The following is a 59678-nucleotide window of genomic DNA, read 5'->3' as shown; positions in this document are numbered from 1 at the left end:
GCAATTCGGGCACGAATGAAGCCGTCTCGATATTTCGGTCCACAAACTGCTTTAGATGCATCGGTAACCAGCTTGCACGAGCCTTTCAACAGCCTGCGTGTGACATGGAAATTCGGGAAAAAGTACAGTGGGAGTCACATCTATCATGATGAATTGCAGGAGCTCAGCATCCGTCATTGTTTTAATTACAGGAGGCTCCGTGATAGGAAGATCTGTCCAGTTAATCAATTCGAAGTATTTCACTGCATCAAAATTAAGCTTTGAGGGAACTTTAAATTTTTGTATTCTTCCGCTGGGTTTTGCAGCTCTAGCTTTCATCACTCCACGCAGACCTAGTTCTCGAATGTGTGGTCGATAGTAAGTTATCATAGCCAAAATTATATTTTCCGGATGAGCAAAGTATGAGTTGCGGTGCACTGCATAACTGGGTCGATAATTTTTATGTGCTTCTGACTAAGATATCGTTATGTGGTTATCATTTGGTGAATGAGTCTAGCTCCATCTTTGCAAGATGAGTGTGATTTTATTGCGAACCACATTGGAGCATAAACACGGATAATGAACGTAACCAATGCTTGCAGTTTCTCATACAGATTGTTATTGCTGACATATAATCTAAGGGTTCTATTAATTAGCTGTAGTCAGCCATCGTGAGTGTCTGCGTGATTCAAGTATCCTGGGTTTCGCATCGCCAGATCAATGCTACATTCACCAGTGCAGTCAAATGGGTACGCTGAATGGTGAAGATTGATGAAGGGAGTACCAAGCAATAATAAAACTAGGCCATCGCCCAGAAGGGTTACCTGTACTAGTCTAAGTGAACTGCCTTTTAATCTGTAAGAAGCGCATATAACCTTTATTAAACTTTGTGGAACCTGCAGTGCAAGCAAATTCCAATAATTGTACTATAAAGCTTCTTTTATATCTAGAATTCTTTTGAAGAATCAAATGCTACATCGGCTAATTGTTGAGATACCCAACCAAGTATTTTAGCAATGGTGATAAAACGGTCAATTGTAGCCTATCTGTTTAAACACAAGTCGCTTATTATGACATCATAAAGCGCATAAGTGAGTCACACAGTATTTATGCTTTTGACCAATTTTGTGGGAGACTTTCTCCAACCCGATATTAGGAAAATAAAACCTTGCGGGGGGCGATCAAAAAATTGTCAAAACCCAAAAAAAATTTGCATGTATGTTATTATGGGTATTTCGCACCTTTTTGACATACTAGCTTAGAAAAATAAAATTTTTGGATTTTTCGATCCACCCTACTACTCAAGTGCCTGGCAGGCTCCAGCTGGGGGGCGAGGGCTGACACTTTGCATATAGCAGCCTTAGCCCTTGTCTACTCTTCAGCAGAGTACTGTGTACCTGTTTGGTGCCGCAGTGCTAACTGCCATACAGGGGCGTTGACAGGGGGGTCTAGGTGGTACTTTTGGACCCAGGCCCGGAATATTTAAGGGGCCCGGATTTAAAAAATTCCTGGCCACTTCAAACATTATCAAAATCTTAATATAATCAGATCTAAAGGAATTGCCATCAGAGGTTAAAACAGCCCTTTCAGCTGTCAGATAGAAAAGTACCGGGCCCACTTCAGCTTTCTGGTGGTAAAATAGCCACTTCAGCCACCAAACAGTAAAAGAAGAATTTAATCTAGTATAGTGATTTCCCTAACCACGAATATTACCCGACACACGAATTTCAAAATAAACAGGCTAGTATTTGTTCAAACTCAAAAACTCAAATGGCACAGGTAAGAAGATTACTATCCCTATTTCTGCACTAAAAATTAGACCAAAACCGCTTTTCAGATTGCAGCAATCAGCAAATGTTTGACCGAGGCCCAAACACCTTTCCCAAATCAAATTAAAAACTTTCTGACTTTCTGCAATGCTGTAAATTATCTTCTGGTGAGCCTAGAACAGGGGACACCAAACTTTTTTTCTTTGAGGGCCGGATTGCTGAGAGATTAACAACTGCGGGCCGGATGCAAATTGCAAAAAGATATACAACTATTTAGAATCTCCATTGACTTGAAATAAGCACAATAAATAACAAAGTCAGCGGTGGAATAGCAAAGTTGTGATGAAAATCGAAAGGTTGCTGGAAAAGTTATCTCCTGCTGTGATACACTACAGGGCACCGTGCTCTTGAAAAAACATTACATCTTTCCAAATTTGGCCTACGCTGTCCCCATTTGTGGTGGCCTAATGATAAACAGCAACGTCAGTCCTTTACACAAAGTTTGGTAACTTTTTCCTTAACAGTTGTAGTGCCGCTGTTATTTCCGCAGCACCTGGCCGGCCGGATGAAATCAGTTTGCGGGTCGGTTCCGGCCCGAGGGCCGTAGTTTGGTGACCTCTGGCCCTGGCCTAGAATGACCAGTGAAACATAAATATAATCGGGAAGTAATACTCTAGCGCCACGTGACAAACAAAAGTTCAAAAAAGCAACCGCTAGATAGAGATAGTAAGTTTGCGATTCAGGAAATTTTAAGAGTGCGCAAGATTTGTTAAATGACCATGCTTGAACGACATCAATAAAAGTTTGTACACAACTTTTATATTCATAACTTTGTCGATGAAGGGGCCCGAAAATAAATTGGTACCGGGCCCGAGAAATCCTGTCAACGGCCCTGCTGCCATAACATCGATAGCCTGCTGCTACAAACATCGCCCTGCGCACAGTGACCGGATGCCTGCGTCTCACACCATCGGACAATCTCCCATTCTTGCTAGCATTCAACAACACTTCGTAATTGCATCCAGCAGCCAACAACACTTCGTACCCTGAAATCGGGGTACGAAGTGTTCTGGCGACGAAATAGGTTGAATCCTTGGCTTAATTCATTTTTTATTACAAAAATACATGGAAAATCAGCAGAGCCCTATTGGCATATGCATTTCGCTTTAATTGTAGAGCATCAACTTTACCCAGATATCATGAGGTATAGCCAGTGATGGGCATTATCGGCGATAATTTATCGGCGATAATTATCGGCGATAAATTTTTATCGCTTATCGTTATCGCTTAATTATTTTTTCAATTATCGTTTATCGTTATCGCCAAAGGCAATATTTGATTATCGCCGATAATTAATCGCCGATAAATTTTATTTCGGATCAACACACAAGTGGAAAGAACATGAAAAATAATATTTTTACTAGCCACTTAGTTCATGAAACTAAAATTAAAACCAGTTCTTCTTCAGTGCCTGAAATGTGTGTGCACAGGTCGTTGTCATGGGAGGGCCACGCCCCCTGCAGCGACGGCCCTGACAACACAATAATTTTTAGAGTTGCAAATTGCAATGCAATGAAATGCATGCAACAAGTCTCTTATTGTTTTGCTGCAATCGGCAATCGCGAGTGAATTTTACAATTAAAATGTAAGCGCACAGGCGGTACAGATTCCTTTGAAGCAAAGCGAAAGAAATTGGCAAGTGGTTTATGAAAGTGTCGCAATACGAGGCCGCTTTTACATCGGAAACATGGTCTTTCGCACCACCATCACTGAAACAAGTCATTGCAGAATATGATATTGCTTGAAGCATTTGACATGCAGACCGACATCACACTTTTTGCATCTTGTAGTAGTTTTTGCATGACAATAGGCGCATCGAGTTGCGTGGTAAAATTATGCTAAATACAGTAAGTTTATAACCTTTCTCATTTACCTATGCTCAGGGGCGCCGGAAGCGGGGGGGAAGGGGGGGCGAAAGCCCCCCTGTCCTCAATTTTTCTGCAGATGGAGGGGCAGGGGGGGCAATGGTGCCCTTTAAAAGTCATGTATGCTACTGCACATTTTGCAATATAACAATTTCTGCTATTCGCTTTTAGCCTAATTACAATTTTTCATTTTTGCTTCAAAATAATATTTACGGCACAAAATTTTTCCACACAGTACAGGCCGTAAAACTCGTTTTTTTTTTTCGGCAGCCATCGTGGTCTACCGGGAGCTCCTTCTCGGGGGGAAAATCTGCGTGCTTTGAGGCCAAAATACAAAATAAAAATAACGATAGCACAGTAAGTAAATAGAATTAAACTTGCAACAATTGCTAAAATGATCACTTAGCGTTGTTGAAGTCTGGGCAACGTCCTACAATAGAATCGTTGCACCACGCAATAACTGCTTTATCGGGATTGTAATCCAGTACTATTCAAACGACACTCGCACGAGCGTCTCTAATGTGGCTGATTTTAAAGAAGTTTGCTACTCCCCTAAAATTCTTTTTAGCAATGAGAAACAACGTTCGACATGACTGTGTTGATGATGACAGCAAGGTAATAAAATGGGTATTTCAATGATGTGAAGGACATTACTAAAAGAAGCATAATTTTTGCAAAATATGATCAAAAAATGTTTTCCCTCGGATGTCAACTAACTTAGTTCTCCTTTTTAACAACGGTTCAATGTCCGACAACATCGAATCGACATAAAAACGACAATATTGCCAGCCGATGTAAATTAGCACTTCGGATTAAGACTTTGTTAAAATAAACGTCGGGAATTACAAACAAGACTTACAGCGCTGGCGATTGCAGATGGATATATTCCAGCAATAACAAATATTCCCGCACAATGCAACAGTGACGATTAGACTATGAGGCGCTGACCTAATTTTGCGTCACTCTTTGATAGCCTACTACATGTTTTCGACCGTTAATCCACGATCATTCTATTGCAAAATTACATAATTGGCTAGAAGAGACCAGCGGCCAAACTTGCCCGATTGAAGAGGTAGCACCGGCGGTCATCCAAGCACTACTTAGCGGCCATGGCCGCAGGTTGTTTTAAGGCTTGACAGTAGGTTACATCATTATAACATCATGGTGCCCTTCTTTGTATACCGGATTATCATTATCGCTATATTTTATCTTAAAAATTGAAAAGAAATTGGCCTTTTAGTAAACAAAAGTGCCCTTTTTTGTAATCTTGCCCCCCCCCACAGTCACAAATCGTTCCGGCGCCCCTGCCTATGCTGCATAGCTGAGTGGTGAGAGCGCTGGAACGGCAATCGAAAGGGCAAGACACTGTCTTTCGCAGGACACTTAAAGGCATGCCTGAAGGTGGACATGAAGATTGGCTTCCTTGCCTTCCCGTCCACTTAATCTAAATCTTCAACCACCGAGCATAAGCCTGGATACGACGACGATTTACCTATGCGACATAGCCAACGCTCAATCAAATATTTTTATTCCCACTAATAATACAGTACCTATATTGTAATTCTTATCTCAACAACTCAGCGTTCTGCCATTGCTTTAATGATGGTGTTCATAAAGAAAACAGAAATATTTATCTGAAATTATCAGTAAATTACGATAATTATGTTATTGTTCTTGAACAAACACGACTAATTTGACAAGTTTGATGAATTTCACATGAAGTTTACATGGGCTCCAACAAATATCTTCTAAACTGCTGTGACGGTTAATCGGTTACGCCTCCAAACATGACATTGTTTGTAATTGTAAAAAAATCTTTTGGTTTGTTATTTTCTCAACATTTTAAACTTTTTTGAATCCCACTCGCTTGAGCCTGAGAAATTTCTCTTTGTTGGGTCGGTTAAGTGTTTAGGTGTATATATATATACATGAAACAGTTAACTGTTTGTCTAATGAACTGGATATTTTGCGGCAAATGCGCTCACTTTGCTGCATTGCCAACAAACGAAAATCTCTATTTTATAAATGTTCAACGACTGTTGTTCAACGACTGTTAGTTGTTCAACGACAAAGAATACTCCGTTTCGCTCATACTGTACGTCTTTTTATGCTTTGTAACTGTTGCATAAATATCGTCTTTTTTGTTTTAATCGTTTACGAGTAGCTTACAATGACTAGTTTAGAACGCTACATAATCTGCCGCGATATGTGAGCGCACGTGAATATCAAATTAATTGTGTTTTTCTTCTTGATCACTCTGCTTGCCATCACTTTGTTGCAAATTGCAATGTGACTGGTTTGAAAAGTGATAAAAGATTGGAGGGGAGTTTGGCACTAAAATTGTATGTATTGTAGTAATTTGAAGTTAGCCTTAGACGATGTGGTTTGCACTGGCGTTATTCTATTCATTTGAGATTATTTGAACACCGTAAAGAAGCTATTAGGCTATATGCAACTCAGACATCCACTTTTTCTGGTCAAAATCGTACCCGATCTGGTAAAAATTTGGACCAGATAAAGTGGCTGTCTGGGAGGGCTGTGGTCTGTGGAGTCGGGCGAAAAATATGCGACTCCTCGTTTTATAACTAGCCGACTCCGGCTTCAGGCTTTCCAATTTTTTTTTATAATTTTTATCCCTTTCCATTTTTGTAAAATTTAATTTCATCAAAGTTACGATCGAAATTGGTACAGCGACTTTTACAAAATTAACAAAAACAAGCACTTCTATTTTCGGGTGAAGTTTCAGACTCAAATACGGCGAACAAGAAATAATATTCTTTTAAAATGAGTCTAAACAAAAATTTTGTTTTTCAATATTTTGTATCAAGTCGGAGTGAGCCTTTTAAATGACTCCATTCCGGTAATCGTTTAGTTGACTCCATTTCATCCTTAAAATTCCTCCGACTCCACAGCCCTGGTTACAGTACATATATTGTTCTGTATATTGTTTGCAATTATTTGAATTTGTATACTGCATCTAGTTTACTTTGATATGTGTGGCTGATAAAAGTGCTTATTGTCTGCAAATATGTGGGCTGTGCATTCACAATGATCTGTGGACTTATATGCACTGTACAGTCAATTTCATGCTTATACCAGATTAGCTTATTTCTTGCTATAGTAATCGTTCGTTGTTTTACTTGGTTCAATCAGTGTTTAGAGCGTTTACTGCCAGTGGTATGATTGATATCACTTAATCATATGAATCTTTGTAGTCGTTAGAGTAGACTAAGTTTAAGTGATGATTGGTGTAGGTTCGTTTTCGAAGGATTCAATATTTCAGTGTATGTTCAGGTCTTGGTTTCATCATGTGCCTAAGCCTTAAATGCTATGCCTATTTGCCCAGTGTAGATACGAACGTAGCTACACTATCTGCGGCTTGACTCATACTACATATTTTTTCGTTTGTTACGTTGCAGTTATCGTCAATTTTCATTTTCAACTTCGAAGCCTTACAGTATACTGGTACCCCGTAGTTGCTTGCTTCGGTACATCCGTGCTTGGTTTGGTAGTTTTTAGAGCAAAGAAGAGCCCGACGCGTGTAGCTGTAGCCTATATTGCCAGTCGTATATGACTGTTGATGTTTGCAGAGCATCTGATGTCAGCCACAGCCTGTACTTTTTGGACAGTTGTGATGCGGAGATATGTTAAGGCAAGACCGTCTTGGTTAAGGGCAAACCATAAAACTTGTAAGAGAAGCGGGGAAGTTAACACAAGTTTCCAAATGAAATTTCACAAATGGGCATTTTTTCACTTATTTGCTTTTATTTTCACGCATTTTTATGCTAGGAAGCTCAGATTCAGCCAAAATTGGGGCTGTATGTAAACGCTCAAGGAGGTGTAAGCAATTTTTAAACAACTAAAAATTTGGGGCTTTTCCCGCCAAATTTGTGGGTGTTCAAAGTTAGGGTTGGGGTATTTTATCTTTGAACACCCACTTATTATGCATATTTTAGGCCCTAATTGAGCAGTTTGTTCAATCTTATATGTCACGTAGCATTACTTTGAACAAGTTTTGCCATTTGAAAAAGTTTCATGATGAAATAACTTCTAAAAAAGTCTATAACAAGCCCCCTACGCCCCCCCCCCCCCCCCAGCAAAATTTCTTCAGGACGAGTCTCGTAATATTGATGAATATTATACTGCCCTGGATCATGCAAATCAAGCAAAACTGCACGTAATGTAGGCCTAATCATAAAGCAATAATTGCTACTTTTCTTGCAAGGTTAAATAAACCACGGAGTAAATAGTATTAAATTTAATCACGTGAAAAAGCAGTTGTATACAGCGATCACAACACTGAAATGACAACAAACACAACAGTTCATGCCATGTGCATGAGAAACATGGCGCAAACGAACAACCTCATTACAGCCACATGTTAGGGCTACTTTGAACATCGCTAAATCACAGTTGTGTAGTCCAAAGAAAATGTTCGGGCTACTTTGAACACTGTTCAAAGTTAAGCAACCTAAACTAAAACAGTGATGCGATCCAGAACTTTCGTAATTACAAGCGATATGCTCAACACAAATCCAGTTTTCAATTATTCTCAACATGCTAATGAAATTGAAACCTTTTTCTAAAAAAACTGGATCAAAAGCTCTTTTACTTTCCAAGATCGGCATAAAAGTTTCCAGCCTACTTAAAACTGTTATCTGGGGGCAAAAAATTAAAATTTCCAGAAAATACTCTCAAAGCAGTTTTTATTATCAACAATATCATTATTTTGCCATTTTCGGAAAAGACAATTAATAACGATCATTTGATGAAGTTTTCCGCGAAATGCAATTTAAAGTGTTCCTTTTACAGGCCTTAATACAAGGGGTAGTCGGATTTTTAAATTAGTGTTCAAAGTTAGCTCACTGTTCAAAGTAGCCCTGGTTGACGGCACTTGAATTACGACCAATTGTATATCCCAACATCGCTGAAATAAAAGTAACCTGCGCTTGCAGTTTGTTTTTATTCTGACCATCACAACAAAAAATAATATATGGCAAACATAGCAGTATTCCAAAAAAGGGTAGAAGCGACGCTGACACGTTTTGTCAAAGCGGAGCTGACACGTTTTGTCAAGAAAGCAGATCATCTAAGGTAAGCCTACTACTACTCATTCTAAACTAACGATGGAAGCATTCCTCAATTATGTTACAAGATTTTGTTCTCCCATGACCCAGGTCATCCCTTCTTTGAAATATGGTCCGCACCAACCATCTAAATGTTGATGAAAAATTTATTAAAAATACCGTACTTCAGTTTGTGTTGTTGGTTAATCAGCCACGAAATAGGCCTACTTGTAAAGAACTATAAACAAACTTTTTTTAAAAAGCCTAAGTCTATTCCAGAAAAAAAACTTCATTGTTATTTGCAAGTAGTCTTCTTGCATAGGCTACTTTTCAAAAAAATACTAAGTTTTCTTGTTGACGAAGCATCAGAGCGGATATAAATGCAATGTCGGGTTTTGCTATAGTCTAACTTTGAAAGTTTGTCAACGGATATTTGAGCAAGCCTACTTACTCACACTCAATGGCTTCCACACGCTTAACGTCTTGTTTCTATGGAAACCAATGTGAACATGTTTGCGCAAATCATAAAGCCGAAACACGCCAGACATGAAAACACGCCCGCCCGCTATATGCTAAATGCTAGACAAGCTCAGTGTGAACCCCGCATTAGAAGTAAATAAAAAAATTGGCCTTTTTTTGGCCTTATTTTAAAATGGATTTGTCCTTACTATAGCTTGAGTATCTGGCAACTCTGGTAAGAAAACCGAAAATTCTATGAGTGACAGAGTGAGATTGACTTGAGGACACTGAATCTTTTGCTCTTCATCACTTTCGTTCACATGACACGCAAAAACAAACCTAAGGAAAAAAGCCTAGTGAAGCGTTTGACTCTTCAAGCTCAGATCGTTGGTCTGATGAAAGCCTTTCAGAGTGACTTTGCTGAAATTTTAAGAAATCTTTTAAACCGTACATGTAGTTCAAGTTAAGTAATTAAGCATGACGATTGACGTTAAAACTGGTGTGTCCGCCGAGATAACTGCTCTGACCGGACACATTCGTCCGCTGTCAACAAAATCAAATTTCAAGGTCTGCAACCTATTTCATCCCCTGTAAAGATCAAGAGAAATTTTGAAATGTTTGCGGCAACTCTAATCAGCGACTTCGCTCTGTTATATTTTTTTCTCGGTCTTTTCAGGGTAGCCTACCCAATGGGGTACCGTACGAAGTGTTCAGGGGACAAACTAGGTTGCACCTCTTTGCCAGAGCTTTTGCAAACAAACAATATAAATGCAAAACGTTTAGAACTAAGTTTAATTAACTCGTTGCTTTCAAACTATCAGTAACTTTTCCACAGGGATATCTAGAGAAGGGGATATGAAGGCTCGCAGCGATTGCCTTATTCTCATGACACTACCAGGGCGGTAGTTTGTAATGCTTTAAATATGTGTTTTTTTTTAAATCGTAGAAAGTTTTGTTGTGCAGCTGGTACAGTGATCTACAGAAGACAGTTAGCAAATGTTACGCACAGCATATTTAAAGAATGCTTGTTTACAAAGACAGTTGAAAAGTTACCAGTAAGCTGTTTTTTTAACAAAGCCTTTGCAGTAGGCTAGATGTAAAGCAAGTATATGGGTAGTTGAATTAACAAGCAACCATGAGAATGCTATGAATACCCAGGCCTGATTCTAATAGCGCAATGCAAGTTATCATAACAAGATTTATTAAACTACTATCGGTGCCAATTGTCATTTTACGATAAACACAGATTATTTACGATAAACAAAAGCCCTTCTATTGTCAGACGTAGTAAAAGCCTTCGTATCCCCTTCTTTAGATATCCCTGCTTTTCCAGTAAAGATTATTCAATACTTACAATTGTCAATGTGACCTTTTAATGGCATAAAAATTTGATTATTTTTTCCCCCAAAAAAAGTAAATGTTTGGGCTACTCTGGTAACTTCTCGTCCACTACATTAAACTGCATGTTTTTGTCAAAATTCTCAATGGATGAGTAAATCATTGTGCAGTTTGTTGTGATAAAAAAGTGTGTTCAGAATTCAGATCGTTTCCCACTGTAATACACGTGTTAGACAACCTAAGTTACGGTACATTCAGAAAAATACAGCTTCGGCAGAGAGTTTGTCTTGTTGAACCATAGGCATACGAAGCCGAGCAACGTTATCAAACGCAAGAAGAAGACATATTAAAGATTATTATATTTACAAAAAATTCAGAAAAATGCTTTCAACAATAGATGTTTGATTTATGACAGCCGCTATTGTTTCACAGTATAGCCTCACCATCTTAGGCACATGTACAACAAATAAAAGTCACAACTTAACATTGGGGATAAAAGGAATATGAATTAATAATTTTGCAAACAGATAGCATACCGTAGGTAACTTGAATCATCTTCAAAATGTCATGTTCAACAAGTGAAGAAAGCATTGATCAATCCAATGTGTCAATTCCAATTCAAAGCTCCTCCACCAGTGGCTGGAATACAAAAGACTTTGATGTTATAGATGATGTAAGTTTTGTTTTTAACATGTTACCTGCCATCCTAGATGTAACTGAAACTTGCATCATTATATATTACATAATCTAGGGTTTTTTTTTGGTCATTTATCGGTCATTGACCGATTTTTTAGTGAAATGTCCGAAAAAAATATAGCCAATTTCGTCAAAATGTCCGAAAAAATATAATCATCTCGGTCAAAATGTCCGAAAAAATATACTATATATGACTAAAAATGACCAAAATAAATAAAAAATGACCGCATTTTTTCAAGTCATTTTGGACAAATGACCAAAAAGTCTCAGCAAAAAAAACAACCCAGTATATATGTATGGTAATAATAATATTATTCAGTGTTAGATTAGCCTATTCGCATTTGGTGGCGAAACAATGTTGTGTTTGCTGACGATGGGCTATAATGTTGTTTTGCATCAAGTTTGAAGGGATTCTAAGTAGTTTTTTCAGTTTGCACTGAATATGCGAAATCTCAAGATATAATGTTGAATGCATCAAAGACACACTGCACTTGCTTTAGCAATAAACGCATAAACTTGCAGTACAATTCTGTAGCGGCCTTTTAAGAGCAACACATTGAGTTTGTGCAGTCAACTAAATATCTTGGTGTACCGGTACTTATTGATAACATGTGCAGTCTTCGAAATTAGCATATTTTTACTTCGGCAATAACGTTGCCGAGGCCAAACGGCAAAAGTTGAAATTGCCTCAGCAATTGCTGTGAACGTTTATTACGAAAAAATTGTAGGCTACCACAACATGTAAAACGAGAAGCGAAAAATATAACAGAGTAGTCTATCAAGACCGCATTGTTTGATTTGTTGTGATGTAATAATACCAAAAGTAGCGATAAAACGAGCAACGCAATGCCCACGCTGTTACGATAATTCATGTTAAATAACTCACGGGGGGGAAGTATGTTAATTTTGGGTTGATTTAACGTTCGAGTCAGCGCAAATCGATTTAGTTTTCCCGACCGGTTGTATTGCGTAACAACAACGCCCAATAAGAAATGACGACGACGGCGTCATTTCTTAAGACGCTTGAAGCTTAAGCTTGAAGACGCAAAACTGCCCGTTCATGAACGCGCGATGTCATATGATCGGAAGCATTACTTTTCTTTACTGCCGAAGTACCATTTATCCAATTTTGTACTACTTTTTTAACTGGGCCCCGTAGCTTTTCTAATTCCGATTTGTTTCCGTCATAAAATTCTTTACAAATTTTGCAAAATACTACACTAACTTTTCCTTCTGTCCCCTCTGTTTCATAACCTATAGCAGGTAAATTCCATATTTTAACTGTATCTACTCTTCCTTTATCATGATTTATATTGGCAATGACGCTGGTGAAGAACAAGCATTCGATGAAAGAATAACATATTGCGTAACAATTAAGCCAGTATTTATAAGGTTGCAAACTTTTTTTATAGTTCACTTGAGCATTGTCAGCGCAAAGAATTGCACCTATTGTTGTTAATGTTACGCAACAAGACATCTATCACAAACCGCAATTAGTAACCAAGCTCACTCTAAAGGTTAACGCGTTAACCTATTACTTACATGTATTCTACGTCTGTTGATGTTGTGTGGTTCGTTGTGAAAGCGGCGCGATCGTTTCTGATACAGCTGGACGAGATAACGGAAGGCGAAGCGCGATAAGGAGTAAATGCTTACAATAATTTGACGTCTACTGGCGTTGAATCAATGCAAATAGGGTGATATTTCTGTAAGCGCCGGCGAAGTAGAAAATAACCCAAATAAAAACATTAAGCAATAGTAAGATTGAATCAACCTCCTAGTCTGGTTTGGTCTGAGAAAATTAGGGTTATTTTTGTAATCTTGTGGTCTTTACACGCGCTCGTGTGGCCTCGGCATTTTTATTGCCGTGGCTAATGTGCCATTCATGCATCTGCCTCGGCAGTCACCTCGGCAATTGCCGATTGCCGAGGCTAATTTCGAAGACTGCATGTGTGATGATAGTAATCTAAAACGACAAATCAGAATTTTGTATTATGCCACTAATAACGTTCCTTTGTTTGTCAAACATTGTACTGCAGATAAAAACAAGCGGTATTTTGAACTTATTGCATGCTTCTTTAAATCTTTATAGCTCACAGCTGAGGACCAGTGTCACTTCTAAATAGAAATATAAGTTTGAAGTTAATTACAACAAGGCATAAAAATGCGTGTTTGATTTCCACAGATATGAAAGAGTGAGCACTCACCCAGTTTGTCATCATGTACTAACTATTAACCCACTAGTGCCCGGTAGGGTGTACCAAAAAAAATAAAGTTCTTTGGATTTTTTAGCCTATTTGCTAAAACTTGCATTTAGGGTCACAATTAACTTTACAACAAAAATTTTTCAATTTTAAAGATGTCTGACGCCGGTATTCTGCGTTTCCGTGATGACGCGGCCAAAAATTCATATTTTGGTCATATACTCAGATCTGTAAGTGCTAGAGACTTCATTCTTGGTGCTATGGATGCAGAATGTCCACTTTCCTATCACCATTCAATACATTTATATAGCCTGAAGCCTTTACTTTTTGAGATTTTTGCTAAAAACTAATTTTTGCCCTGTCGTCATAGGAATTAATCCATAAAAAATCTTAAAAAACATGAAATTCAACAAAAAATTCATGGAAATATGAATATTTATGCTGATATGTAATTTTACGCCTGTTTCTGGTATTCAGCTGACAGACAGTGATTACTATAAATCAAAGAAAAGAATTGGCCAATGTACATACATCACCCAATCAGTTATTTACTGAGTAAGTGAATGTAGCCTACCATTACATTTACGAATCAATGTCGCATATATATACCAAACTACATTATTTCATACATACTCATTACTCTAGCATGTGATGTATAATTATGTTGTTTAAGCACTGATATGCTGCAGTAAGCTAGTTACATGCTAGCAGTTCAAGCTTGTGGCAGAACATCATCACAATACTGTACACAAAATATGGACTATTCAGCGTATAGGATAATACCATGAGACATTAGTTTTACATACCTACTGAAATTAAAATAGTTAAAACTAACAGCAACAATGCAGAATAATCTACAACTTAACCTTGGAGTCCAATCTCAATAACACAGTCTATAAAACTACTACGGTATAGTCGGTATATAGCATTATAGCAGTCTTCAAAAGGCTCTTTGTGTTACAAGCTAAGCAAAGTATTTGATCATATTGCGTTTGGTGAATTTTTCAGATGATGTTGCTGTAATAGCTTGTTCTTTCGAAAACTGTTGGACTTTTTTATATAAAAACTGTTTCTGTTGCTTGTCTGTGGTGATGAGGTTGCTGTGGAATTTTGTCAACAAACTTAATGCTCTTTCACATGAATCATTAACAACACAAATGTTGTGAACCATCTCTTCATCTTTCAAGAAATTGCTGTCTTCTGCTCATTTCCTTGGATGGCTGTTTAGAAAAGAAGAGTCTATTCCCATTGTGTCCAGAAGAATCCATGATTCTGAGCCAAATAAATCTCGCAGCTGCGTGTCCTTGCTGATGTTTTTAGGCATTTGCTGTTCAGTTATCTGGTTTGTGGTGACGTGTAGTTGTTTTTTTTTTTTGCATTTAAAAAGGATTTTCTTAAAGTAGAGTTTTCCATTGCAGTTAATTTTTCACCAAACAAGCTTATCACCACCAAGCGTTCAGTTAGATACCAGAGATGGCAGTCTAGCTTCTTCAAATTTTCCTCAGCAATGTGCCTCAATTGAGCAGGGAGATAAGATGCACCATTCTTCATTAATGGAATATCTTTACTCAGCTGCTTGTGCAGCAGTAAGTCATTCAGTGAGGCATCGCATGCACTAGTGCACTCTAACCCGCTTTCTACATAATATAAAGAAAAGTTGCCAAAGAATACACCTTATTCAGAACTTCTTCATTGAAAACACTTTTTGCTTTCAACTGCGATCGAAATAAAGCAATTTTAAAAGTGTAAAGAAGCTTTGCCATCCATCTAGCATAACTGGTGGCACCTGGAGCTTTAAATGCAAAGTTCTCCTTTTTTGGTAATGCTCCTCCGAGAAATACAACAGAAAGCACAAGAAGTTCTGTATAATCCTTACAGAATTTGTTTGAATACTCAGAGCCAGGTAACAAAACATCAGCACAGCTGGTGTTAGTCCATCGTGGCCAAGCACTGTTGTCACAAATATCGTAATCATTAAGGTTCAATGATGACCAGAGTTCCTTCAAAGCATTAAATGTGCTGTTTTCTGGAGAGGATGTCTCTCCAGTCCATAAACACTTAAACAGTTTTGCATGCAGCACCACTTGCTAACTCAAAGATGTGGTGCCGGCAAGCAAATAGAAGGAGGTTTTGTTTAAAATATTCTTCAAGACGTTTCACAATACCTTTCTTACAACCAGTGCTCACAGAAGTGGTATCAAACACTAAACCAACCATATCAAATATTTTTGTAATTGTTGAATTATCGCATCAGATTCAGAGTCACTATTTTTAACATCACTTAGAGACAAGAGGATCTCTTTATTTTCAATGAGGCATTACAAAAGTATAGCCATGTGTTGCGTTTTTGAGTGTACTGTATAGGATGCAAAAGTTGGCGATCCCATTGTACAGTAGATTGTACCGCAAATGTTGAGCATTTTTGAGAGTTTTTCACTGTTTCTCATAATTTGACTACCCATTTCAGTTCTAACTTTATCCCACGTTTTTTTGGTGGTCATTACAGATATACCGGTACCACATGTACGATTTTCTGGTTCTTTATTGTTGAAGTCTGAACCTATTGCAATTACAAGTTGTGTTAATGGCCTATTGCTATTGGCTAATTTGATATTTGTCTGCAGCAAGACAAACATTCTTGTTTTAACAGTTTGTGTTTCTTGCTTTATAATGTTGCTTTGTAATATAACTGGCTTATGCGGTTTGTACTGTGCTAATTATACCACTTAAATTGCATTGTCTCAAAAAACAAATGACAGTTAGTAAAGCAGCTGGATTTAAACTATCATACATACTGGGGGTCTGCTACTATTCGGCGAGTCCGATTCGGCGAGTCCGATTCGGCGAGTCCGATTCGACTAGTCCGATTCGGCGAGTTCCCTATTCGGCGAGAGCCCTTTTCGGCGAGTGCCCTATTCGGCGAGTTTTTGAAATTTTTGAAAGGAAATTATCGTGTACGTAGCCTAATTATAATTGCCGTTTTTACATCGTTTTAACGTCGCTAAACGTTGAAATCGTGCAGAAAGGAATAAAAATAAAATGTTTGAACTATTAAATTAAAATTCGTCATGTCAGTTCAGTTGTTTTTCTTTCTGATCATGATATCAAAAACAATACACGTCAACATAGCAAAGGTGTAGAAAAAGGTAGAAGCGACGATTTGTTCCAAGAACCCATTTAGCATAACATTTCATTTGTACTTTGATTCAACGTCTTAATACATTATCTTATAAATGCAACGTATCGTAGGGCTTCTGTGAATGTTTCTCAGTTTCAACGTATCCTAGTCAGCAAAAGCACCCTTTTCTACACGATTTCAACGTTTAGCGACGTTAAAACGATAGGCCACACATTTGGTTAGCCTTTTCATTCTGTTACTACAATGTAAAAATAAACTGTTAGGCTAACTGGGTTCTTGGAACAAACTTTTGCTGGTCGGGATAACTAGGCTACGGTAGCCTACCCGATAATTTCCTTTCAATCTAAGCTGTAGGAGTGTAGGTCACACATCTGTTGATCAACTAATCATTTTAACCATAGGCTCCACGCATATTTCCGCGTGGGAGCAACTTTTTATGCTGCATTGATACATAAAACAATAGATGAACTAGCGATCGGCAGCAGGAAAACATTTTTAAATGCAAACCGCAACAGCTTCGCAGTAAATAATCACTAGAACGAGTAGCGATGCTACAATCCCACCCCAGACAAAAAAATCTGTCATTTTTACGTTGATTTAACGTCTGCAGACGTTGAATCAATGTAAAAATGACTGATTTTGCTGCCTGTGACATAGCAAAAATCTACCATTTTGCGTCGATTCAATGTCATCAGATGTTGAATGCACCCAAAAACAACATAATTTGCTACGTTGACGCAGCGTGCGTTTAACTTAATGCGCTTGCAAATAGCCTCGCTGTCGCTTTCAAAAGTTGAAACCTCTGCAGAGAATTGTCGCGGCAGTGAATCGGTTGCTGTGAAAATGAACTTGAAGTCTCGGCCCGAGGTTACCACTAACCAACGTAACAAGGGCTGGTGCAAACCGCACTGCCCACAGTCGCACAAGCGGCATAATCAACACAACAATGGCCTCGCGCAAACTGCATGGCGCACACACGTCCGTTGCCATAGAAACCCGATCAAAGGCGGGGAATATGCGCATGTTTTGTTTCATCTGCAACACGAAAATGGGCATATTACAGCGAATTGAAACTTGAAAGCTGGTCAGCCATATGTTGCGATATTGTAGCGAAAAGGGAGCAATGTCAAGTCGAAAACTTAATCAAACGTCTCTCTGTAACTATTTTTCAAGGGTTGTTTACGGATGTCAGCAACTTTTAAATTTATTAAAGGTGACGTGCTGTTGAATTGCTGTAAACATGAATGATTTTACTTTCAACAGGTATATTTTCAAGCATGTGATCAAGTTAGTATTTTCATTCCATTTACAGTATACCTTTTAGTAAACCTTTTCGTCTCTTGTTTCATGCTAATAAATCTAGTTCGTTGCTAAACTTTATGTTGCGCTTAGCTTAAAGAGTCGCAGTCCATCAACCGCTAGCCAACGCAGACGCATAGCATGTGTTTTGGTCGAGCTTTGTTTATAATAATTAACGGTAGGTCGAACGTAGCGATAACTCCGAGTGTGGCAATAAAAGCAATCCTAGTGTGGCGACATAATTACGTCATCCATCTGCGTGACATTTCGCTGAATTTACGTTGCTGCTGATGAAACACGCTTTCACCCCCACGGCCAAAAAAATAGTTAGGCGCCTATGATTTTAACTATTCAAAAGTACTAACTTATAGACATAAACATGAGTTTTTTTGTAACATTTTCTTTGTTTTATTTTTCCTTCATATCTTAAATTTTTCTGAAGGTGATGCAACCTTGCCAAATTTCTTTCAACTCAATAACTTACTTCGGTCACAAGCACGTTTTAACGTTCACGTTTTGTCGCTTCTACCTTTGCTATGTTGACGTGTATTGTTTTTGATATGATGGTCAAAAATAAAAATAATTGAACTGACATGACGAATTTTAATTTAATAGTTCAAACATTTTATTTTTATTCCTTTCTGCACGATTTCAACGTTTAGCGACGTTAAAACGATGTAAAAACGGCAATTGCAATTAGGCTACGGTACCCGATAATTTCCTTTTAAAAATTTCAAAAACTCGCCGAATAGGGCACTCGCCGAAAAAGGCTCTCGCCGAATAGGGAACTCGCCGAATCGGACTAGTCGAATCGGACTCGCCGAATCGGACTCGCCGAAACGGGCCATTCCGACATACTGGTACCAGTATAAATATGCACATTCAGCATGAATTATCTGTTGAATTTCATGTTTTTTAAGATTAATATTGGATAAATTCCTATGACAACAGGGCAAAAATCAGTTTTTGGCAAAAAACTCAAAAAGTAAAGACTTTAGGCTATATAAATGTATTGAATGATGATAGGAAAGTGGACATTCTGCATCCATAGCACCAAGAATGAAGTCTCTAGCACTTACAGATCTGAATATATGACCAAAACATGAATTTTTGGCCTCGTCGTCACGGAAACGCAGAGTACCGGCTTAAGACGTCTTTGAAATTAAAAAATTTTTGTTGCAAAGTTGATTGTGACCCCAAATGCAAGTTTTAGCAAATAGGCTAAAAATTCCAAACAACTTTATTTTTTTTGGTACACCCTAGTGCCCGGTCATCATTCTAATTGGAATGTTTTTACAAAAAGTTTTATGTAGGGTCCTTAATCTCCTTATAGGTTGAATATGAATACGGTATTTAAAAGAAAATTGTCTGATATCTTAACCAGGAATGCAGAAAATGATACGCCCCTGTATGGACGCTTGGGCATTCGTACAAATGCTTGATGTAAAATAAACAAAATTAGCATTTTCCGGTAATGGTGTTTTTGAAGTCGTAAAAAGCAACATTAGTGCTCTAAGATACGTTAAAAATGAATATATATCTAATAAAAATGCATCGCTTTTCCATTACATTTATTGAGAAACGAGACTCGAACTAAACAGATATATAATATTACAAATTCCTTTCAGTTATGATACATTTCGAAGCAATCTGGGTGCACTGTGCAGTCCAACATCACACCGACGGCATCTGTATGCCTTGCGTTGGTGACAATGTTTGCAGTCACCTTTTTTGTCCGTCTTTATAATCAGGTGATTGCCCTGATCTCTTCACCATTGGCAAGTGCATGCGTCGATGCTAATAAGAGAAAGTTTGTTGTTCCCATTGATCATAATAATTGTTATTTCTACACATGATCAGATAAAGTCAAGGAGGCTGATCTTTTCCATATCTCTTTCTTCTGTGGTTGTCCCAATTTTTCTATAAAACCTCTAAGCTTTGATAATATTTACTCACATAGCTCATTTTCCCAGAGGTTCCTTGTCTTCAGAGTTAGATACAACATATTCTGGTCAAGAATCTTTCCACGCAACAATGGTTTGATCATCTCCAAGGTTGCTTCACATCTCCTATCCTCACATCATTGGTCTCTTTCTTTGATAGTAAAGATAGATTGCCTCCAAAACACGTATCCCTTTCTAAGACAAATGATCTATTAAATCCAGGCTCTTGAAAAGATTGTTGCACACAACCTTCGAGCCAGAAATCAGTCGAACACTTTCCACAAGGCCATATACAACGTCAGGCCAATCACTCAATCCATACTTGAAGACGTGTGTTTTTTCTCCAACGTAGGGGACACAGTGGATTAGCTCTCCAGAGGGGGTGCACATAGACCAAATTTTTAACCCGAATCTTGTTGGTTTTTCCCTTATAAATTGCTTGAGAGGGAGGAGACCAAGTAAAGGATCATTGATTCGTCTACAGCTGCGTACTCAACAAATTTGGCTGCTGTCTCATTCAAAGTCTCAAAAAGAAAGGCAACTTTCCAAAATGGTTCGTCTTTAGAGTAGTTTGAGTTGGCGAATGGCTCTTCTTGCCATCACATTGCTTGTATCGTCTCTCCTCTCCCAATACATCCTGCGTGTGGAAGGGGTGATGTATCCTGTCATAAACATCATTGCATGACTTGCCCTTATTAAAGAATTATCCACCTTTGACTGGAAAGCCATTTGGTTTTGTTGTTCTGCATACCTCTGGGTCGCTCTCACTACTTTGTTCACAAAATTTTCAGAGATGAAGAGTTTCATACCATCATACGGCGTTTTCACATTATCAGAATCAATGTGTAAATTATCATGTCGCAGTTCTTCCAGGCTGTGCTTTGTGAGAGATTGAACCCTTTGCATTCATGTTTCTGCTGGTCTTCCTTGATTTCGTTTGCCTTTGATCAGGAGTGTTTCTATATAACCGGAATTTATTGGATATATCGTATTTAACCAGAGAAACTGACGTTGGCTGACTTGTTGAAGCAAGGGAGTCTCTATTACAGCAACATAAAACAATTCATTGTGAATATGTTCACTAAAATTCTTCTTAATGATTGTGTGACTGTGTGTGGACTGTGTTAATGGTATTTTGAAGTTTTAAGATTAGTTTCCATGTTTAGCAGGCATAAGTTTTTAACAATCAATATGATCAACAGAGCAATGCAAACTAGGTACTAGGTAGCCTACGAGTCAAAACATTGGGCCTGCGCTATTCAAAGATATCAACCAGTTGAAGTTTCAGTAAAAATTAAAAACTCAGCCATTGTTACCACTTGTATGAGATTAATACTCTCATACCAATCATTGCATGCGCAATGCGCATGTGATATCATGACGAGTTTTGTAGTGTCAAAAATCTGTCTCGTGATTCAAAATAAACTCATTAGTGAATGGAAACCATCTCAAAATTTCAATGTTTGCATAAATGCAAACCTTGAAATTTCGGAAAAGAGTTTGTTTATAATAAATAGTTTCGGGAAAGAGTTTGTTTTCTTATACCAAAGACAAGCAAGACACAACAATACAACAGGGTTGAGCATTTGGCTGAAAATTGCCAATTATGGAGACTTTTTAGTGACATTATTTTGCACTCAACTGGTGTGAAATAAATTATTATTATAGAAGCAAACCAAATTTATAGACTACATTTTCAACTACACAGGGGTACCTCTTTCTATATACTCATATACTATACCAACACTTCTAAATACCCATTTTCAGTGTTGCAGGGTTGTTTTAAACTAAAAATAGTATTTATTCTGTTAAAGTCTATTTGAAGTAATAGGAAATCGAAAGAATCAACAATATCGCAATATGTATAATTGTATATATACAACTAGTAAAAATTTTCTGCAACTGAGAAGCAATATATACTAGCCAAGTTTAGTGGCAAAACTTATGGGTCTGGCAACTTTTCAAAATTATTAGGCATTGTCTGCATTTTTATAAATTGGCAGACATTTTAAAGGGTTGTTGGACCATAATCTCAACCCTAACCCCCAATAGTAACCCAAATCATAATCCGCAAAACTGGTCTGATTGGACCTGGCAACCCTGACAATGGGTATTTAGAAGTACTGCTGTATAGTGCTCCGAATGACAGTTCTCTTCAACATGTGCTTACTCTCTTAACTACTTGGAAAGCATTTACATGGTTGGGAGAGATGTAGTGTTTGTGTTGAATATTAACTTTTATAGGACATGCCAAAGCGTATAATTGTTGGCTTATGTGCAATGGCAAAAAAGACCCAATCAAAGCCAATGCAAGAGATCCTGCACCGGCTACAAATGTTCGAGTACATCACTGTCAATGTATTTGATGAGGCAACAATCCTTGAGAAGCCAGTATCCGAGTGGCCGCATTGTGATTGCCTAATTTCATTCCAGTCATCAGGTAAATCACTATAAACATATTTTTGTTGAACATTTTCTTTGAGTTAATGTACATTGTACAGTGTACACTGAAATATTCTCTCTCAGTAGAAACTGCACCTCATCTTGAAAAAGTGCCGACCATGTGCTTCTAATCCGTCAACTTTCCACTTGTGCCTTACTAGATGAGTGCTCATGGTCCCTGCGCCTTAACAGATCACATCTCAACATAAGTATGAGATGCTGAAAATTGAATGAGGCTGTTCACCAGGCATTAAATTAAATAATATGAGATGTTCTACTGGTGCAAATTAAGCTAAACTGTCACAAGATGTATACAGTGACAATCTGCTTTTATTCCGACGTTTCGTCAATCAGACACGACTGACTTCTTCATGCCATGCTAGACAGGTAGTCACTACCTGGTCTAGCCCCCTGAAGAAGTCAGTCGTGTCTGATTGACGAAACGTCGGAATAAAAGCAGATTGTCACTGTATACATCTTGTGATAGTTTAGCTTAATTTGCACCAGTAGAACATCTCATATTATTTAATAAGTATGAGATGTTATAAATTTTTTAACTCTTTCCGCCATGAACTATTTTTATTTATTTTACATGTAATTCTGACTAAATTGAGTACACTAAAAATTATTGACCAAATTTACATTCTGAAAAGTTTACTTTGGCAGATATTGCCTGTTTCATATATGATACAGTGTGACTACTGACTACATGGGTGCAAAATAACAAAAATTGTGTCTTCAATAAAATGCAGAAATAAGAAAGAAATGGTAGGTAATATTTTGGTTCTTGCTTTTTCTGCTCTCTCCCTGCTGTCAGCTCCCCCCCAAATAGCACCATACATTTGCGAAAATACCCCTTTGCTTATTCATAACAGGAAGCACAAGGCAAAAAAGGGTGATAACAATCATGCTACATACACACATTAGATTTACAATGAATGAAACTAAAGAAAACAGTTTCTATTTTTGTTCAGACACAAGGAAACTTTGCATTTTATGCAAAATACATGGGAAATTGCATTTTCACATTCCGGATATTTGTATCTTTGCCTTACCGTTCTCCACCCTGGGAAGTGGCTAACTCCATTATACCTCTCATCATCTTAAGGAACATATTGAAATGTTTTTCTTAATCTACCTGGTGTTAATTTTTGAAGGGTATTTGTGCCACATTTTATTAAGCATTCAGCAATGCTCAATGTAAATTGCAAGAGAGAGATCATGTCTGACTTAGGCTGCCCAGATGACTCAGTCTTTTTTATGTTGCGACCATGATGTAAAATCCACAAAGTGAAAATGGCACATAATGTCTACTTTTTAGACTTGATGTGGATCCTAGATAAAGACAGCAAGAAGTCTGCTTTATCAACTTTTCTCATACTTTTGTTGTGACTCCAAAACAAGACGGAGGCATGGAACTTCTACTTCTTCTTTCTTTGTTTTGTCAATATGCGATGTATACTTTTTTTCAGTTTTCCAATCGTAAGCAGAAGACAGCATGTTTACAATAGAATTGTCGTTCCAGTAAACCAAACACATCTTCTGCGATGATGTGCCACCATCCATTTCACCGCTACCTTCTTTAACAAGTTTTGCTTAGTTTTGATGGGTAACCTTCTGAACTTTACATCTTACTGTTCTTGTTAAATATATTCCATTTTTCAAAAGCTGATGCACTAACTTTGGCAAAGTAAAAAAATTATGAAAGAAGAGTATGTAGTTGGAAAAGGATGAGGATGATAAGTGGCCTTGTGGTAATGCCAATGCCAAACCTCTAGAAATACCCAAGTTTGCAACTGCGCATGCTTCTCAGGAAGATTGATGCATTTCCCTTGATATACTATAAAATTGTATGGTATTCCAGATTCTCTACAAAGAAAAACTAACTCGATTCCCCATGGATTGGATTTTCATTCCATGTATTGCTTCAAATTAAGTCTTCTTTTAAAAGGGATGAGTTGTTCGTCGCCACACACTCTCTTCACACTCTCTTCTCTGTTGCTTCCATGAGAGTCCATTCAAATATTCATAATTGGTCACACCTTCCAAAACTTTGTTCTGCATATTATCAATGCTACAGAGATTTGTACGCAATATGTTGAATCAATTGTATGGCATAGTATTCGCAATCAGCGGATAACGTCATAATTTAGTTCAATACTGGTGAAGCTGAGGATATTGGATGCTACCCGTCTCAATGAGCATGCCAAAACAAGTTTTGATTTCCTGAGAAGTTGTTTTCAAATCTTTACCTTTTTGTTGAAAATGGTAAATGTTGGTTTTTAAACTGAGCTCTTCAACAAAATCATCGCTGATAAATTTAAAAAAGTATGTATAAGGTGATGTTGGTTCAGAAGAAAAGTCGTTCTCCAATTCTTCAACTGGTGCACTTTGGGTAAAATTGGATTTGACCCATGTAATTTTTGGATAAGTGTTTTTGCTTTTTTTAACGCTACCAGGTGTTTTTTGTTATTTTTTTCTTTCAGCTTAAGCTCAGTATTGTCAATATCTTCATTTAGAAAGCTTTGTCATATCTGTTTGCATTTGCCAGGTCTTCTAATACTCCATCATCTTCACCATCTAATAAGCCATCCATATCTGAATCATCACCAAACTCAATCTCGCTAAGCATTTGTTTCATATCATGAGCATTTCTTTTATTTGCCATTACAGAAATAACATTTTCTTCATAACAAGCACAAAAAACATGCAAAAAGTTTAGAAACTCCAAAATAAAACTACAAACTGAAAAAAGTATGGTATAATATTTTGATATCATTTTGTTTAGGTCAATAGTAGAGGTCATGTGAGACATTGGCTATCATAGTTCATTGCTACTATAGTAGTAAGCTAAATTTTGTTTTCCTTGCTGTTAGTTTACAAAAAAGCTAAATTCACAAAATGCTCATAAAAGATTATAGACTTGCTGCTTATGCAACTAGTATCTTCCATTCATATGTCACAGCCATTCTATCATTCTGTATCATATTTGATACACATGTCAAAAAGTATCAATATTTTACGAGAATCTAGTTTAATATCTGCTAAATGACATGATTCGAAGTCTCTAATGTCCCAAGATTTCAAATAGAAACATTTCAAGCTAATTAAAACTGTACAGATAGAAATACAGAGCTAAGTTGACATGCACAATGCACATACCCTAATTCAACAAACGTGCACTTTGACCACCAGTAATTTGTGGCAAGCATGGAATTGCTCATCACGCTTGATTAAATTGCATTCCAATACGCATTCAGGCGTGATACAAAGTGAGTTGACAAAAAATGATTAGGGGTTGCATGATAATACTTTGAAAAATGCATCACCTATTACACAGAATGAGTGAAAGGGTAATGGAAATATGGTGTTCGATGTGTGATGTGTGTCACAATACTTTCTAGTTCTTACCCCTAAAAAGACTTTAGAAACATTGCTGACGTAGTTTATTGGGATATCAAAAGTTAAACAGTCAAAGAAATGGTCGAACAATTCTACTTGATAGAAGAAAAATGTATTTCCATTTGAAAACTTTGTTTATTGACAATGCTATGGTCATATTCAACAAGCTTAGCTTAGGCGGCATGTCATATTTTTTGTTTTTAATTGTAATATTATTTTAATTGCGTAAGTTTTGTAGATAGAGCCGATCAGTCATCTTTAAGTAACCTTTTGACTCAAGCAAATTGTACAACTTAGGTCATCTTTATGCTTGGTATCTTTCTCACTTTTTTGTTGGTTTATTTTGTTTGTTTTCGATGAGTGATATCAATCATTAATTAATCATATAGCCTATGGTAGGTTTACCAATGGACACACGTGAAGTTCTCAATGACAATCTTTACTTTTGGCGGAAGAGGGCTGAACTTGACGGGCAGGAGGCATTCTGCGAGGTGGACCTTAATAACAAAGCACCCGTTGCAACGGGTTCTATTGAAACTGCACTGCACGTCGACTGGCAGCGAGTATCCTTGCCATGTCATCTAAACAATATCCTCGCGCGTCACTACATGACGTCATAATTTAAGACGTCGCCGATTTCGCAGAAACTTCAAACTTGGCACCTATGATTTATTTTAATTGGTTATACTATCTTGTTCTATGTTTACAGGTTTCCCGTTACGGAAGGCAGTTGAGTACACCAGATGGTGTCAGCCTTTCTTAATCAACGATTTAGAAACCCAATTTCTTATTCAAGACAGGCGAGAAGTTTATAGGATTTTACAGAAGAACGGCATTGAAACACCTCGCTATGCGGTTTATGACAGGAACGAAGGAAAAGGTCTGTTTGTTTAATGTAAGGTATTCTTTACGACATAGTTTGTTTTGATTGACCGCTTGTGTGCTAATAAATATTACAGTATTATTTTTGTTAGTGATGCCACCTAAATTTCTTATTCGAGTGAAAGTGAAATACTATAATTTTATTGACATTCATACCAAACCGTGCTTCAAGGAAGACCTACATTCCCTCCAACTTGTTTTGTTGGCTTCATGATGTATGAAGTGAAACTAAAGGATTTCTGTCACTGAGTCGCATGTATTATCGCAGACGAATTGGAAGAGTATGAAGACCACATTGTTATTGGTGATGAAGTGTTTTATAAACCATTTGTGGAAAAACCAATAGATGCCGAAGACCACAACATTCATATTTATTATCCTTCCTCTGCCGGCGGTGGATGCCAAAAGCTATTCAGAAAGGTCGGCCATTAGTCCATTACTAATGCGTTTGTAGGCTTTTCTGATGTTGGTTTGTCTTTTGCTTATTAAGGTTTTTGGTTATTGAGAGACTCTGAGTCTCTAGCTACAAAAGAATAGTTTAAGGCTTCTGTCTAGGGGTGTGATTGCCTTCAAAAGTTAAACAAGTTTAATTAAGTGTTAAATGTATTTATTGTGCGGTCAAAATTATAAACTCATATTCGGGAAATTAAAAAGTACTTATTCTGTCTAACTCTATCCAATTTAGTTTATCGACGGTGTCAGAAAAGCGATATTCTTCCGTCGTGACCTAACTCGTTGTAGAATCGTTCAGTCTGTTCTCTTTGGAAGTCTGTCTCTGAGTATTTTTCAATTCCCCGCTTATTTCATAATATCCTAGTATAGTGCCTTTTTATCAGTAATATGGTGGATTGGTGGGGGTTATGAAAGTGAAACGGTCACACAGTTGAGTCATGTCGCTTTAGAAATGCAGATGTGGTGAGCTAAATTCCGTGAGAGTGGGTGGCATTTGTTCACAGGAAGCGTAACCTAAATTCCGTGAGAGCAGAACTTAGGTTTTGGATTTGCACAGTGGAAGTGCATTTGCGAATTGCAGTTCTCACAAGTTTCGGCTAAATGTTCTCATAATTTAAATTTGTTAGTTAAAAACATGGTATATGTTACAAGTTGTGCTGTATTTGTGTATCAGCGATAAATGTGTTATTAATGCAGTATTATATTTGTACTTATGGTTTGTCTAGATTGGGAATCGTAGCAGCCAGTACTCCACTCAGAGCCTGGTCAGAAGAACTGGCTCGTATCTTTATGAGGACTTCATGCCCACCGATGGAACGGACGTCAAGGTAATAACGTAAACGAAAGTTGAATATATATGTTCACGAGTCGTCTCATAACAACCGTGTGCTTCTGTTAATAATAGTTTTATAGTTTGATGCAGAAAGAAGATTAATAACAACAGTTAGAAGGCGCCAGATGCAATTTGTAGGTCATATTCACAGACATTAAGATTTGGAAAAAGTTAGCACTTTTGGGGATGATGCAGGGAAAAAGAAGCAGAGGTCGACAAAGATTAACTTACTTAAACAGCTTGAATCAATGGGCCACAAACACAACAGTCAAAACGAACGATTTTATACGAATGTCAAATGACAGAGAAGTTTGGCAGACCATGATCGCCAACGTCTGTATCAGATCAGGCGCATAATCGTAATCATCATCATAGGATGATGACTTTTAGGCTCAGACACGTAGGCGCTTGCGTTGTATGTGCCCCACTGTGGCACCAAGCGATTTAGTCGTTATTCCGAGTAGTGTATTTTATTGGGTGTTGGATGGTTAACTATTATTATGTAGATATTTTATTTATACTTACGTCATTGGACCTAAAATGCATGGTAGGCAATAAATAACATACGGAAAGTGCGCATAGAAAACATAGTCACAAGAGTAGAAGACCGTAGGTTAAGGCCCCGCATAGAAGTTGTAGCTGCAACAAATGAACGCTGAATATGCGGCGAATCGCTCCATGGAGCAAAGTGACTGTTTTATAATTATTGACCATAATGAAACCTCAAGACATTAACTTGTCATAGCTAACTTTTTCAATTGTACTGTAATTTGTTGAGTACATTTCACTCATCACGGGTGTTTGTGTATATATATATTTGTGATCGTGCAATACGTGCTACCTTGTGGAAAGGATTGATGGAAAATAGAAAATTTATCACAATATACGCGTTGTTGTTAGGCCTCACTACGAGTATGAATGAAATTTCATAATACGTACAAGCGCTAATGAGATAAAGTTTACTCTTAATCGCAAGGCGTCACAGTGCCCACGAGTCGTGCTCCGTCTATATTCGTGTTGTATGAGTGGTCTGATTGATAGCTTGCACTTTTTGTTGAGGTCTACACGGTAGGAGCCGACTATGCCCATGCCGAAGCCCGGAAGTCCCCAGCTCTGGACGGGAAGGTTGAGCGGGACAGCGAAGGAAAGGAGGTTCGATTCCCGGTCATTCTATCTGCCAAAGAAAAGGCGATTGCGAGACAAGTTTGCCTGGCTTTCAAGGTGCAGCAGTTTATTGGCCGCGCGGCATCGTTGCTTTCAGAAATTTTCAAGTAGATGATAATGATTTAATGTCCAGTACTTCCATTATTATGTCTAATGCGATTTATTCGTAGAAATACTTGACCAGTGCAAAGAGACGCATCTTTGCATTACCTTTTCCGTTTTTTTTTTCGAATCGAGAGACCTTCACTAAACAACGCGCTTATATGTTGTAGCAAACTGTCTGTGGGTTCGATTTCTTGAGGGCGAACGGCAAGTCGTTTGTTTGTGACGTCAACGGATTTAGCTTTGTGAAGAATTCAATGAAGTATTATGACGATTGCGCTAAAGTTTTAGGGTGGGTGCATTGTTGATTCGGTTAGTGAATTCTAGAGAAGTATCGAATTGTAGTGTTTATCTTGGTATTTTATGAAATCTGTCTGAAACACAAATATTGTTACTTAGCTGTATTGATACTCATCTCAAGATGGGGCTTTTCTCCCGATTCCTTCAGGATGCTTATGGAAAGATTTGTTCCGCTAGTTGAAAATTGTTCTTCCGAATAATCGTTCACTATTGCACCTGATCCGTAGGAACATCATCATGAGAGATCTTGCTCCTCAATTTCTTATCCCCTGGTCCATACCAACTGATGCAGAGGACATTCCCATTGTCCCCACCACATCCGGGACCATGTAAGTTGTCATCCGTCAATGTATTTGATTGATATGATCATTTTACTTTGTAAACATGCGTGACCCATAATAGCCTTGTTAAGTCGACCCGATCGCGGCGATGAATCGGTTCTTGAGGATAGCTGAGCTGTGTGTGCAGCATGTTAGTTCAAGCAAATTGTTAGTCAACAGCATCAGTGGGCAATGCTAACTCGTGTGTGTAGTGTCAATACAAAGCGCATCATTATCATGTTGCCAATACACTCTGCTGGAAACCAACATAATCAATGATTGACTTGATCAAACAATAAGGCTGACTCTGTTGGGCAAACCTCGGGAACATGACAGCTAGTCCCCAGGTTGCCGCCAAGAAACACTTCGAAGCAGCAAGGCAGCTTTTCTATGAACAAACGTTTGTAAAATTCAAACCACTGTTGGAGTGTCGGTCTTACCGCAACTACATACACTTGACATTTATTTGTTGCATGGCGTTGGTATTTTCCCCTATTCGTTTGGTCTGTTTTTATCGTAACCAAGCATGTGCCTGGTGGTTCAAGATGTAGACGAAATTATGCTTTCATACTCCATTTTTAAGGTGCTTTTATTTTCATCTGAATTGTCTTAAGATTACTTATCCTCCGAATACTTCGTTCCACCTGCTATTTTTGTACAAGTGGGTTTTGCACTTTTATTAATCAAACTTAGATTGCCCTGAATTTGCAGGAAGTAGTTGTGTAGTTCAATTGATATAAAGTCAATTTCATAAAAATTCAAAAGTTGCCTCGTGCAATGTGGTATCCTTGTGGCGTGTTGTGTCACGGCTTTGTTTGTTCACGTTTAATATCTGGGTGGTTTATGGTTTGGATCACCAGTTGAGAAGTGAACGGTAAAGCGGAAGCCATTTTTAAATATCGTGCATGCAACATCACCGCTCAGTCTCACAATATGTCGACCCTGCCACAGATGTGATGTTAGTTGTTGTCCTTGTTGTAACAGCTCGCTCGACCTCCGAACCATTGTCTTTCCAGGATGGAGCTGAGATGCGTGATCGCCATCATCCGGCACGGCGACCGCACCCCAAAGCAGAAGATGAAGATGGAAGTCAGACACCAGAAGTGAGCACAGTTCTCCTCCTCATTAGACTGCTTCAAAAACAGCCCAAAAATTTTTTTTGAAAACTTTCAAGTCCTACCCCCCAAAAGTTTCCATTTACTGTAAAAATACCTTGTGTGAAATACTTTTTAAAAATATTAATGTTTAAGGGTTCCCCTGCCCCCCGAAATTTAGATGTTTTTTACGAAAAATATCATATTTCGGATAGCTGTATTTCATAAACTTTTCATGCAAACATATATGTGTTGGGGTTTATTTTTATCAGCATGGTGAGCACTATAAGTAGAGGAAGTCAAACAAGGCAAAATTTCTATTAAAATATTTTCGATTATTAAATTTTTTTCGTAATATGGAACTCTTTTTGCTGGGTTAAGGTCCTTTCGCAGGACATTGCGAAGGGTGAACGGAGATCCTTTGAGTTTACAAGGATTTCATGAGATGAGGAATTGATGTGCATTGAACGTGCCTCTGCTTTTTTTTTATAGGTCTTAGCCCAATTTTGTATGACTATTTTCAATTGGGCTAAGTTTGAGGCTTCTTGTGGAAAGAGCTCTTCATTTTGTTCCGCAAATCTCAAGAAATGTATCATGCTATCAATGCGGTTATAAATCGTATTTTTCCACATGTCCTTGTTTATGACGATAGGTTCCAGGGTGCCGACATCAAACGTGATACCATGGGCACTCCTGAAGGTATTGGTGACGTCATGTAATACCTTCATGATGGTGGTGCCCTTATTGCCGCCACCACTAGAACCTTCCATGAATATTTTGAAGTCATTCAGGATATTTTGGTCGGATGAAGCTTTCCCTGTTACCTGTCTGTACTCGGCCGATTTGTTATCCAGTTTGTGATACCGCTGCAGATATTGGAAAACCCACCCGACCGGTTTGCCACATATCGGACACAGGCGCCTCCTCTCCTGAGGGTCAGCAATCTTATGTGATTTTGTCACATGCTGCGCTATGTTCGTTGTAATTTTGCGATGACATAAGTAGCATGTAATCTTTGCTTCCTCCCTCACGTCCTTTACAAACTCTGCAAACGTTTTCATCCGCCGCTTGGTTGGGGATTTGCCGTTTTTTGTTTAAATTAATTTAAGTTATTTCATAAAATTGGAATTGAAAGTCATTAAACATTTAGTCAAAACCTCACATTCGATATAAAAAATCTTTCCAATTCCTTTCTCTTTGAGGAACACGCAACTAGCTGGTTAGGTATTTGTTTACGTTCTGATTACATTCAGATTTGCTGATATTATCTCTTTCCTTCGTTTTTCTTTTTTCCCTCTTTTATAGGGTACCGTACCCGAGAAGATGGACCAGCGTCATCATCGGAGGCAGATTCTTCAGCAGTTGAACTGCTGTTCTCTAGAATAGCCACTGCCTGAGATTCATCATATGCTTCATGCGCTATTCGACGCCGCTTGCTTTCATTTTGAAACGCAGAGAAACGTCGTCTTTGCTTTTGCAGATTAGTTGCATCAAGTTTGCCCATACATCCACGACGTCCCTTTTCCCGCTGGGCCAAGTGAAAAGCTTTATCTTTCTCAATTGTTATCATGCTTAAACCATTAGCATGAGAAATATCAAACAAGTCCTTGAAAGATTCTTTAAATTCTTCCTCAAGTCTTACTTGAGTAACTGTATCCCTCTTTTTGTGTTTCTGCAAACCTTGCCACCTGCGAAACAGTTTATCTAGCTTGATAGCTTCTACCTATGATCAATTGATCATGCATGCATAATTAGCTGCATCATATGGACTATTGAACTTTTATAGAGTTATTCAATATTTCTGTGTTTGTCACAGTGGCCACAAAATATAGACTAATAATTAAGAAATTATCAAAATAACCATTTCTTAAAAAATTGTGATAAACTTTATAAAATCGGATATTGAAAAAGTAGATATTTTGAACTGTTACTCTGTTCCAACCAACAGTTCTCACTATGTTGATAAAAGTGAACCCCAACACTTATATGTTTGCATGAAAAGTTTTTGAGATACAGCCATCTGAAATTTGACATTTTTTGTTAAAAAAGCCAAAATTTTGGGGGGGTCAGGGAAACCCCTAAACATTAATATTTTTAAAAATTATTTCACACAAGGTGTTTTTGTGGCAAATGGAAACTTTTGGGGGGGTAAGACTTAAAAATTTCAAAAGTTGTTTTTTGAGGCGGTCTACAGTCCTCATGCACGGCCGCGCTGTTGTGGTCAACTTCTACTTGAACTGCAGTGATAATCAAGTCGCGTGTTCTTGCGCAGATTCTTTGATCTATTCGCGAAATACAACGGACACAAAACTGGCCGCCTGAAACTGAAGAGACCTCGGCAGTTGCAGGAAGTGTTGGACGTCGCGCGGTGGCTTCTGGCCGAACCCGACGCCATGATCAATGAGAAGCACCACAAAGTTGAACAACTCAAGACTGTGTTGGAAATGTAACTAAAATAGCGATATGTTGTTTCCATTTGAGTCTTCAGTGGTTGCTAACTTCCTGACATCACCAAGGCATTAAACTTGAATTGAATGACGAGCCTGCTTTGTCTTCCTTGCCCCACATTAGATTGGCTTGTCTTTCACGATGAAAAGTAAAAGTCTCAAACCAAATACTGTGCAGTTCCCGGTAGCATATTGATAAAGACTGTGACCGCTCACATGTTTGCTTCATTCAGCCAATGAACTTGTAACCGTTTTGAAATTCTAATGTTGTGCTTGTGTAGAGTTCCAATATATCGTGGTGTTACGATTGGTGTCTAGGATATAGGAAGGCGATGATATTGTTGATTCATGATATTTTCAATAATCAGTTACTAGGCTTGTTGTTGCTTCGGCCGTTGGCCTGATGTCGTCCACCACTGCCTTGCTGTTGCAGGTACGGTCACTTCTCAGGCATCAACAGGAAGGTACAGTTCAAGTATAAGACCGGCGGAAGGAACATGGCGACCAGTAGCTCGCTGGAAGGTACAACGTCGTCTGCTCTCAAAACAATTTTGAAAATAAAAGTTAGAAAACACTTTTGAACTGCTGGTGAAGCATGTTAGTTGCTGCTTGCCTTGCTTTTACCAAACACATTTTGTCTTTTTTACCCAGCTTTAACACATGAACGTTAAAGTGATGTACCGGTATGTAAAAACAACAACGTGTTTTGCTGGATACTTATCAATCATTGGCAGATGCAGACCGCGAGAGGCCATCTCTGCTTCTAATACTGAAGTGGGGGGGCGAGCTGACCCCTGCAGGGAGATGGCAAGCTGAGGAGTTGGGCCAAGCATTCCGCTGCATGTACCCCGGTGGACAAGGTGCGTGTTCTTTCATTGCTGTCATGTTGAGGGAATCGTGGGAGATTCTCGCATTAAATAATCAGTGTAATGACACTTCATTATATCTCTTGTGCTCGAATAGCTCTAGTGGGGCTGGCCTAATTACTTTCTCTTCAGGAGACTACGCTGGTTTCCCTGGATGTGGACTACTCCGTCTGCACAGCACGTACCGCCACGACTTGAAAATATACGCCTCTGATGAAGGCAGAGTTCAAATGACAGCTGCAGCCTTCGCCAAGGTTCGTCTCTTGTATCAATAATAGCTTTTACGTTTGGTTGGAATGGATAAGCAGGCTCTCACTCTCGGTTATGAATTCTAACCATTGCAACTTTATCTAGGGACTTCTCGCTCTGGAGGGGGAGCTCACCCCCATCCTAGTGCAGATGGTGAAGAGCGCCAACATGAATGGGCTTCTCGATAATGAAGGGGACAACACATCGGAGTGCCAGCAGAAGTAAGTTACATGCAGTCAAGCCGTCGATGATTTTGTTGCGATTGACTGGTCAGATTGATTCTGCGGATAGACTCATACCGCCATGAAACGCGCTCCTGTGGTTGGCTTAATTCTTCACCACTTTCACCACCCCCATCATATTGTGATCTGTTGGTCGCATCACGGGGGACTGCAAATCGATTCGCGTTTCTCTTCACTGGTTGGAGCATCAGAAAGTACTTTTGAAGGTTTAAAGTAATCGAGATGGCCCGTATCTCAGCAACACGCAAATAGTGTGCTTTGTGTTGACATTGTTACGTCATAATACAAATAAAACAGAAAACATAACCAGATGATTTACTTGCTCGTATTTTTCGTCGTTCCTGCTGGGATGCTTCGAAGTTGTCGATACTGAACTGGTATTGACAGTTTTTCTATCGAAAATCTGCTATGTTTAGCAGTGGCTAATTATTTCCCCACTAAGAAAATCTTCCTCTTTACTTCCCGACTTCTGCAGATGTTGAATCAGTGTGAAAAAGACTGACTTTGCAAGCTGGGATGCGGCGCCTGCGTAATATTTTGTTATTTTTTGGGTTATTCATGAATGAGGAGGTTGACTGTCGGATTTCCCGTTTGTTGGCATTTAACACATAAATCATGCTGCTGCAAAGTTGCTTTGAGGGTAACATTACTAATCAAGCATCCTGCCTCGGTGCCATGTGGTAATGACGAACACTTTACGGGCGCCACCTTCCGCGAAGTTCATGGAATCGCTGAAAGCAACTAGTGGCTCTGATTAATCTTGTGAGGTTGTTCACAAAACTATAACTCTATAAGAAGCTATCGCTTTGTTGATCTTACGTATAATCAACGTTGATCTTACGTATAATCAACGTTGCTACTTCACTTTCTAACTTTCTTCTTCTTCTTCCATGTTTCCGTCAGCCTTTATAGAGACGAAGATACGAGCGACGTTCTTGGGGGGAAGCAAGCTGTGTATGTTAAAGCTGTCGGTGGGAAAATCTCAATAGCTAGTTTGAAAACTGCCAACACATTTTGAAGATGGAACATTGAAATAAAAAAAAAAGAATTATTTTTGATAGAATGACAAAACCCGAGTCGTTAAAGAGATTGGTGTTAGTTTTAATTTTTTGTCCCTCGACCCTCTACCATGGCAGAAATGGCAACCCTGCTTGTCCCCACTCCGACCCTCCACCTATGCAGGGAAGCAACATGACCTTCCACCTGATAGTTCCCACCGACATAACTTGGATTTGGTTTTCCGGCATCGTAGAATGTAATTCAGCTTGCAATGACTTACCATGCACAGATCATGATGGTCAAACAACAGCAGAATGAGCTGACGCAATAAACGCTGTGTGATTGCATGAGCAAGCGGCATGTTTGTGTGGACAACGCAGTTGCAGCTAACTGGCGACAGTGTGGGCGGCCATGAAGAAGCTAAATTGTCTATAATGGTCGCTCTGTTAATTTCCATCATCGTCGCTATAATTTGAAAATCCCGTTCATGTTAATTGATGAGTTCAATGTTTTCATATCCTGTTTCCACGTTTGTTTCGGCGACATACCTGAGTTGGGTGTAAGGTGCACTGCTCGCCAGTAGTTGCTGGGCAACACTGCATGAACTGCCATCCTCGCTCGTTCAAGCGCTTGCTTGTGACGTCAACCATCCCTCTTGGGAAGTGACGGAAGCTTCAATGCAGAATTACTGTCAGAGTTGTCGATTCTTCACTCGTCATTAGATTCATGCGTTAGAATTAATTTGGCTTCTCATTGGTGCACTATTAGCAATCGCACCGCTCTCACGCGACAATCTGTGATTCTTCTTCATTTCTTTGATCTTCACATGCAACCGCGCCTGCAATAATGAGCATTGTGTGGATGAGACTAACAACAACTGCAAGTCGCATTATAACAGAAGACTTGTTCTCGCGTTCGGTTTAACCATCTTTCCATTTACTTGAAGGGTGAAAGCAAAGTTGCAAGAACTGCTGAACCACCCCGGCCCTGCCACGGACTCTCTACTTGCTCAGGTAACAAACTATCGCAATTTTCCACTGAAACAGCAGCTTGTCTACGTCTCAACCTCTGAGCCGTATTTCTCAACCAGCGTTGGCTAATCCTGTCCACGTCATCCCTGCTTGTTACGTTACATTGATGTAAGGACAACAGTAATCACCTTGTGCGTCACCACTTCAGATTGTCCCTTTGAATTCCCACTCTGTGGTGAAAGCGATGCGATTTCTTGACAGCCCTCTTGAAAAGTGCACCAAGATATATCAGATGATGAAGGCGCTCACTGCAGAGATAGCTCAAAAGCTTCGAACCCACAAAGGTAAAAGCTTACAATTTCATAATTAGGAGTTGACGGGATAAGATTTTTTTTATCATGACCTGATGGTCAGTTGGTCACTGCATGCCATCCACTAATCGTTAATTATATGTGACTTGTTGTTTTGGTAAGTAATGGTATTGTTGAAAGTAACAGGTTTCGGCACATTAAAGTATCGGTCGCCCTTGGCAACTAATCCAATTGTTTACATTATCAGATATGAAGCTATACCACAATGAGTCGCTAGAGATTATGCTGCAGCGGTGGTCCAAGTTGGAAAAGGACTTTAAGATATCCAACGGTCAGTTTGACATCAGCAAGATACCCGACATCTACGATTGCATCAAGTGAGTGGCTTGCCGTCAGGTGGCTCTCCCGGTGTGTCTCGTTGTACAATCCCCCAGATAGGTCGAAGCATCGTTCCAACAATTTGCTTCCAATGCAATTGGAAGTCGCAAACATACACTCCATGGATCGTACCTAACGAGATATATTATAAAGAAATATCCAACAATCTCGTCCATTTTGTGCTCCATTCGCTGTTTGTCAGGATTCTGTTCAAACCAGGGCTGGCCATGCGCGTTTTATATTTGCGACCGCGTTCTGAGGAATGCATTAAAGTTTGGATTGGTCTTGAAAGGAACGAAGACTCATCTAGTGGAGTTTTCATCATTTGATGTCACCTTCTGAACTGACCATAACTAGCCTAAGAGAAACATTCATTAATTAGACTTTGATAAACTTAGAATTGACTCATCCATAACACAGTTCTGAAAATAAGAGAAAGATAATACATAACTAAATAACGTACAAAACTAATCTGACAGCCACTCGAGAATTAAGTTAAGCAAGCTAATACTAGCAGCTACAAGGACTGACAAATACACAACAGAACCCTGGCGTTGTAAAACTGAGAAAGGAAGGCAAAGCGCTGAAGGCACAAACGCAAACAGTGATTGAGCGTAAACCTACAAGCAGTGCGATGCTCTATAGGACGAGTTAAATAAGTTATAAATTGACCACACCTCCGAACAGCCCTGGTTTGAATGATTTTCATTTGTTGCTTCGTTTGTTACTGAACCAGACAAACGACGCCCCTCACCACCTTCCATTGGACAGGTACGACTTGCAGCACAACCGCAAGCTTAACTTGAAGAACTCGTCGGATATGTACACGATATCGAAGGCTCTTGCTGATGTTGTCATACCCCAGGTAGGGACTGGCGGCCATGATGGGTTTGTAGAATGAATGAAAATGAACAAAGTTGGTTGCAGTTCCGTGCTAGTAACTACTTTACCATTAGCCATCATCTTTATCGTTCTTCACAGGAATACGGAGTAACCAAGAGTGAGAAGAAGGAGATTGCCCTGGGATACTGTGTCCCTCTGCTCCGAAAGATAAAAGTTGATTTGCAAAGAAACTTGGAAGAGGACACATATCGGCTGAACCCAAGGTGAGGTGCATCGCTCATGTGAAGTGGACCAAATGCCGCTTTATCGATTTGTTGAGCGAGTGATACCTAATGCAGGATTGCTAGAAATAAGTTTGTTTTTAAAATTGTATGCTGCTTGTCATTGATTAGCGCATATCTTCTGATGGCATCCTTGTTACGCATCAAACAGATGTTTTGTTAGTTTTAAAGTTAAATATACTTGGCCGCTGACCTTGTGAAATGCCTTTCTAACATTGGCGTGTTAAATTTTTCTCCAGATATTCAAGAGGAGTTCTTTCTCCTGGAAGACACGTCCGAACGAGGCTGTACTTCACAAGTGAGAGCCACATCCACTCCCTGCTCACTGTGCTGCAGTATGGTGGACTGTGTGATGTGAGTGTGCATTGTTGTCCTCTACCAAGCCTAGCAACCATTGTTGTGACATTCATCCAAACTTTACTCTTTGAGATGTTGAGATAAGATGTACCAAAATTTGAGATGCAGATGCAGGGCTCCCAATGGATCGAGTATTCGACGCTATATGGCCTATTAGGACTCGTTGATGTGAGTCCACTTGGATGTTGGGCGCTTAGTGATGTTTCTTGTGACTTGTGTTTTTGTACTTTGCATTCTTCCAGGAGAAGACAGACGACCAATGGAGAAGAGCCATGGAGTACGTCAATGCAGTCTCCGAACTCAACTACATGACGCAGGTTTGATCAACGCAGTGATTGTCATGACGTGGTTCCGACGCAATGAGATTGGAGAAATATGTCAAAGGATGATCGTGCAAATAATTCCATGTGAAATTGTTGGCTATCAGATTTGAATAATTTTGTATAATCCTCCCTCAGCGTCACTGTCTTAAGTTATTCTTAGTCGAGTTGTCCAAGGAAGCTTGACAGTTCTTTGAAAGGTGACTTCGGAACCACCACAGTAATGCTTTTGTCTACGCACAGCCCTAACATCCCACACTGGTCCACGTCTGGTGCTTGGCTTGTTAGTTTCACTCTTTTTCTTGTCAGAGCCAATCTCTACTGTCACGTAACAATCCTTCTTCCTGCCAGAGCCAATCTCAACTGTCACGTAACAATCCTTCTTCCAGATAGTGATAATGCTCTATGAAGATCCAAACAAGGATCAACAGTCCGAGGAACGATTTCACATCGAGCTTCACTTCAGTCCTGGAGCGAAAGGGAATCAGCAGGATGATGACTTCCCCCAAGGAGGTGGCTTCCGACCGAACTCCAGGCCTCCCAGCAGAGCGGTAAGTTTGCTGGTTGTCAGCGCAAATGTTCAAATTAGTCTTTGATGTTACATTGAACGAACCTGCTCAGGCAACTCATTTCTTTGTTATTTTGCGCGAATATAACTTACAACTTCCTTCCCAGCACTCCCCGATCAACATAAAGACCGACCACAAAACCATCTTGGAGGGGGACAAGACAGGCCAGCACAGACGCCACCATGCGCGTGATTACGCCGTCCCTCACGTGAGTCCTCATTGCATTGTTGAACGAGCTCTGTTGCGTCGACTTGTTGCCAATTTAAAGTTGGTTTGCCCTCAGACAATCCGTGGTTATTCATGTCCTATTTGCCATGAAACGATCTGTATACACATCAAAACGTAGTTTGGTTGATGATACGTATCGGAAATGATGGACTTGATATTGTTTGATGATCACCGTTGCAGTCGGGGCGTGCCACCTTCTTCACGGACACCGGTGATGACGACGATGACATCATAAAGTCCGATGATGACGACGATGAGGATTCCAACGATGGGAGGTTGGATCCCATCATGAGTTGTGAAGATGAGATTCCTGGAACGTCGGATGCGGTGAAGGCCTTCCTCCGCCACAGCAAGCCCCACCGATCGGCTCCTCCTCCCGCAGTGCACATCAAGTCCCAGGTGGGTCAGCAGCAACAAGACTCACTTAACGACCCAGCAAACCATATGACGCTGCTGAAGCTGTTGATCCCAATCTAAACATTTCAATGTGATACTCCACTTGGGTCACGCTCCATCCACTGCACAGCACACTTTGCATGCTCAATATTTTTGGTCTATTCTTTCTGCCCGCTTGTGCCGTACGTTGTCACTGAATCGTGTTAACATCATATGCCGCAATGTGTTGTCAGGAGAGTGTGCGGAAGTACAGTGGGAAGTTGCTACGACCAGTCACAGCATACGATGAGAGCCACCACCGTCCATACGAATTTCAGGGTGGCCTCGGTAAGTCTCTGCACTTCTTTATGTAGCCCCGCGTATAGCGATGGCCAACCCTTGTGATGTTTTGATGGCGTTTCAGGTTCGCAGAGCAGCTTGTTTAGCAACAGGGTGTTGGCTGGATCGTCCGCATCAGTTCCATCTCTCAGCCAGGAACGACGGAAGCTATCCGCCTCTACCAAGAGCGAAGGTGCCTAGTTGTGTGTAATTTCGTACCGTGCGCCCTTTCCGCCAGATTCCGTCATATCACGTTCTCCGACATATAGCGATCAATCACGCGGTGAGCGTATTTTTGATGTTAATTGACCAGTGTGATATTGCAGAAAGGGTGGTGGTTGTTTGATAGGCTCTCTACTTTGTGTAGCAATGACTTTGTTATTACCAGAGAGCGACTCATACCCAATGGCTCCCCCAATCCGACCACTGGAGACTCTCCACAACTCCCTCTCACTGAAGCAAATGAATGACTTTCTTGACAGAGTGGTTCAGGTATGGCGCACATCCGTGCACATAAGCAATGTTCACAAACAAACTACAACTAAATTAACTTCTCAATCAAAACTTTATGTCAGTTTAGCTGGATTTGTGTTTCGGCACAAAACTATCTTTCCACTTCTCCGATTAATAGTTTTACACTATTTCTGGAACTGCGGCGTTATCAACATAGCCTGTAGAAGAGTACAAGGCTCTGCACCATGACAGATCTGCAGTGACTCTACAACACAGCATTCCTGCTACATTAGTTGGCGCCATTTTATTTGCAGTTATGTTTAGGCCGACCCCGAGGCCCCATCGGAAGACATGTCCGTCCCCTCCTTGCATAACCTGGAACCTGTGTTCAACGCGTTTGTACCCTTAAAAGTTTTACCCAATGAATACGACTCGGTATCCTTGCACAGTAAGTTGTCATTCCTTACGTTGATGCAACGTTCAGTGATGTGTTAACGTTGTATTATTATTGTACACATTGTTGATGTGTGACAATCTCAACAACTTATAATTTTATCGTCGGTCACAAATACTTCTCCTTTCAGATGTCGGCACCACCGACAAAGATTCACTTTCTGTCGTGGACATCAAGACGAGACCCAAATCCACTATATGACACTGTGACGTTATTTTACATTCGTCTGATGATTTTGTAGTCTGCGCCTGCCATGGGATTGCGTCTGGCCAGCCGATGCCTAAACAACAAGCCTTTCCTTGGTGGATTTGGGTAGAGATTTTTCATGATAGCCCACGGTGCTTTGTGATGCAACAACCAACATTGACCTCAATCTGTTGCGTCAATTTATAAGCCATTGTGTGATTTTGGATCAATTTCTATTCATTTTTGTCTGTGACGTTTCGATGGTGACTCTGTGAGAAGCCGTTACTTCGCCATGTTCACCGAGCGATGTGTTAAAGTATAGTTTATGTCCTGTTTTCTGTCCTTTGTGAAATATCCTACTCTCGAGATTAGAGAAGGTTTAGGAAGCCTCGCTGGTCTAGATGTTGGATCATGCACGGAACCTCTGCCCCAGCATTCCCCGCCACGTCATACGAGCAGATCAACTTGTTGTTGGACACAACAGAAACGTCTTAACCGGTTTCATCCATCAGCCGACCGATGAAAGCGACAACCCGCATCGTCCACACGTAGAATATTGAATAACTTCAATCCATCCGCGTGAGCACTGTAGAGAGGCTGCGGAGAAGGCATATTATACCGAGCAAACACTTTGAATAGTTGTTAAACACACTTGCACTGCAATTATTTTTCACTGGGGTTAGTTACGCGCAGATAAGTGTTCTCTGAACATATTTCTCATAATGCCTGTCATTGTACGATGCTTACATGTTAAGTTTACTTTTTTTATGTGTTGGAATTGTGAGTGTACTCACCACCAGAACTATTGATATCAGCATCGTCTTGAGATTGAGAGATGTTGATTTATTCTCATATTACAACCCGTACCAGTTTTTAGTATTTGCGTAATTGAATGTTGTAGGTAATTTTATCTCCTTCAAATGCGAGTTACAATGGTCAGCGTTTATACGCGTCATGATTTCAAAACAACCTGTGATATTTGCTACAATGTGGCGGATTTTGTGACTATCAAATTTTTCTTGATTTTACTTGCATTTGGTTTTGTATTTATTTTAAACTAAGTTTGTTTGTTTGTTTGTCGTATCCAGGCTTACACCTGGTGGTTGAAGATTTAGATCAAGTGGACGGGAAGGCAAGGAAGCCAATCTTCGTGTCCACCTTCAGGCATGCCTTTAAGTGTCCTGCCAGAGACACAGCCGCATGCTCTTGAGCGGTGTCGAACCGGCGCCCTTTCGATTGCCGTTCCAGGGTTCTCACCACTCGGCTATGCAGCTGGCAAACTAAGTTTAAATGCTATTTATGAAACGAAACGTAGAAAATGCGATTGACTTTTCAACGCTTGAATTCCACAGTTAGTCAATATGGACTATGGAGTCTAGCCTACGTACTTTGGCAGCCGACTGCAATTGATTGATTGATCAAAATTGACCCTCCAAATTTCATCATGTCGGAACATTTCCTGTTTGTACGCAATGAATCTTCTCAACTAACTTCTATTTGAAAATTTACAATTTTTACAAATCAGCATAGGCCTAAGCTTATATCTCGTTCTGTACTGATGGTATTGAGATACTAGATAGTGAAATTGAAAGAGGTATCATTTGACTTCTTTTAGCTACAGGCCTACAGCTAAAGTTTTTCTCGGTTATTTTGTTTTTGCATAAATGCAGATGGATGGGCTGTGACAGCACGTGTGACAGATTTTCTGCACATGTTTAATGATTTAAAAATGACAGAAATCAACAAAGAATGGTTTTGATACTCGCCGAACAAAATAAAAGAATATGCGAAATGCAAAAAAAAAAACTAATTTACAACATATTGGTGAAGAGTTTTTGCTCATTGTCAGAAACAGTCATCTTGAGAAATCAATTGTCTAACAGAAATAAATAATATTGACTTTCTCTCTTGTTCTCTCTCTCTCTCATAATGTGCCTTCAGTTGGCCATTGAAATCCTGTGTAACGGCCATCTGGATCAGGAAAATTGTTTCGAATTCGCCAAACAATGCATGACGGCATCACAATCCGATTGTTGCTTCCGAGAGCATCACCTTATAGTATACACTCCAACACATGCCTGTAGGCATTTTTACTTGAGTGGTATTAACAAAATCATTTTCAGTGAAGTGAACATATACGACTAGTTTTGTATGGTCCATCCCACTTTCGAACACTTGAAGAAAACTTTGACCATTTTCTTCTCAGTACCGGTACCTTGTTTTGTGGGAAAAGAAAGCACACGGTCTTTGTCACTGACAATGTCACATAAACAGCAATTTGTAGGCATTGCCTCAACCATAAATTAAAGGTACTGTTTGTGAGATACTGTTGTTACACTGCAAATGGCTATAGCCAGATTAGGACAAATAAAAAAGTATGAAAATTGTAGCCCTATGAAACTGCAATTTCAATTGAATTGAGATGCTGTTTGATAAAAGTAAACTCAACCTATTTGATCGAAACCTGGTAGTAATAATAAGTTTACTTCTTCATTTTGGTAATTCTTAATTTGCACATGCTTTAGACCAACAGAGCCCCACACATTCACGTTTTGCAGTAGCCGTACCATACTTTACCAAGTCATCACAGAGAAAGAATGTATCCTTCCCGCTTACTGTGACGTCACAGCGGTGTTGCCGTTTTTATTTTCGCAATTGAATGAGTACCAGATTCGCCGATGTCAGCGAAAGTTTGCAAGCGTGTAACTTAGTTGCCTGTTGATATTTTTTACGATTTGTTGGTCAGGGAAGTTTGTTAGTGTCATCTTTTTGGTATCTTAAGTAAATTTAGCAAATTTATTTACCTGTCAGAGGCACTTTATGTTAATACGCAAATAACAACAATTAATAAGAATAATACGCGACGATATATGAAATTGGTAGCCTACCATCCCAGCCAGCAAGCCCATATGGGACCCATATTGGCTGATGTACTGGCCCCATGTGAGCTGCCTATATGGGGCCCATACACATTGTGTCCGCGGGCATCACATTGCCCCCATATTCATTTATGGGTTGCTCACACTCAACCCACAAATCTTATTTTCAAGTCGACAAGTAAAGATTTGAAATGCAATACACTTCTCATTTGTGTGGAATAAACCAGAACATCACGCTTTTGTGAAAAGAACAATCGTTCCACCACGTTTATACGTGATGCAGCTTAGTTGAATCAAAATATTCGAGGCTTCTTGTACCAGGTTCACTGATAAACTAAACCGCAACGCAGTACCTCGCAAAGCAATTGTAGCGTAACATTTCCATGTGCTATAACTCGTCATAAATTGTGAAAACTTGTGTATTTACTTGTCAAGTTGTCTCATGTGAAATATAAGTTTACATAACAATGTCACAATGAAATCTTATCTCCGTTTACCAAACTAAAGATATGAACTTATGCGACGTCTTGCAACGTTGAATCGACGGAAAGACGGGTAACTGCCAACCTGAACTGAGAATGCATGAAAGAAATCGTTTATTGTCGAATGGACGTGACGTCAGAAAACGATGAATCGACATAGGCTAGCGGTGAGAAATATTTTAGTTAGATAATGACACGCGGCAGCGCGTTTACATTGAATAAAAATACCTTTATTTTATCCATTTCTATTTCCATTCTTCCTAGTTTCGTCTCACAATAACAAACCGATGAAGTTACGCATATTTACTAAATTATTCAAGAAACAATAATGCATCATCCAGCATTATGTTAGCGTTGATTGACTAGACATATTCACGAGTTGTGTGAGAATTGTATTCGATTAATCGCATTATTTATTGTAGGTAACACCTGCAAAAATTCAAGTAATTGCAGACTCTGCCTTCATAAGTGTAGTTTAGAAGTAGCCATCACATATTGAGCCAATCGAATCAATAATCAGAAAATATAATACCTGTATCATAAAGTATATTGCGTTATGTACATCTAGTAATTTTTATGAACATGGTATCATTTTGCAGGCAGGCGTTTTTATAGGGAAACAAACTTATTCCATAGTTTGATTTATGGCACTTATCCAACTGTTTCATAATGCAAATAGCTGTTTTAGTTGAATTTAGAAAAAAATATAACTTATAACCGCAGACAGATGCAACTTTTTTCATGCTTTAGGCAGTACGGTGAACTATAGTGGTACATAACCCATATGCGGAGTAATCGCAAGGGTCAACCCAAGTAATGGAAAGGTTCTTTTTGAATTATGGTGATGGAATTCTTGTAATGCTATTGAACTTCAACTTGTTATGAAAAACTTATATTGTTTGCATTTGCAAGAAATATCAAACTTTTCGATTTTTTTTATCACTGAACTGTCCGTTAGTAGAATCATGGCCACCTGGAGATCCGGCCTGATTTGTCACATTTTGCAGATTTTGATTACGGCTACTGCTAGTGCTTGACTGATATTTTTTGAGATGTTTTTGCGGTTTCCTAATAACATAAAACTTTTTTGTTGCCTTGGGGAAGCAGCAGCAAATGAAAAAAAGTAAGTTGAAAAACGCTAAATCAGACTGTTATTGAAAAATTAACAGTCTGACTAAAATCTTCGAAATCAAATTTTCTTTGTTTTTCAACATGTGAGGATGTTAAAACCTATTATGTCATCTGAGGAAAAGAGAAAAGAAAGCGTAAGAATCTAATTTTTAGAAAAATTTATTTAAACGTTCTCCCAAAGTTAGCAAAACCTGGAAATTTCTGCAAAATGTGACAAATCAGGCCGTATCTTTAGGTGGCCATGGTAGAATGTTTCTTTATTACCTTAGTTAGGCCTATTGGTAAGTCACGAAAGTATTTGTTGATGTGACATATGAGGATATTCTAAGAGACCGAGTTATTTTGTAAATAATATTTGATTTTTGGACACCATCAAAATTTTCACACAATACACAAATGCGCATCGAGATGATATAGTGCTCATAGTTGGGAAAAGTTAGATTGTGATAATTACAACTTGCCTGAGTAGGCCTACAGCAAGGGACAATCAAAACAGATGAAACCGCATTCATGGTAATATAGACGTTTTGCAAACTGCTCTTTTCATTTTCAATATAATAACAAGAATGACAGCTTATTTTCACTAAACATATAAACAAATATCAAAAATTATGGATGAACAGCGCATCTATATTTTTCGGTTTAGGTTCAACAATGCATTGTGCACTTCACAATTTTTGACAACGGTCTGACAATTTATTATATTGCAAAGTTTTGGTTTATTCTTGACTTTTATAATTCTGTGTAACAGTTTTCTTCTAACTAGTTTCTATGTGACTAACAATTTGTTTCATTATACATTTTCTTTAGTATTTCAACGCCTTTATTAAAAAAATTACGTCCTTTTCACTTTTAAATAAAACATGGCAAGGCAAGGATTCAGTGCTGAAGAAATATTGCAACGTGTTTTACTGGATTCTGACGACGAAAGCCAGGCGGATGATTTGGAGGATTTATGGCACTCCGATTCAGATGAAGAAGCGGATTCTTCTTCGTCAACTTCCGCAACAGCGATTCTGATCGAGATTGACGACCAGTTACCTTCCATGGGCGATGTTCAACCGGAGTTTGCGCCACCACGACGGGTTATAACATCGAAAAGACTGGTGAACATCATAGATTCCTCTCTCGACATGAACAACTACGATGCTGTTGAGTTTCCCGACACACTGAAGTCTTATACAACTTTTGTAGAAAAGCCAAAGAACAGACAAGAGGGCGGCGTCAGCATTACTTGGTCTAATGCGAGACCGGTGCACAATGGGAGAAGGGGCCGGGCTAACATTATATCTGGCCCGACTGGTGTTAGAGGAGAAGCCAAGACTCCTCGGCAAGCATGGGAACTATTTTTTTTCTTTAAACATTTTGAACATTATTGTTCAAAAAACAAATAGAAAAATTGCCACACTCATTTCTCAATTGCCAGAGAGAATTTTAGATGACAGCAGGTATACTGCTATTTTGGCCCAACCAACAACGAGGAGATGCTGGCCTTTGTTGGATTGGGGTATTTTTGGGGGCTTTTAGGACAGGCTGGTCATTCCACGGATGTATTGTTCAATCAACTGCAAGGGCATCCCGTGTTTAGTGCAACAATGAGCAAGAACCGCTTTAACCCTATATGGACAAGATTATGGTTTAGCTGAAAAAAAAAAAATTTTTTTCGATTTTTTGAAAACATTTTAGTTTAGTCAACATATGTCTTATGTTTAAAAAATTTTTTTTCGAGTATTTTAATTTTTTTTCAAACGTAGCAAATCTGTTACGTCAGGCACATTCGCACTACCTACAGAATTTTGAAACGTAGCAGATCTGTAACGCCAGGCGCTCTAGCAACAAAAGCACACAATAAGCAGTAACAAGCAACTAGTTTATTTTCACTCAAAACAGCTCAAAATTGTTCATTCTTTGTGGAATTTCAAGACAGTGTTTCGTTTTGTTTATGCAGGGGTGTTCTTCATACTTCTTACAAAAGTATAGGCAGCTTGTGCAGCCAGACATTTTGCATAACCCCCTTTCTTTGTAAATATATATGCAAACTTCTTAGCTGTTTTGCCAAGACGTTTGGAAGGGTCCAACAGGACCAAATACAAATAGGACTGCTCCACAATAGCTTCATCATATAACAGTTTGAAGTAATGGGCTGGTGATGAAATGTGGGTCAGCTTGTTTACGCACAGTGGTCATCGAAGGAGTGTTTCTCATGGAAGGACTTTTTCTTACACAGCTCTAAATTGAACAGGGTGGCTTGGTTGGCCTTGTTGGTGGATTGATAGATTTCATTATGCCTTCATCTAAAAACAACGAGTTGTAAAAGAGTAAGGAAAAATACTACAAAGCTGTAGTACAAAAGTAAATAAGAATCACCATTATTTTCCATTTATGATTTTGGCATACATATGCATAGTACAAACATTACCTATTGTGGGATTGAGAAATAAGTGAGACATTCTCAAACAAATACAAAACTCAATGTGGCTCAAGAGAGCATGGTGTCCTTTTTACTTTTTACCATCACTTTTTACTTTTTACCATGTCCTTTTTACCATCAGAGTATATACCGAACACATCAATAAGACAAATAATGTTTGATAGTAGAGAGGTGTGATTTAGATTTTTAGTTGCCGTTGCCATGTGAGCCTCTGGTTATCATTATAACATGGAATGGATGTTTTTGCAGTACATGTAAGTTTCTTTTGTGACAATATCCACTCAAGCTGAGTCAATGCTTGGTTATATGAAAGGCCAGCCATTATACGTGTTCACTGATAGTGTTTATTTGCATAAAACTTACTTGAATCACTAAAGCTGTCATTTGGCACATCAACAAAGGTTGAAGTGTACCGGTACACTACTGGAACATACTTAGCGTCAGACTGCAAGATATCAAAACATTTATATTCTCTTTTTCCACCAAATGGTCTTGTATACCAACTTTTTCCATAAAAAGATCATGCATTCATTCTGCACCTATGAAAATAAAACTTTACTGTTGACAAATCTAACAAAACAAAAGTTTTGAAATCATTTCGTTCGACGACCAAAATACTAGGCCGCAACGTTGGAAGAATGACCGGTTCGCCGCATTTCGAGTCGTTTTCGAAATGTTTAACGAAAACTGCGGCAAACATGTCATTCCAGGTGACTACTTGTCGTTGGATGAAACGCTATAGGCCTACCCCATGAGGACACAAATTGCCTTCAAGCAATAGCCTATAATCCAAACAAGCCTGCGAAATATGGCCTTCTGTTCAAGTTGGTAAACGCCAGCAGATTCCCATACACATTTACGGCATCGGTCTATTCAGGTAAACCGAAGGAAGAGCCATTTCATTTTTACGTTCGTGGAACAGAAGAAGTGGTAAAAGGAATGGTGATAAGCCTGGAACAACACGGTGACCTTCAAGGTCGGAATATTTCGTATGACCGCTTGTACACCTCCATACCACTCGCGCAGTGGTTGCTTGACAGGTGTATAACGTCAGTGGGAACCCTCAACGCTATACGTAGAGGAATACCCCTGGAAGTGAAGCAAGTGAGTGGTAGGGAGGAATTTTCGTACGAAATTTATTGGCAGACGAGTGAGGCTGATCTCAGCCTACATTCTTACGTAATAAAAACGAAGAGTTTTGGCATGCGGAATGTGTTGATGTTGACAATCATGCAACCTCTATTGGGGATTACCAAGGATGACGGCAAAAAGAAGCCAGACTTGTATAAGCTTTACGACGTCACAAAGGGTGGCACCGATATCATCGACCAAAGGATGGGTTCATTCACGTGCAAAGCGAAGTCCCCACGGTGGACAACTACTGCGTTTGCTTATTTTTTGGATACTTGCCGCGTCAACGCATCTACAGTTTTAGCACTAAATGAAGGGACTGATCCACGCAAGCGAAAATCCTTCGACTTCGGTTGGGAACTGGCCATGGAACTCGTGAAGCCATTCATAAAGTCGCGATCTCTCCAGGGCCTGAACTATCACACCATACATAAGATTGAAGCAGTAATAGGGAAACAACCTTCAACAACAACTCCAAGCGGCAGAAGGGCCACTCTGCCCCAATTATCGTCGACACGGCGTAGATGCGACGTATGCAAACACGCTATTATGGGAGAAGGTGCCAAAGCCAGAAAAAATAAACTACCAAAAAACCGTGGCCAATGTCAATGCTGTGAAAAGCCTTTATGTTCTGCACATTCTATACGAGTATGTCAAGCTTGCTTTTGCGCAGAATAAACTATTTGAATGATTGCGGTTTTATAAACATTGGCTTCAACCACAGCCTAAATAAAACGCGGAGCTCAATGAAAGATTTTCCTTTTTTCCTTTCATTAGACAGATAGCTATTTTTACGTTGATTCAACATATCAAGACGTTGAATAGCCTACTTGTAAATATGCGCGGTTTTGCAATGAGATTGTTTATCAAAATCATTTATGAGATTGCTTATCAAAATCATTTATCATTTTTGTATAAAAAGTGGGTCATAAAACTAATCGTAATACTCGATGTAAAATTCAGCATTTTTATTTGCTGAAACAGTATTGCATTCACATTTTATAAATCCATTTTCTATTTTGAACATAGCTGAATTTTAGCACAGATACAACGACTGATTTTATGACTTTTATACAAACAAGGACAGAAGAAAAGTAATCTAATTGCAAACCCGCGCATGTTTACATCGTCTTGCAATGTTGAATCCACGTCGAAATGATTGTATTAGCGTTGTATTCAATTCCTCGTATTATCGAACTGTAAATGTGCAGCCACTTGTAATTTCAATGTGCCTCATTGCATATTCCTAAATATTTCTGAACTTGTGTGTACATAACCTGACAGAACACAGGTTGCTTTACCATTGAATCAAGTTGAAACACGTTGCTGCAAGAGCCTTGTGCCAATCGCTGCAGTCCGGTAGGCCTATTACTGTAACCAAATCAAAATACTTATCAATATTTTGCTGCCAAACTGACATTTTTATCGCACAAACGCCCATTAGGCAGCTAATTCTTTGTAAAGTATTTCTTCAGGTTCACAATGATTTGACGCATAATAAATACTATTTTGAATAAATCTAAATATTGTTTGGATTTTAGTGTGTGACGTATGAATTTAGAGAGCTTATTGAATCTTAGAGAGCTTAGAGAGCTTATTGAATCCACAAGAAAATGACCCGAGGCATTACAGATTTTCCTTTTGACGAAAAGCGTTGTGACGTTCTGTTAATTAATGAACCGTAACTGTTTTATTTTGAATTTCTTTCTGACTTCTGTTCACGTAGACTCTACGTCGTAGAGCATCATCGACTTTATCGGGTAATCTTACCCCTAGTACTAGCCTTGTATGTAGCCGAGTTCACATTGAACTTACATTGAGAGACGCTGTTGCAACTACAATACATTGCATTTATACCGCGTTTTTTGTCGCATGATCTTCCATTCGTTTCGTGGATTACATAATAGTATTTGATAAACGCCACCCTGCTTCTTCAGCTGGTCTACATTTGTTAATAAAGCGTAGGAGTTGCTGTTCTTGGAACCGAGGTCACAAGATCATGATCCAAATTGGTGTGACACGCGTTCAGAAATCTCATTACTGCATGTAATTGATGAAGCATTGTTCTAGCATTGAAGCTAGTTGTTCTAGCATATGATGAAGCATTGTTCAGTCAAGGAGCGACCTTATTTTTGAGCGTGGGAAAAGTTATTATTTTGCATGAAAAATATAGATTTAAATTGAGATTATGTAAAAAACTTTTAATCACAACATTGCAATGCATGTTCTTCATTACTCTACCAAAAAATAATGGGTAAACTCACGCTACAATTGCTTTAATCGCAAAATAATCCAAAAATCCAAAAGTAATCCAAAATAGCTTTATTAGCCTTAAGCTTTAGCTGATATTTTAAAGATTTGTATAAATACACAGTTGCTATGAAGATCGCCATGGTGCGTTATCAAGAGTGCTGATGGTCGTAAGAGAGGATGAGAAAACTTTCATTTCCTCTGTTGCGAGAATAATAGGGTACAATTATACACAATACGAATAAAAAAAGTCTTCTAGATACCACAGCAGACAGGGAGCAGTGAAAGACTATATCAATCATCGAGTCAGCAGCTGCTTCCTTGTTCTTAAGGAATAAACGGTAGCCTACCACAACTCAAAACTGCTAAAACTTTCCGTAATTGAGAAACAAAACTTTATGAACACCCAAGCTTGCTATAGTAGGCCTACTGAAACAAAAGTAGCCCAATTTCTCGGACGAAAACTGCGGCCTTGTAGATTTGTCAAGCATTTGCAATAATTGGCAGACATTTTCAACGTTTGTCGGCCAGTGGTTAAAAGTCCGACTGAAGATCAAAATGCGCTGGTTCGACTTTAGGAATGTGCATTTGAATAATGCATTTCAGGACTGCTCTTCATTCATTGGCAACTATTAGATGGAATAATTCCTCGGCAACAACTATCGGAAAATCCATTACATCAATCTCGGTGACTGGACTTGTATTAGTGGTTCAAATTTTTTACAATTAGGCTACGCGAAACTACCAAGATTAGGGGAGATCAGTAGCGGCGCCACGGGGTGGACTGGGGTGGACATGTCCACCCCACTCCTATTTAGGGTCAATTTTGTAATTCGTCGAGATCCAATGAGAAAACTTGGGGGGTGTATGCAGGGGGTTAGGGGGTCTAGTGGCTGCGTCATAAATTAATTTCAACTTCTTACGTATGAATTACTTTTGCAGCATTGACATACGAAGAAATGAAGAATCTTCAATTGTTATCGCTCTGTTGTATTGATTGATTGTAGTCTAATTTTACCATTTTGAGGTCATGGCTTTTATCACAGCTGAGACCCAAGCTTTATAAGACCTAATAGGCAAAGGTTTTGATGGGGCCACCAACATTTCAGGCAAGGATGAAGGTGTATAGCAACACCTAGTTGCAGCGAGTGCCAAAAACTGTCGGTATATTTTCATTGTTTTGCACACCGATTAAATCTTGTGCTTGGGCGCAGTGTTAAAAACGTAGCGACAGTCAAAACAATTTTTAAAACAATTGGTAACATCTACCACTTTATGGACTGTTCTACCAAGAGAGATTTTTTGTTTGAAGAGCATTTGAAAAAGGAGGGAATCACGTCTGAAAAAATTGCATTGCACTTGTTATCTGATAGGTTACTATAATACTATATGGTCTGCACGTTCAGATGATCTGGATGGGGTTATTAATGCAGCCTCTATCCAGCACTGCTGTCAATGCTCCAACAAATGTCAAACGAAGGTAATGATGTATCTACTGGATGTTTGTTCCGCATCAAGCAATCTGAATTTGTTACTGCTAGTCTTATTCCTCATAAATGCTTTTCGTTAAGTAAACAGGCTTCAGATTATTTAAAAAGTGAAGAAATGCATCTCACCACTGGGGTTATTGCTATCAACGACTTGACAAGAGCATTTGACTCACTGCGTTCAGAGGAAGATATTAACAAATTGGTTTTCAACTCATCGCTGTTTGCGGATAGAAATCAAATTACCAGTGAAACCACCACGCTGGCTAAGCGATGCGGCTACCCACCAAGCCATTTCCGAGATGGTAAGATATTATTGATAGATTACAACAGTCTTCTTTGGAGTGAATCTGAATCCATTACAGAAAAGTTAAGAAGAGATTTTTTTCATCCTTTGACAGAATGCTAAGTGAACTTAACAAGCTTTACTCGGATCAAGCATGTGAATTAATGTCAAATGCAACTGCATTTTATTTCACGCACATGTCTCCATCAAATTTGCCTAAAGTTGAATATTTAGTCAAATTTTATAATTTCGACGAAAATCAGGTTGGGCAGCAATAGGATCTTCTTTTTTTGAGGTCAGCTAATTGTCACAAGTGGAAACTAGAATTTGAAGTCATCACAAAGACTTGAACATCTGCTGCAGATTAGCAGTGAGCGAGACATTGCCTATACCACTGGTCCTCAAAAATTGGTGAAAGCTTTTAAACTGACCTGCGAGCGCAAAATAAAACTTTAGTGCAGTGATTCTTAACCTATGGCTATGGGTAATATTGGGTAACAGCTAGGTTTTTAAAAATTATGTTTAAAGGGACAACCCAATAAATTTTTATGAGGCCGCCTATATCATTGCAGCACCTCCATGACATAAAATAACGACAAGCTTGCTAACATCAAGATCGTAGTGGGCAATTCTATGGACCGCAGATGAAATGTATGGGAACGTTTGGTCCCATTCTATTATTTTGTTCATAATTTAGAGTGTGCTCAATGGAAAACCAGCTTTTGTCTCCTTTAAATTTCCTTTGTTTATTTTTCAATAAATTTCGCAACCGAGCTGCAGTGAGTCACATCGCAATCGGTAATCTTAGCGACCATACTTTACGGTAGTAAGAAAATATGAAATATGTTTGTCCACCCCACTCATTTTTGGCTGGCGCCGCCCCTGGGGGAGATGCAGGACCTATTATACAGAAGGACTTATTATAGCCTACAGCGCTGTATTTTCTTTACTTCAAAATGAATTTTTTCGGTTTTTATGGTCTTGGATCAAGATTTTAATCCAAATAAATTGTATGAAGTTTCATGTGATCAAAGCTTTCGGTTCAAGAGAAACACAGGATTTTCCAATTTGGGGTCAAAATCTCAACTTTTGGGAGTTCAGCCATAGGGCGATAAATTTTGTTATTGAAGCTCTTTGCAAAAGTTTGCATTTATTTGCAGTTGTGTGGTAATTAACCTAAGTTAATTGTCACAAAATTTCAGAGTGATTGCTCTTGTAAATATTTTTGTATTAACTAAGATTTAAAAATGAATCCTTGAAGGACCTATTACACAATGAGGCATTTGAAGAATTAAACTTTGTATGTTTTGAAAATTATATCACTTTTTATTCTTATAGTATTCTTATATCACATTTTTATGTGCTTGTTTTTGCAATGAAAGTGAAAAAACATGTTTTTTTGCAATGTTTGCTTGTGTATAATAGGTCCTTCAGGGGCAGGACCTATTATACACTTTTCAAAAAAGTTTGTATAAGCTTTTACTTCACAAAAATAAATTCGATTCTCGTCGTCGTCGTGTGAGCGTCTGGGGACGAAGGTCTATCCTTTTACCACCCCAGATTCACGATGTTCCGGACTACACTGGAAGGCTACTAGAGAGCAGCCAGTCTTTGGTTTCATCATCCATGACACGCAGACCTTCCACTCCGTTAGGTGGCTTGAAGATAGAGCAGTCATTGATGATGTATTTTTTATGCCGTATTCTTTAAACATTTTGTCAAATTTTGATATGATCTGAAGGAATGAGAGCAAAAAAGAAAAAAATGTATAATAGGTCCTGCATCTCCCCTAAGCTCTTTATGAAGCTTTTCCAGTCCGAGGATAAAGATCAATCAATATTCCTAACTCTCACCGCAATCCCAAAACTAGCCCGATGGAAACTGGCAACTCTGACAATGCCCAACAATGGAAATTCAGTTCAGTTTCCCAAGTGATTGGGGCTTGGATTGGAGTTGGACAGTGGACACTTGGACTACTTTTTAGTGGCAACTAGCAATTAGGCTGCAAATTTATATTAAAATTTTCGACATTAACGCGTGCTTTATATAGGCTATAATAACAAGCAATGTTGTATAAATGAACCAGTAAGGTACTAACAAGAAGGTTATTTTTAAAGCCCATTATTGTATTAAGTTCCTTTGTTATAAAGAGCAGTGGTTCTTAACTTTTTTTAAGGCTGTGGCTATATTTACACTATATTGGAAGTATATTTACACTATATTGATATATTGGATGTGAGATAACCTCTTCCACTATATAAGGAAAAGGTTATCTCACACAAGATTTGTATGGTTAACAACAAAAGGTTGGGGAAAAAAAGGAGGGAGAGACACGTCCAATACTAGTCACACTGCAATCACTAGATGACAAACATAAGTTACTAAAAAATGGATATAAAATCAGTCAATCAAAAAAGTTTCAATTCAATGTGGATCGGACAAAACAAGAGAGGATGCTTTGGAAAAAACTGATACAAGAAAGAAATGCCAAAAGAGATGCTTGCACAAGCGACGAAGAAAAACTATCTTGGAAAATAAGGGGAATGAAAGTGGTAAAAGTAGGAAAATAAAGTTTATGGATAAAAAACACTCCGTAGTCCTGTACACAAATATGGACACTTTGACAAATAAGAAAGATGAACTCCTTGCTAGAATTATCACCTCCAAAGCTGATATAATTGCTCTGGTAGAAATAAAACCAAAAAATTTTCAATTCTGTCTTACACAACAAGAACTGGAAATACCAGGATTCGATATCTTTTGCAAACTTGATGACACTGGTAGAGGAGTATGCATCTATACACATAAAAGTTTAAAAGCAACTGAATGGCGAGATCCTTGCTGGCATCTTCCTGATGCATTGTTCATTGAAATAAAAGATAATTTTGGAGTAAATGTAGTGATTGGAATTGTCTATAGAAGTCCAAATAGTAGTGATGCTCACAATCAGAACTTAAACAACTTATTGTTAGGAATGGGCAAAATAGAATACCGAATATAGAATAACCGGTTGTAGAGTCTAACCGGTTTCAAAATGCATATGAAATCGGATAATTGAAACCGCTTTAACGATCCACTTCGTAATAGTCCGTTTGATCGCAACGAATTTGCTGCAGCGAAAGTAGCATTGTTTATCGATTCAGTGCGATGCGGCGTCGGAAAACGCACGAGTTTCATTGTTCGCATTAAAGAGATCTTTCTTGTCAAGCGCTTTGTAGTCCTCACAGTCTTGCGGAAGTGTAGTACGAAACAGCTTAATCCGCTTTTTAGGATTTTTCTCTATTTCGGTACCACAAACCTAAGTTGTTTCTGGTAGAATACAACAGTCGACTTGCCTTCGCTAACATCGTGGGCTCCCACTCTCGTATGCAGGCAACGTCGACCACAGACCACAGGGTGTGCGAATTAGCGACCCTCCCTGCTGAAGTACGTACGGGGGCTTTGTCTTAGCTTTTACTGTACTGCCGCAGAGCAAGGGGGGGGGGCAATTTTTTTTAGGGGGGGCCGAAAAAATTTAAATGGACAAGATCATTATAATTGTAGCTGTTGCTCGAGAATGTTGGGATTTTGCCAGGGGGGCAACAATTTTTAGGTGGGGGGGCGAGGCCCCCCGGCTGGCTACGGGCCTGTAATACCGTACATGCCAGTACATTGACATGGACGACTTGTTGAGCTGTGGGATTGAAGATGCTGCTTGCAGTAGTGAAGATGAATCAGCAAATTTGGCTTCCCCTGCTTCAGAAATAGATACATATCTCACGTTGTTGAAAGCATTCACTACATCTCTTCAAAACGCCCTTGTTTGATGGAAAGCAAAACAAAAACCAATTTTCTTGTTTCTGTCAGTTAGTTTCAAAATATTTTTGTGTACCTGCTACATCTGCTTCTTCAGAGAGATGTTTTTCAAGTGCAGGTTTAACTGCCACCAAGTTGAGATCTCGTTTGACTGGTGAAAGTTACACTGCGATAAGCAATTTTTGTGATGTTCATTGTTTTTGTAAAGTCATAAAAATCATTAAAATGTGTCGATGGTAAAAACTGTCAATTATTCTAGAATACATATCTGTATTCTATATTCGGTTTCAGTATTCTAGAATATTCTAGAATAGCTAATTATTCTATTTTGCCCATCCCTACTTATTGTATAACCTAGAATCAAAAAACAATGATATTTTGCTTGTTGGAGATTGGAATTTTCCTGAGATTGACTGGTCTGTGCCAATCTGTACCAAAGCTGTGACCCACCCAACCAATTTATTTTTGGAAGCCTCTAGGGATGCATACCTTGATCAACATGTCGAACAACCAACACGGATACGAGTCAGAACTACACCAAGTTTAGTTGACCTGGTTATGACAAATCAAATTGGCCTAATTTCAAATGTTACTGTAGGTTCCCCAATAGCTAAAAGTGATCATGCCACAATGATGTTTGACTTGCATTTGCAGAAAACCACCACCACAATGTCTAACTGGTTCTACAATTATTCCAAGGGAGACTTTAATGGTTTAAGGGAAAGCTTAGAAAAGGTGGACTGGGATCAAATACTGAGTGATACTTTAGACATACCGGTACCAGAGATGTGGGAAAAATTCAAGAATAAAATATTTGAGGCTCGTAACAAATTTGTACCTCATGTTAAGATATCTGAAAAACGACAAAGGCCAAAATGGTACTGCAATCAAGCCCAAACTGCAATACAAGCAAAACATAAGACATACAGAAAATGGCTAAAATCAAGAACAAATGAAGATTACAGATTATACTGCAAAATAAGAAATGACTGTACAAAAGTCATACGTAATGCAGTTAAAAATTATGAAAAAACTCTAGCAGCCAATATATCTTGTAATCCCAAAGGTTTCTGGAACTATGTAAAATCTAAAACAAGGTATCAAGAAGGTGTTGCAGACATCGACACTGCTTATGGAAGAACAGATTCTGACGGAATGGCCCGTTTCGGCTAGTCCGATTGGGCTGATCCGATTCGGCTAGTCCGATTCGGCTATTACCCTTTTCGGCTACAGCCCGATTCGGCTAGTCCGATTTGGCTGATCCGATTCGGCTAGTTCCCTATTGGGCTACAGTCTTTAGCGGTTAGTTCCCTTTTCGGCATTTTTTTGAAAATCCAACGATAATCCTTCTGTAATCCAACAAAATCCAACATCGTTTCTTTTGCATTTTGACAAATTTAGCGAAAAATGTTTGAATTATTAAATTTCTTTTATAGTTGAAATTATCGAAGCTTTAGATGAGTGGGGTTTTGACCTAACCATTGAGATCTTAAAACTAAAAAGCGAATTAAATTTATTTTTGAACTATTAATGTTTGCTCAGATGAAATTGACATGTATCATGCGTCGCCGCCTGCATGCAAACTTAGAATATATTAGAATCCTCAACTATTACAAAATTCTAAATCCAACGACGCCTTCTGTTTATTTACGGTAGAGAATTTTGTATTTTGATCTCGAAGCTTTAGATGAGAGGGGTTTAGACCTAACCACTGAAATCATAAATCATATTTATCATCATAAATCAGACACCGGCATAGGCTCCGACTTTTAATTTTGCACGGGGTGGCGGATAGCACAATATGGCAACCTAAAAACTTTCAAACTGCATGTTTTTGTTTTTTACTAAGCGTGTTTCGTAGATGCAATTGTCTTTTCACACCTGATTTGTAGCTCGATTATTTATAAAACAACTTTACAACAAACCACAGGAAGTATGTCGTGAATTTTATTGTTATGTTGTCGCTCCGACATTTAACATTTGGCAAAAGTATTTTTGCGAACGGCAGCTCTGTCAATCCAACTGTTAATCAACTGGTCAAGTTGTAACCGTTAAGCTTCAGCTTGATAAACAGTTAAAATTAGGATGTGGTTCTATCGCTGTTGCGTCATGGTAGATCACAAGTAGGTT

The 59678-nt window shown here is 38.9% G+C and overlaps 1 protein-coding gene across 1 annotated transcript; it reads left to right on the top strand.

The window, feature by feature from the left end:
• The first annotated feature begins 11111 nt into the window (after positions 1-11111).
• On the top strand, positions 11112-44984 carry LOC145775665 (inositol hexakisphosphate and diphosphoinositol-pentakisphosphate kinase 2-like). The gene is made up of 29 exons (XM_082586998.1): positions 11112-11209; positions 22062-22257; positions 26371-26541; positions 26812-26963; positions 27722-27823; positions 28888-29049; positions 29265-29386; positions 29622-29723; positions 30731-30817; positions 33081-33254; positions 33689-33777; positions 33990-34115; positions 34254-34375; positions 34476-34591; positions 36558-36624; positions 36791-36926; positions 37141-37270; positions 38043-38136; positions 38253-38377; positions 38635-38749; positions 38995-39069; positions 39462-39623; positions 39748-39849; positions 40050-40268; positions 40499-40592; positions 40669-40776; positions 40972-41075; positions 41361-41484; positions 41621-44984. The coding sequence occupies exons 2-29, from the start codon at positions 22065-22067 to the stop codon at positions 41689-41691; spliced, it is 3444 nt and encodes a 1147-aa protein (XP_082443124.1). The 5' UTR covers positions 11112-11209; positions 22062-22064; the 3' UTR covers positions 41692-44984.
• Positions 44985-59678: the final 14694 nt, after the last annotated feature.

Source organism: Aplidium turbinatum, chromosome 8 (genome assembly GCF_918807975.1).
Source record: "Aplidium turbinatum chromosome 8, kaAplTurb1.1, whole genome shotgun sequence".
Classification (NCBI taxonomy): Eukaryota; Metazoa; Chordata; class Ascidiacea; order Aplousobranchia; family Polyclinidae; genus Aplidium; species Aplidium turbinatum.
This window is presented reverse-complemented; position numbering and strand designations above follow the sequence as displayed.

Coding starts and splice junctions, on each gene's coding strand:
- LOC145775665 (XM_082586998.1), top strand. CDS start 22,065: ATGCCAAAGCGTATAATTGTTGGCTTATGTGCAATGGCAAAAAAGACC. Junction 33,255..33,688: donor CTCAAGACTGTGTTGGAAAT/GTAACTAAAATA, acceptor TTGCTGTTGCAG/GTACGGTCACTTCTCAGGCA. Junction 39,070..39,461: donor AACTCAACTACATGACGCAG/GTTTGATCAACG, acceptor TCCTTCTTCCAG/ATAGTGATAATGCTCTATGA.